Consider the following 72,089-nt stretch of genomic DNA (forward strand, 5'->3'; position numbering starts at 1 on the left):
CTTCCTGAATCTATAAAAATTAAAAACAAAAATTAAAGCATTGGCAAAATGTTCACGTGTGTGCATCTGTGCATACACACACAAACACACACACATACACTCTTACTTAAATAAACCATATGATGCATTTGAAGTCTGCAAACAGTCACTATTTGAGCTGTAGATGTAGATCTTGGCAAATATTCTATGACAAGTAAATAAGCAATAAGAAGTTATATAGCGGCTGAGGTAGACAAATAGGAGAGACAGGACAGATACATAACACCAGGTATTTTTGCAAAGACAACCTGAAGCAATTGATTCTGTCAGTTTAAGTTGCTCTCACATTATCCTTAAGCTGGTGAGAGTTGATTCTGACTGAGCCAGACCTGTAGTAATAGAGGTGCGCTGAAAATAAAAATTGGAAAACTCAGTCTGGCATTGTAGAATGCAGGAATTGTAGCAAGTAGAGTGCTTAATAAGGGTTTGTTTAAATAAACTTTTTATTTTAGAATAGTTTTAAATTTACTAAAGAGTTGTAAAGGTAATAGAGAGAACCCCCATATACTTCATACTGTTTGTCCTACTATAAGCATCTTATTAGTACGATACATTTATCACAATTAATAAATAAATGGTGATATATTATTATTAACTAAAGTCCATATTTTATTCAAATGTCCTTAGTTTTCATCAAATGATCTTTTTGGGACTGAGAGTGCATCGAAGATGCTGCATTAATTTGTCACATGTTCTCAGGCGCCTCTTGGCTGCAACAATTACTCAGACTCCTTGTTTTCAATGACCCTGACAGTCTGGAGCAGTACTGGTCAGGTATTTTGTCAATGTCCTCCTTTGGGGATTTGCTTTATGTTTTTCTTACAATTGTACTGGGATTATGTGTTTTGGAGAGGAAGAGCATAGAACTGCCTTTTTCATTACATCATATCAAGAGTAGGTATTATCAACATGAGTTGTCCCTGTTAATGTTAATCTTGATCACTTGGCTGTTTGTCAGTTTTCTTGGCTATAAAGTTACTCTTTTGCCCCCGTTTACATACTGTACCCCTTGGAAGGAAGTCGCTATGCACAGTTCACACTTAAGGACTGAGGAAGGATTATGTTCCTTCTCCTTGAAGGTAGAGTATCTACATAAATTATTAGCACAGAATATTTGTTTATTCTTTATTTGTTTGTTTACTCTTTATTTGTTTGTTTACTCATTTATTTATATCAGTATGGACTCCTGGATATTTATCTTATACTTTCGGCTATAATCCAATACTATTTTATTTATTTTGTTGCTGAAATCATTCCAGCTTTGCCCATTGGGAACTCTTATGTTTCCTCTTGACTTACCCCCGTCATTGACTGATTGTGTGTGTGTGTGTGTGTGTGTGTGTGTGTGTCTTGAGCACTTTCTTCCTCTCTGACACTACAAGTTTCTCTGGGTTCATCTTGTATGTTTTCTGCTTCAGTCCTAGAATCAGGCGTTACTTTAAGAAGCCCTACTTCCTCTAATTGGATAATTCTAGAAACCAGTATTTGAATGTGAGGTATGTTTGTTGCTCCTGAGTATCCTTGTTTCTAGACCCTCTCAGCTAATAGAATAAGGAAATATACGTGAGTATATTGACCTTTGTATATGCATATATCTGTAAATATTTCTAGGTGTATCCATCTGAATCTATATTAAGCTAAAAATGAGTTCATGCTGATGTTTATATCACCCAATGGATCATTCTAGCCTTCTCTCATTTGTATCCTCTAGCTTCAACAGTGAAAAAAGGACTTCCATCATTCAAACATCCATTGACTTAAATGTTTAATTCTAATATACATGTGTAGTGGTTTTAGAATCATTAATCCATTCTACCACGGAAAACAAATATCAACTAAAATTCAATACTTATGTGAAGTTTCTTTGCTGTTAGTCTTACAGACTCCACTCATTTTCAAACTTTCTTAAGCCAGAACCTTTTCTCCTTATTTTTTTAGTGAGATTGTTTTGTACATGTTATACAGTTAGATTCTTTTGTCACAGTATGCATTTCATTCGAGAACTCCCAACCTTTCAAATAATTTTTTAAATTTGCATATGTTAAATTCAATCTTTGTGCTATGAAGTTGTATGGGTCTTGACAAATGCATACTGTTGTGCATCCATCACTTGAGTATCATACATGATAGTTTCATCATTCTTTAGAAAAAAAGTCCTAATATTGATAGTATAATGCATTCACTTACTAACTGGCTCTGTAGAGTCCTACTAACTCAGGGAATTCCGTACACATATAACGAATATTTCGACATGTCTTTGCCTATACATTGAAAATGTGAACAATTTTTTTCTTAATAGTTTAGGTTTCCTCATTTAAAATGCTGTAGGCGATTTTGAATAAGAAAATTATACATTTTTTGCCAGGCGCAGTGGCTTATGCCTGTAATCCCAGCACTTTGGGAGGCCAAGGTGGGCGGATCACCTGAGGTTGGGATTTCAAGACCAGCCTGAACAACATGGAGAAACTCTGTCTCTACTAAAAATACAAAATTAACCGGGTGTGGTGGCGCATGCCTGTAATCCTAGCTACTCGGGAGCCTAAGGCAGGAGAATCGCTTGAACCTGGGAGGTGGAGGTTGCGGTGAGCCAAGATTGCATCATAGCACTCCAGCCTGGGCAACAAGAGCGAAACTGCATCTCAAAAAAAAAAAAAAGGAAAGAAAATTATACATTTTTTGCTCAAAACAAAAATGTGTTCACAAATTTTATTTTCCACAATTTGGAAATGTGTCTATAGGCAAACGAGGTCAAGCTTATAATTTTCATAAATGTAATTTTGCAAATCTCATAAAAACTAAAACTCCTTTTACATAATGTAATGAATAGGTGATGGTGGCATGCATAATGCAATTTTCACAAATGAAGTTAAATGTGAGTTCATATTTCCGTATTCAAGAAAAATATGAACTAACTCAATAAAGATGAGCAATATTAACCTTAAGGAGTTAATCATCAGAGTGAATGAGGGAAAATAGTATAATTAGCAATATATGAAGGTAGTCATTAAGGTGAACCAAGGCACATAATATAGTTTCCCATATAATATAAACAAAAACCAAAGTTCCCATAGCAACACAAACTTTTCTCCAACGTACATATACTGTACATTGGATTACTGGTTAGAGTTTTAATTTACAGTTTCTTATCCATTTGTGTAATAAGGGCAAATTAACATGTTTCTGAGAACAATAAGATTTATATAGTCACATTCAGCTGTGTTTAGATTTGCTACCTTCAAACTTAATTTTCTATTTAGTTGACATTCCCTAAAAATATGCTGGCATTTTAGATCAATTTCATTAAAAGTCACACTGATCTTATTTGTGGCAATGTTTGTAAGCATTTTTATTCTTTAGCTCGCATGTTTTAGGATACACATGTCATGTGGATGTGAAATTTAATTTTAAAAACTTTGATGATTAAATATAGTGATGTTAAAATATAAACTTAATTGAAAATTAGGAAATTTAGTAGCCAGCCCCAAATTTTTTCACATAAACAGTAAAATAATAGATGCCACAAAATAATATTCTTTGTTAAAGATGGGCAATTATTTTTTGCAAGAAAATTTTTCTCTTCTCTAATTCTAGCTCAAATAATGTATCCCATTATAGCTATATTTTTATTTTGAATTTCTTCTCTATAAACAAAATAGGGCTACTTAAACATTTACATTTACAAAGAATTTTACAATCATTTATATACTAATATTCATAAGATTTTTGTGACTGTGCTAGATGGGTGATAACTACAATTGTATTTTATATATGGAGAAGGATGCAAACACATAAGGTCACACAACAATGATAAATTGGCAATATAGTAGTCACCCACGATATTAACATTAAAGTCCTACATTATTTGTAGTAGATGAAGAAGACTAGGGTAGAAATCTTATGTTTTATTTCATATTCACACATTTTATTCATCTACAGGTAAACACCTATGCATTTTTATTGAGAACTGACAATTGAATGCTTAGGATATGCTGAAGAATTTTATTGGCTCTCTATTTCAAAGAGAAATGGAACTTTTTGAGATTTAAATTATTGATATATTTTGCTCATTGTAAAATGGAAAGAGTTTAAGAGAGGCTTTTTTTTTAACTAATCTATCTGTCCTTAAATGCAATGCTCTCTAAGATTTGTCTCTTTTGGAATTATATTATGACAGGGACAGAAGAATCAATCTTTAAGTGAAGTTTAGTGTGAAGCCTCAAAACTAAAATATTTTGGAATTTAAATTCTCAATGGCATATAATTGAGCATCTGATATGGATTATAATTTAAATAGGCAGTATAAAAATATGAAATTCATAGCAAACTTTCCAGAAAACATAGATTTACATTCTTCCATTAGTTAAAATATCTTACTTAATAAGCATGTGTATATATATATATATATATGTATATATATATGAAGCCAAAAATAAACTTCAGAAGCTGAAGTTTAGTGTAAAGCCTCAAAACTAAATTATTTTGGAATTCAAATTCTCAATGGCATATAATTGAGCATCTGATATGGCTTATAATTTAAATAGGCAGAATAAAAATATGAAATCCTTAGCAAACTTTCCAGAAAACATAGATTTACATTCTTCCATTAGTTAACATATCTTACTTAATAAGTATTAATATATTTATACATAAAATAAGAGAAGCTGAAAATAAGTGTATGCCATCTATCTTTGTTTTTACCAATATTTATTTTGTTTTGTTTTATAGATGGCATTAATATTTTAGTTTTTTTTTTTTGCACTTAAAGATGTTCTCATTTGGTACCAATATAAATGGTATCATTCATGTTGCTGTGAAAATGAAAACACAGTGTCAGAATGTGAATTTTCTTTTTTTTTTTTTTTTTTTTTTGAGATGGATTCTCTCTCTGTTGCCCAGGCTGGAGTGCAATGGTGTGATCTTGGCTCACTGCACCCTCTATCCCCTGGGTTCCAGCAGCTTTCATGCCTCAGCCTCCCAGGTAGCTTGGATTACAGGCATGCACCAGGACGCCCGGCTAATTTTTGTATTTTTAGTAGAGACAGTGTTTCACCATGTTGGCCAGGCTGTTCTCAAACTCCTGACCTCAGGTGATCTGCCCGCCTTGGCCTCCCCAAGTGCTGGGATTACAGGCATGAGCCACCGGGCCCGGCCCCAGAATGTAAATTTTTAAACCAAGATGTCCAATTTCAGGAAGGCAAGATCATCTCTTTTGAAGACAATGATAAATATTCAAGTTTTCCTTCATGAAGGTAATGTTTTTTGTCTAAGTCAACATACTTTACGATTTTTAAACTTTTCTCATCATATTTTTGACAGCACGTTTTCCAATTTTGACAGCTCTTTAAAAGTAATTTTAACAGCCGAGTGATTTCTCTTCTAAGCAAAGTCAGATTATGTGAAATGTCAATGTAAAAACTATACACTTTGACACATAATCATTTTTAGTTGAATTTACTTATTAATTTTGCTTGCTATTACTAATAAAATATAAGTGCTTAGCTAATTGTATTGCTTTTTGAAATGTTTTAAAGGTATTTAAAACTGTATCCTTTTTACTACAAAATGTCTCATTTCATCACAATCACTTGCCCTTCCAAAAATGAAGAAGTGGGGGGAGTAGCAGTGCTAGGTTGATATAAGGCAATTGAAAAGCTGAGAAAAACGGCTACTGTAAAGTAAAAGTCAAGCCCGCATTGGCCCTAACCAGGTTTATGAAAAGGACAGAAGAATCTGAATCCCCTGGGGATCTTTTACAAAATATATGCATGCCCCATCTCCCCATACCCACACAAAGCCATCGTCTCAACACTGATATACTCTCAGGGTAGGAGGACAAATAATGTCTTTTCACCCACCCACCCTCTCACCCGGTAGAAAACCTTTGGAAACAATTTAAATAAAAATTGGCAACTACCTTGACTGAATTAATCCAATTAATTTCTTCAACCCTTTATTTCACAAAGTGTTGCAGAAGGTGAGGTAATTATATGATAAATATAAACAAATGGGTTGTCAGTTAAAAAATTTTCTTCTTTTTATAATATTTGCTCTACTCGGCCCGGCGCAGTGGCTTACGCCTGTAATCCCAGCACTTTGGGAGGCCAAGGTGGGCGGGTCACTAGGTCAGGAGATTGAGACCATCCTGGCTAACACGGTGAAACTCCATCGCTACTAAAAATACAAAAATTAGCTGGGTGTCCTGGTGGATGCCTGTAATCCCAGCTATCTGGGGGGCTGAGGCAGGAGAATCGCTTGAACCCAGGAGGATGAGGTTGCAGTTAGCTGAGATCTACTCTTCCGTTTCATGATCATTTACTTTGGTGATTGAAAGCTTGTTTTTTCACAAAATGACACTGTCGTAATTGTAAAGAAAATAGTTTTACAGAAGAGGATTTCATTTTAGTTGATGATCCAGCACTATGTGTTAAGTCTCATCTGACCATTCTTCCCGCCCCCACCCTTTTAACTTTCATTTTAAATTCTGGGGGTACATATGCAGGTTTATTCCAAAGGTATATTGCATGAGATAATGATTTGGAGTACAATTGAACCTGTCACCCAGGAAGTGAGTATAGTACCAAATAGGTAGTTTTGCAACCCTTGCCCCCTCCCTTCATCTCCCTTCTAGTATTCCCTAGGGTTTATTGTTTCCATCTCTATGTCCATGTGTACTCAACATTTAGCTCCTACTTACAAGTCAGAACATATGCTATTTGGTTTTCTGCTTCTACGTTAGTTCGTTTAGGGTAATGGTCTCAAGCTGCATCATGTTTGTAAAGGACATGATTTTGTTCTTTTCATGCCTGTGTAGTATTCCATGGTGTATGTATATCTGCTTTTCTTTATCTAATCCACCATTGACAGGCACTTGAATTGATTTTATTTCTTTGCTATTGTGACTAGTGCTACAATAAACATATAAGTGCAGGTGTCTTTTTAGTAGAATAATTTATTTTCCTTTGGGTACAAACCTAGTAATAGGATTGATGGGTTGAATGGTAGTACAACTCTTAGTTCTTTGAAAAATCTCCAAACTGCTCTCCACAATGGCTGAACTAATTTACATTCCCATCAACAGTGTATAAGCGCCCTCTGCAGCTCTGCCAACACTTATTTTTTAACTTTTTAGCAACAGCCATTATGACTAGTATGAGATGGTATCTTATCGTGGTTTTGATTTGCATTCCTCTGAGGATGAGTAATGTTGAGCATTTCTTCATATGTTTGTTGGCCATTTGTGTGTCTTCTTGTGAAAAGTGCCTGTTCACGTCCATTGTCCACTTTTTAATGAGATTATTTGGTGTTTGCTTGTTGATTTGTTTAAGTTCTATATAGATTCTAGATATTAGGACTTTGTCAGATGGATAGTTTGTGAATATATTTTCTCATTCTGTAGGTTGTCTGTTTACTGCTCTGAAAGCATCTCTGGCTGTGCAGAAGTTCCTTAGTTTAATTAGGTCCCACTTGTCCATTTTTGTTTTCATTGCTTTTGAGGATTTAGCCATAAATCCTTTGCTAAGGCTGATGTCAAGAAGGGTATTTCCTAGGTTTTCTTCTAAGATTTTTGTAGTTTGAGGATATGCCCACAATTCTAAGAATAAGAACTGTATCTAATGTATAGCATAAGAAATTCTATTAATAATGAAGTAAGCAAAATTTAGTGAAGTCAGATTATTTTTATTGGATAAATTTATTCAGAAATATACACTGTCTCAAGTATTAAACTGGATTCTAAATCATCCTATGTCCCCAATTATTTCAGAAATACTCCTTCTCACTTTAAATGAGTAGGTTTGCCCTAGAAGAATTAGGAGCATTAATTACATTTGCAATATTAACAAGTAAACAAAGAAAAAAAATGGGCCAGGCGCAGTGGCTCACACCTGTAATCCCAGCACTCTGGGAAGCTGATGAGGGCGGATCACGAGGTCAGGAGATCCAGACCATCCTGGCTAACACAGTGAAATCCCGTCTCTACTAAAAATACAAAAAAAAAATATTAGCCAGGCCTGGTATCGGGCGCCTGTAGTCCCAGCTACTCGGGAGGCTGAGGCAGGAGAATGGCGTGAACCCGTGAACCCCGGAGACGGAGCTTGCAGTGAGTCAAGATCGTGCCACTGCATTCCAGCCTGGGTGACAGAATGAGACTCCATCTAAAAAAAAAAAAAAAAAAAAGAAAATAACAAAATCTGGGAATTGTAAGTTCATTTAAGCACTTCCTAGTACATAACATCACTGAGAGGTTGTACCCCATCGTCTGTCTGATTCCTTCTAATGATGGGGAAGATATTACCACCATAAAATTTTTCCATTTTTCTGTGCAGCTCTTGGTTCTAGAAAATTCTTCCTATAAGGAATGACAATTTACCACCAACCAGTTTTCATTTGTTGGGCTTAGTGGTTCTAGCCAATTAAACTATTTACTTTTCATGTTGCTTTGTTCAAGTCTCTATGCTTCTCTGGGTTCATGCTTCATCCTTGATGTAGTCAGCTAGCATTCTTCATCCTTAAAGCTGATATCTGTGACTCCAGTTCTTTTATCGCTCTAATTTATCCTGAAGCCTGGTCATCTTGCCTCCCTCCTCAGAAGCCTTCAATGGCTCCCAACTTTCCAAATGAATTAGGTACAAACTCTTTAATTTGAGTGAAAATTCACAGATGAAACTGGTAACTTGTATTGTCTCTGGAGGAGAACAGGTCACTTTGTGGGGCATATGGGTAGACATTTTTACTAGATTCTCTGTTTCAAACATTTTGGAATAATTCTAGAAAGCTTATAGGACCTACGACCTGTGCCCTATAGGGCTAATATAGTTAAAAATACTTTGCTCAACTCAATTTATTTTCAACAACCAGATGTGTCCCTCACTTCTCACTACCAGACCAGTGAAATTTCTCTTATTTTGGTCAGCTAAATCATTCTAGACCTCACTTTTCTTGATCTCATCATGGTTAGGCTAACTAAGCTCTTATTTTTGAAATTCTCCATCGGCCTTGCAATGCATGTTTCTCCTGCCTTTTCTCCTCCTACTCTAACAGCTTTTTCCTAGCCTTCTTCATAGGCCCTTCTTTCTTTGCTCATCCTGCAATTGGTACTTCCTATGGTTCCATCTTAGGTTTTCTTGCTTATTACTTTATTCATTCTTCTTTTATGTCTTAATTTGGTTTACACTATTGCAGACTCTAAGTCAGCTACTTCAAGGCAAACAAATTATTTTGTTAGTAATACCAGAAAGCACAAATTAAAAAAAAGTGGAAAAAGCAAAACATAAAAGAATATGTTCATGAATGGGTTTCCACTGTGGGAAACTGAAGCCGAATCCATTAAAAACTCTTTAATGTATCTTGTAGAGTATGTCTCGGAATTGTTCAACTGAGAGAGAACCTGAGCATTTATCCCCTGCCTCACGTCCCCATTTCCTAAGGTTGCCCCTAAGGACATTAAATTCCGGCTACCCTGTATGATGTCTGAGCAAGCTCTTATGGCATTGGAAAAAGCTCTTGGTCAGAGAAACGGAGATTAAAGAGTTTGAAGTAGAAACCTGCCAGTGATAATAAAAACTATCCATTGGGACTAGAAATGATTTCAGAGAATATGAAGTAGAGTTTTACAAAGCTATATTGAATGATCTTATCCGTACTCATAGCTTCATATACTACCTATTTACTAATCACTATCAAACATTTATCTTCAGTCTAGATCTCTCTTTTGAGTTCAAAGGCTCATTGGGCTTTGACACCCGAATATCATAAGAGCATCTCAAAATCAACTTCACAAAACTAAGTTCATCATCTTTTATTTAATTGCTTCCTATCTCTAGAAGTCATCCTATACCTCTTCTTTTCCCTACCCACAATGCATAAAGTCAAAAATGTTATCAAATCAACCTCTAAATTTATTTTAAAGTGACTTTAAATACCCCCATTGCCAGCACCTTTGTTTAGGCCCTCATCAAAAATGTTTAGCTTGTTTTTCTGCTTTGAATCACCTCCTAGCAAACATCCTCACAGTTGCCAGAATTATTTCTATCAAGCATGTAAATTTGATCTTCTGACTTTGGCTGAAAATCTTCAATAGCTCATCATCCCCTCCAAGAAAAGTCCCAACCTTTTAAAATGGCCTCTGAGGGTTTTCGTGATACTGCATTTGACTACTTCTCCAGCTTCATCTTCTGCCAAAAGCTCTTACACTTCTGCCACTTTGCATGTTCAGTCCCTATATCTGGAGCTTTCTTACTCATCTTGTCTACCTCACTAATGTCTCCTCAGACGTTAAGACCTAGTTCACTTCATCCTCTTTGGGAAGCACTCCCTGATTCTACCAAGTAGAACTCAGTTTGACAAACACGAGAACAAAAATGGCATGTTAAGAAAGGCTGAACAGAAAAATTTCAAATCCAAAGGAGCCTGGATACAAGATCCAACATTTCAGTCAAGGAGAAGGGAAGAGAGACAGAAGAAAGCACTTGCCAGCCAAACCCTCCTGCTTTAATAAACTTTACTAGAAGCCTCGCCTAGTGACTTCTACTTAAATTTATTTGGCCCCACCTGTGTCACAAGGTCACAGCTAGCTGTAAGAGACAATGAGTTTATACAGATTTTTTTAGCTGTGTACCAATCCATAACAAAATTAGGAATCTGTTAACAAGGCATATGAGAATAACGGATTTTTTTACTGTTAACTATCGGTGTCCTTAGCAATAGGTGGCATTAATACATTCTCATTATAAATGAGGAAATTAAGATGTAAAGAGCTTAAGTAATCTGTCCAAGATCACAATTAATAATTAAAGATTAAACATAAACAGTCTAACTCTAGTATCATTGCTTATAACACTCATACATTTACTTATTATAAATATTTAGGTTCTAATACTTTGGTCATCCTAACCCTTAAAATAGGGATGATATGTTTGTTCCTTAGCATCACTACATTGCCCAGAACAGGATTTTACACACAGAAAATTTTCAATATGTATTTCTGGATGATGATGAAGATGCTTAAAAATGGTTTCATTTCTTAAAATAACCGATAACTTTCATGTTAACAAATGCACGTTTATTTGATTGAATTCATGTGTGTATTTCTGCTCCCTTCGAAAATCTTATTAATGACAAGAACAATGGGATGGGAGAAGAAAACGATAAAATATACCAATGAAATTTAGAAATTGCGGATAGAATAGGATGGTAGAAACTGACTTGCTAGACTACATGCGAGGACATCCAATGGAGCCAAAGCCAAGATGAGTTGCTGAACTAAAAAGAGAGTGGTTAATTAAAACTTTGCACACCTGCTTCCTCTTCCTTGCTGACAACCCAGGTTGGCCCCTTCTTGTAGGAGATTACAAGCTTCCTCCAATTAAAGAATACTAAAATTTGGGCATCTCCCACAAAAGTGTCCTAATCTCTACATTATCAACTGATGTGAAACTCACTACACAGTACTCCCCAAATATACAGTTTTCAAACAGCATTTTGGTGCTCTTTAGTTCTCAAATATTAATGAAAAGCCTCTGATGTTAAATATAACAATTGCGACAAAAAGAAAAAAGTATTACTGAGAGGACACAAAATCAAGGAGAAGAAAATTTTACTATAATTAATATCCTGAGAAAGATGAGTGAATATCTGCACCAATAAACCAAAAATGAAACATTCAGAGACCAAGAAAGAGTTCTTTGAAATATTAAGAGAGTTGAAATAGACTATCATAAATTCAAGTTGGGTTGTATGTGAAAGAAGAAAAAGTCTTTCAGAAAGCATAACAAAAAGGCAAAGAGATAGAAAATAGTTTTTTAAAAATCCTAAAATCAAAGAGTCAGCTCAGGAAAGTAAAAAACCAAATACCAGGATTTCCAAAACAGGAAGAAAAAAAAAAAACCATGAGAGAGGAAACTATCAGGGCAATAATACAAAAATATTTCCCAGACCCAAAACGCATGAGGTTCCAGATTGAAAGTCACAACCAAGAATTCAGCAAAATTAGTGAAAAAGTCCCACACCAAAGACACATAGCATTACAGAATTTTAAAATGGGAACAATAGACACCATGGACTACTAGAGTGGGGTGGGGGATTTGGGTTAAAAACTCCCTATAGGGTACTAAGCTGATTCTCTGGGTGATGGGATCAGTACTCCAAACCCCAGTATCTTGCAATATTCCCACGTAACAAATGTGCACATGTACCCCCTGTATCCAAAATAAAAGTTAAAAAGAAAAAAAACCATCAAAAATCCTAAAAAAAAGAAAAGAATCATCCCTGAGAAAGAAAAAGAGAGAAAACAGAGCATATACAAAGAATCAAGAAACATAATCATATCTAACATCTCAATAGCATCACTCTTAACAGAAGGTGGAAAACAATGGAGCAATAATTTTCAAATCCTGTGAGGAAATTATTTCCAACCAGACTATCAATCAAGGGCAAGAGTAGAATACAATCATTTTTAAGTAATTCCTAAAATGATTTTTCTTCTAGGTAGCCATTCATTCTCAGGAAGGTATTAGAGGATATACTCCACCAAATCAAAGAAATAAGTCAATGAATATCAAATCCAGGAAAAAGGGAATCACACTTAGGAAAGAGAAAAAAGTAATTTCCAGGATGATGAGAAAATGGTTGAGAAAAACAGCTACACGGTAGGTCTTGACTAAACTAAACAAAACTGCCATAGAGCAGTCTGGGTCAGAAGAATAGATATATTCAGAAAGCAATAATAAAAAAAGGAAATACATATGTTATGTAATGTATTTGGGTATAAAAAACAAGATTTATAATTTTGGTAGAAATTTGGCTCTGAAATAACAATGGTCACATAAAAAAAAAACAACTAAACAAATGTAAAGTAATGTAATTATGAACCAAGCTCTAGGAAAAACAAAAAGTTGTATTAGAAAGTAAATGCAATCAAGGGGGCATACACTTAAAAGCTATACACAGTATTTACAGTCAAAAACATATAACCACAGAATGTTGTTTTTTTAATAGCTTTATTGAGATAAAATTCATGTACCATAAAATTCATCCTTTTGAACTGTACAGTTTGGTGTTTCTAGTATACAAATAGAGTTGTGTACAACCATCATCACTATCTAAATTTAGAATATTTCATCACTCCACAAAGAAACCCACACCCACTAGCAGTCACTCCTCATTCCCTCCTCTTCTGACTCCTAGCAGCCAATAATATATTCAGTATCTCTACAGATTTACCTATTCTTGACATTTCTCATAAATGGAATTATATATATAGTATGTGGTCATTTGTGGCTGGCTTATTTAAGCACAATGCCTTCATGTTCATACATGTTGAACATTGAGACACTGATACATAGCATATATCAGTACTTCATTTATTTTTATTGCCAAATGTTTCTTTGTGTGGATGTACCATATTTTGTTTATCCATTCATCTGTTGATTAACATTTGTGCTGTTTCCACCTTTTGGCTACTATAAATAATGTTTTTGCATGAACATATATTTTTATTTATTTTGGGTACAACCTAGGAGTGGAAATACTGAGTCCCACAATAATTCTATTTTTCGTATTTTGAGACATTTTCAAGTTGTTTTACAAAGTAGTTGTATGACTTTACAATCTCACCATCGATGTGTGAGTTTCACTTTGTCTACATCCTTCTCAATATTGTTATTGTTTGTTGTTATTGTTGTCTTATTTTAGCCATCCTTGTATGTGTGAAGTAATAATTCATTATGGTTTGATTTGCATTTCCCTAATGACTATTGATGTTGAAGATTGAGTATATTTTCATATGCTTATTGGCCATTTGAATATCTTCTTTGGAGAAAGGTCTATTCAAATCTTTTGCCCATTTTAAAATTGAGTTACTTGTTATTGTTGAGTTGTAAAAATTCTTTACATATTATGGATGCATGTTCCTTAACATATATGTAAATGATGAATATTTTCTCCTAACCTATGAGTTAGAATATACTTTTAACCTAAAAATTTAATATAATTATATTTTTAGACTAGAGTTGTAGGAAGTGATTTTGTGTGTGTGCAATGTTTGTATGAATTTAGGGAGGATGTTTACTCATCCAGCAACTACTTGCACTTGAGAACAGAACAACAGCAAATCCAATTCCTGCAATTGAGTGCTATGATGGTTTCCATATTATAGCACAAATAATCGGAAGTTGGTGAAAAGAAATTTTCAATGCCCCTTAGTATCTCCACATTCTCTACTCTGTCTCCTCTACTCCTTACCCCTTACTCTACACATGTATCGTAGGGAGCTGAGAGAGGGAAAAAAATGGATATTTCTTAAAATGCTACAGTAATAACAAAATAAAAAATTGTCTACTAAAACTGAAGAATTAAACAAGTAAATTTGACAAATCAGGCTTTTTCAGATTAGCTTTTGGGAAAAGGATTTTCCTCAAAATGTCCTAGAGGAATACAACTTCTTCATGAAAAACATTCTCAGGCTTTTAGGAGGAAACAAGAGTCCAAAAAAATAAATAAATAAATATTTTTATGATGGAAACTACCAAAAATCTAGGACAGTGTCCATAGTCTAGTATCAGTAATCTAGGACAGTATCCATAATCTAGGATAGTATCCATAATCTAGGATATACTTACTTTATGTTAACAGAATATGTTTATTAGATGATGGTTCTTGAAATCCTCTTGAATCTTACCATTAAAGATCATAAGAAGAAATATGTTTTTATGTGCCTATATTCATTTTTAATTTTCCAATGTAAAATTGCATTTATTAAACATCCATATGTTAAATATTTATTATGCACAAGCACAAAATGTAAGCATGAACAAAGTAGACACAGCCCTTGTTCAAGTCCTGCCCCGGGGTCATGCCTAGCAGAGTAGACCCTTATTAATGTTCATACCTTGGGGACTAAATTATATGATGTGTATAAAAAACAGAATAAGACAAACACCATGCCTGCAGTAATTTTAAAGTGTTTTTGTGATAAGAGGCTGAAAAACAAAAAAATACTTTTACAAAGTATGATAAGTGTCGGAGTACGGGTAAGTATATCACTTAACCAAGCCCGCAGTTGATGGAAGTGGTCAGAAGACTATTAAGAAAGTATCTGTGCTGAGACTTCGAGAACAGAGGTTGAAAAGTTGAAAAAGGAGTAAAAGTACACAGCACCAAGGGAAAAGTAGGTGCAAAGTTCTAGAGGGGAAAGACATATTCACACATTCCTTCCAACTGTACATATTTTTTTTTTCTCTTCTTTTCTTTTCTTTCTTTTTCAGACGGAGTCTCGCTCTGTCGCCACGCTGGAGTGCAGTGATGCTATCTTGGCTCCCTGCAACCTCCACCTCCCGGGTTCAAGCGATTCTCCTGCCTCAGCCTCCTGAGTAGCTGGGATTACAGACGCCCGCCACCACGCCCAGCTAATTTTTGTATTTTTAGTAAAGATGGGGTTTCATTATGTTAGCCAGGATGGTCTCGATCTCTAGACCTCGTGATCCGTCCACCTCAGCCCCCCAAAGTGCTGGGATTGTAAGCGTGAGCCACGGCGCCGGGCCCCAATTATAATTTCAAGTATTTCAAACAAGGAAGTTTATCACCGACAAAATAAGATTAAAAAAACAAAATTATTGATATCGTGGAGCATGCATTCTAGTGAGAGAGACAAAAATAAAATATATGTTAAACGGTAAGAAGAAAAATAAAACAGTAAAGGTCATAAGAAGCACGAAGGAGTGGTTGAATATCTGATAGTGGGTTAGGGAATGTGCATTGGTATCTGCGTAAAGGAAAGGAGGAGTGTGTGTATGTTAGTATGCCTGTGGAAGGGGAAGTGTTCCCAGCAGAGAGAACGGGAAATGCAAATTTCCTGAGGCAAGAACAGTTTGCATATCCTCGAGAAAAGGAGGCAAAAGTGGCCAGACAGAGCAATGAAGAAACAGAGTAAATGAATGAATACAAAGTCAGAAAGGTAAGTAGGGTTTTGCTTATCTTTGCAATGATTTTGGCTTTTAGCCTGAGTGAGATGGGAAAAAAAAAAAAATAGTGAGAAGTCGAGCAGAAAAGTGACATTATCCACGTCAGATTTGAACATTTACTTGCTACCAGTTGAATAAAACCTAAAGAATGACAAGGGCAGAAAGTAGGCTATTGTAAAAATCCAGGCAAGATATGATGATGTGGACTTGGGTTGTGGCAATAACAGTGGATGTAAAAAGTAGATGACTTTGGGATACATTTTGAAAACAGCCACCAACAAAAGCTAATGATAAAGTGGGTGTTTAAGTGAAAGTTAGCAGCCAAAGACAAGTCTAAAGAATTTTGGTCACTTTGGGAGGCTGAGGTGGGTGGGTCACAAGGTCAGGAGATCGAGACCAGCCTGGCCAACATGGTGAAACCCCGTCTCCACTAAAAATATGAAAAATTAGCTAGGCATGGTGGCGCATGCCTGTAATCCCAGCTACTCGGGAGGCTGAGGCAGGAGAATCGCTTGAACCCGGGAGGCGGAGGTTGCAGTGAGCCAAGATGGTGCCATTGCACTCCAGCCTAGGCAAGAAGAGCAAAACCCCGTCTCAAAAAAAAAAAAAGAAAAAGAGAGACAGAATTTTGGTTAGAGCAATTGGACAAAAGGAGTTGCCCATCCCTGCAAAGGAAAAGACTAGGTGAAGACCAGGTTATGGGAGAATAACAGAAAGTTAATTCTACACATGTTGAACCTAAGATGTGTATCTGCTACCCAAGCAGAGGTATTTTATTGGCAGCTATAAATAGTGGAATTTAGAAAAGAAATATGACATATTTATATATTTATTTAGAAATGTGTATAGATTTATATATTTTATACTTCTATATTTTACATAGAGTATGAATATTTTATATATTATCATATTAAATATACTTACATATTGTATCAGTGTATCAATGACAAAGTCTTGAGAAGAGTGAAATTCAGCAAAATAATTATTAAGCATAGAAAAAAGAATTGATGTGAGTTCTGAGACTAGAGACACTATGATATTTAGAAGCCAAGGAGATTGGGAGGAAATTAAAAAAAAAAATTCTAAGAGGGAGCATCCAGAGAGATAGGAAAAACATAACGACGGTGTAAGTTTATTGTTTTGGAAGCCAAGCAAAGAAAGTGTTTCAAGGAGAGAGTAATCCATTTTGTCAAATGTTAACAAGAGTTCAAGTAAGATGAGAACTGAGAATTTAGCAACATGGAGTTCATGGGTAACCTGAATAAAAGCAGTTTTAGTCGAATTTTGGTACTGAAAATTTCTTTGGAATGGATTCAAGAAAGAATAGAAGGAGAGAGACTGGAAACTTCATGTAGAAGCATCTTGATATGGTTTGGCTGTGTCCCCATTCAAATCTCACCTTAAATTGTAATAATCCCCATATGTCAAGGGTGGGTCCGGGTGGAAATAATTGAATTGTGTGGGCAGTTTCCCCCATACTGTTCTCGTGGTAGTGAATAAGTCTCACGAGATTGGATGGTTTTATAAATGGGAGTTCTCCTGCACAAGCTTTCTTGCCTGCCACCATGTAAGATGTGACTTTGCTCCTCATTCACCTTCCACCATGATTGTGAGGCCACCCCAGCTGTGTGGAACTGAGTCAATTAAACCTCTTTCCTTTCTAAATTACCCAGTCTTGGGTATATCTTTATCAGCAGTGTGCGAACAGACTAATACACATCTTTTTTCAATAAATTTTGTCGTAAATGAAATTAGAGAAGAGGGAAGATTGTAAAGGGAATAAGCTGGAAAGGGAAGTGGAGTCAAAAGAGAGGGCTTTAGAAATGGAAGTGACAGAAACATGTTTATGTGCTATGTGAATCATCCAGTAGTAAAGGCAGTATACGTAGTACAAGAAAGAAAAATATGTGTGGTACAAGAAAGAGAGTTGCTGGATTTACATCTTAAGGTAGGTAGGAAGGGAACTGAATCTAGCACAAAAATTGAGGGCTACACTTTGTTAGGAGTATGGAAATGAAAGTTCAAGTAAATTAGCACAAATACACATCTATTGACTTAGGTCAATAGATGTTCATACAGAAGCTCATGCCAAGTCTCTTCTGTTTACTTCAAGTTTCTTAGTAAAGTGGAAATCATGGTCAACCACTTAGGATAAGGATGGGGAAAGAGGTGTGGGAGATTTGATGAGAGAAGGTATAAAATAATCATCTAAGTTTTAGGAAGGAGCTAGAAAAATATAGTGTGATTGCTAGACAGCATAAAGGAGCCACTTGAGATGAGTGATTCTAAACTTAAGGTGAGGTCAGCATTGTTTTGTATTTTTTCTCCAATTGCATTCAGTTGCAAGTGGGCAAATGCAGAGTAGGTTGAGGGTTTGATTTAACAAAAGTTGTATTTTATCCAATTGATCATAATGAAGCAAGAGTAGAGCAAAGAGGTATGCGGTGTTTTCAGGGAAATGATTATCATTGACATAAGGTCTTTAGAAGGTCACACTAGTTTAAAACCAAGACACATTTTAAGCATCTTTGGATTTCATCAGTTGCTGTGTTTTATGGTATTCCTTGATAGCATAGGGGAAACAGCATAGGAGAAAAAAAAAACAGTTTCATGTGAACCTTTTCATTTTGTGGTTCTGAAATAGTTGCTTTTATTCTATGCAGTTCTTTAAATTGATTCATTTGAAAATCAGAGTCCTCCATTATCAATAAAAGTATTATGATGTGGCTGCTCTAGAATAGCAGAAAGTTAAAAAACAAACTAAAATCAGACAACCAGTAATATTAAATTATCTCTGAGTGCACATTATTTAGTTCCTCATTAACTTAATTGTTTTCCAGTAAAAGTGAAATGCACAATATGAAAATTAAATAATATTACATGTCAGAGTTTAAAAGAAATATTCATTTAACACTGGAATAGGTTTTTTCCCCAGGAAATCTTGTTCATTTATTTTGTGAGAATTTTTGTTTGTCACTATTTGTTCAAAACATAATACAATTGTGAGACCCAGTGCCTGCTGGCAAAGTTGGAATAGCTGTCAGCAGGAAATGGCAAACTAATAATAAGTGCTGGTAAAATATTTATATTATAGTTTACTGGGAAGCTGAGTGTAGTTTTGTATTTCATTAGTGCTTGAGGCAGTACAGAGTAACATATTTTTGCTCCAAAATAGGTGGATAGAATTCTAAATGCTATAGTAACTTACCTTTCAACTATCAGCTGGGGAAAGAAAGAATTAATAATAATAAAGTCCTTTACTAGTTGAAATTTGAGAAATTTTAAACGAGGTCTATAGGGCAGCAATTAGCAGCATCTCACATTCAGTGTTATTGGACACTAGACTGCTGGATCAGCCACTTCTGTATGCGGACTAGTAATTTAGCTCTGGTTCATAATTTTCAATAACAGAGCTATTCAAGAGGGAGGGGTGGTCTTAAACTACCAGAGGACTCAGAAGTATGGTGATGTTCAAGTACAACACTATGTTTATGTACTCCCCAAAGTGTATCAAAGCTCAGATCCAGAGAAATAAAAGAAAAGTCAAACAAAACAAGCATTAGACTGCGTAAAATAAGGTATGGACAAGGCAAACAGGTGAGGCATTGTTTAGGTGGCTAAGGTAGATCAATATCTATTCTTACAAGCCAGGAATCCTGCCTGCTTTCCTCTGGCGCTCTGCAGATCATCTTACGGCTTGCAGACAGACTGTCGCCTAACCCCAACTGACAGACAACCTATTTCACCCCCGTACAAATCATACCCATCTTCTTTCTTTGTGGTTCACTGAGGGGAGAAAAAATATAACTGCCAACATAAAATAATACCAGATTGGTTTTACTACACTTTAACATCCCTGTTCATTAACTTAATTTCAAAAGGACTGGTCCGCAATTTCTCTTTTATACATAATTCTAACCTACTTAATAAAATGCAAGTGTATTGTGAATATAACTGTGTGTGTGTGTGTGTGTGTGTGTGTGTGTGTTTGGGTAAAAGAAGTGACCAAATTTATCCAAATAGTAAACATATGTAAGTGTCTGGCACATAATAATCGCTAAATACTAGTTTAAAAACAAAATAAATAAACATTAGTTATATCAATATTTCTATCATAATAATTTTGAAAACCTAACAGAGGGATGCACAGGGAATCAATTAGAGACTGAGGGAATAAGCGTTTATATACACCTTGTATTTCATAGAACAGGGAGGCAATATTTCAGCAATTTTGAACACATGTTTAACAAGCTCATGATAGCTAAACTTTGAACAAACATGAGAAAGTCAGATTGTTGGCCAGGAGCAGTGGCTCATGTCTGTAATCCCAGCACGTTGAGGGGCTGAGGCGGGCAGATCATGAGTTCAGGAGTTCGAGACCAACCTGGCCAACCTGGTGAAACCCCGTCTCTACTAAAAATACAAAAATTAGCCAGGTGTGGTGGTGGGGGGGCCTGTAATCCCAGCTACTTGGGAGGTTGTGGCAGAATAATTGCTTGAACCTGGGAGGTAGAGGTTGCAGTGAGCCGAATTCGTGCCACTGCACTCCAGCCTGGGGTGACATAGCAAGACTCTGTCTCGGGGGAAAAAGAAAAGAAAGTCCAGTTGTTTATGTTTTGTGACTTAGTAACAACAGTTTGTCTTGTTCTGATAAAGTACAAATTTATGTATAACCTTTTGTAACCTTTTAGTTTTTCTATACAGTATTCTAATTCCAATGGGAAAACCAAATACAGGAAGTTGTTCTCTAAAAATGTGTAACAGTATTGTTATATCAAAAATAGTCAAAATATAAAATCTGTTTTCTAATTCCATCAAATTTAGATTACCCAGACTTCCATGCAAATTAATCATTATATAAATATTTGACTTTACATATATAATTCTTATTGAGTTTCTTTTCACTTCATAGTCTTAACTAAAGAGAATACGTTCTACTGATGTAACAGCAATGGTAATTGGTATACAAGCGAAAGCTTGTGGAAAGGAGAAATCACAATAAAGGTCACTTATTGAAATGAAACCTATTAAAAATGTACATTATCCTCTTGATTCTGCTGTGGCAAATGGGGGCCATTTTGTACGTTTCATTCTTGAACATAGAATTTACTGAGACCTACTATTTTTCATATTTGTGTAATAACTTAGATTTTAATATATTCAGATTTTCATATAGAAACCCATCCTGTTCTTTTTTTGTCCTCTGAGTTGACTAATGAAAGGAATGGCAGTTTTAACATCATATTAAAAGAACCGAAAGCCAAAACTAAGATCCTTATTATAGTGGTTGTAAAAACTTTGGCTGAATCTTGAAAGTGGGAAATGTCATATTTTGCAGACTGGTGCATATCATATCACTAGATAGTAAGAATATGTCTTTTCATTGCTGCTACAGTTTTCTGCTTACCTTTTTATGGTGGAAGAAATGTAATTTACTTGTCAGATTGAAACATTTGATATAAATCCTTATTCTATCTTTTGAACTAGTATTTCTGAAACACTACATTATAAACAAATATCATGTTTAATTAAACAACTACTTTACTCCTAACTGAACAAGAGTGTATGATTATATTAATTTAATAAAAAGCCTTTGACTAGAATTTAAAAAAACATTTCAATTCAGCAAGAAATATGATTATACTAATTTAAAATTGTGCCATATGATCAGAATGTAAACAGAATATTTTAAGTTCCTGTCTTCAGGATATAAAAAACACTTTTAAGAGAGAAAACTAATATGATTTAGAAAATATTCATTTACATTAAAATTTCTTCTTCGCCCTACGAATCTACACGCAAAACTAAATTTAAAAGTCAATTAACAGGTCACTATAATGCTAAAAACCTATTTTAAATATAAACAATTGTGATTTTACCAAGAGATTCGTTTTTCTTCTGTGTGTGTGACTGATTTTTCACAGCTAAAGCTTAGCAATTCTGAAACATGTTAGTGCAATTCTAATAAGAATAAAAATAAGGTGAGGTAAATTGAAGTGAATAATTAGGCATACTATACTCTATATGATTATGTGTGTGTGTTTATGTGTGTATGTGTAAAAATATATATTTAAATATATAATGTACATGATTCTTTGAATTCCAGGAATTAATTTAATCTTCAGACTTCAACATAGAAAATAATAGATTTACTGTAATCACTCAAAGCCACTTAATGCTGAAAGTCAATTCATTTTTACAAATTTGTGGGAACAAAGAAAAACCAAAAACTGGGTTCTGACCTAATCAAAGGCATAAGTTGTTTGTTAAAATATGTATTGCTAGCATCCTAATTATCTCTATTTGTGTTTGTTTAGTTAGATAAACAAATGAAACATTTCTGATCCAGATGTGACTATCTCAGCGCTGTCATTTACCTTTCAAGGATCATAGAATTTTTGCTTTTAACACATTCCCTTGAGTACCTACATGTTTTCATTATAAACTAGAGTTGAGAAAACATGTCAGATGCTAAATTCAAAATCCACCATGCAGGAAACATGGAGAAATATAACAACTGTTTTGGAAGAAAATGTCTTGAAGTCAACTTACATAAAATCCTAAATGATTTGCCAATGAATTTTAATTAACATTTACATTACACACAACTTCAAATGCTAAAATAATTTCTACATAACTACTATAGAATTGAAATTATTTTTGTCAAATATGCATAAAACCTTAAGCTGAAATGTGTATGTTCTATAATATAAAAGTTTAATGATAAAAATGTAGAATTTATAATGCTGATTTAAGATATGAAACAAAAGAAATAAAATAGTTTAAAGTCTAGAGCACTTAAACCCTTTTAAATACTTAACACATGATATAAAATCTCATACAGAACATGCAGCACTCAAGGTAATAATTTTGTATATGAATATTCAATAACTTGTATGTCCAAGTAGACTGAAAACTGTAAAATTCTTTAACAGGCTCACATTCACTAGAGTAGATGAAAATGAAAATTTTAGGTTGGTTGTGTAAAGGGTAAAATAACTCAAATTGTTTTCTCAGTAAATGCTACCACATCTTCATCAATCAACTGCTATTCTTAAACATCAAGAAAATAACTTGTATAATACAAACAATATAGTCAACAAAAAGCTATATACAAAGATAGCTAATGCAAGATCACTGAGCTTATAGTACATAAGGCCAAAAATATTTCATCCCAGTTCTTCTTATTTATTTATTTATCTGAGATGGAGTCCCAATGTGTCACCCAGACTGGAGTGCAATAGCATGATCTCGGCTCACTGCAACCTCCACCTCCTGGGTTCAAGCAATTCTCCTGTCTCAGCCTCCCGAGTAGCTGGGGCTACAGGTGTGCACCACCTCGCCTGGCTAATTTTTTGTGTGTGTATTTTTAGTAGAGACGGGGTTTCACCATGTTAGCCAGGATGGTCTCGATTTCCTGACCTTGTGATCCAGACACTTCGGCCCAAAGTGCTGGGATTACAGGCATGCGCCACCGCACCTGGCCTTATCCCAGTTCTTATGTGGCTACATACTTAATATATTTCTACTTAACAAAATAGTAAAATGCCATTTTTTTTTTTACTATTTAATGTATATTTGCAGACATTTTCTCTCACAAAATTGTTCAATTAAAAATATGCATTTCTAATTATATAACTAATGTATTTATGAACATTCGTTTTCAACTTTTATTTATTTAATAAAGGCTAAAGTTGGTTAGGCTGGCATAAAAAACAAAACTGTGATGTTACAATGAACTCTCTAGCCTCCTTTAATTTGCAAACAGGTAATTATATGAAAAACTATAAAACGCATGCACTAAAAAGCAGTTGGAAAACAATAAATATTTTATATAAGAATTAAGTTAGTGCTATAATCACTAGAAGCAGAAGTATGTACATGAATATATAATCATCTAAAGAATGTCAGTCTTTTGTTCCTTTTATTTCAGGAGGCCATAATCCTAAACAAATTAATGCAGTGATAGAAAACCAAATACCTCACATACTCACTTCTGCGTGGAGCTAAACATTGAACACATATGGGAACAATAGACACTGCAGACTACTAGAGCGGGGAGGTCGAGACGGGAGTGTGGATGGAAAAACTACCTATTGGGTACAATGCTCACTGACTGGAGGCAATGTACTCATGCAACAAGCCTGCACATGTACCCTGTACCGAAAATAAAAGTTGAAAAAAAAGTCAGGCTGGGCGCGGTGGCTCACGCTTGTAATCCCAGCACTTTGGGAGGCCGAGGCGGGCGGATCACGAGGTCAGGAGATTGAGACCACGGTGAAACCCCGTCTCTACTGAAAATACAAAAAATTAGCCGGGCGTGGTGGCGGGTGCCTGTAGTCCCAGCTACTCGGAGAGGCTGAGGCAGGAGAATGGCGTGAACCCGGGAAGCAGAGCTTGCAGTGAGCCGAGATCGCGCCACTGCACTCCAGCCTGGGTGACAGAGCGAGACTCCGTCTCAAAAAAAAAAAAAAAAAAAGAAATAGCAGTTAAAATTGAAAAAAAAAAAAAAAAACCTCTTAAAAGCATTGACTTTTATACTTCATTCCAACTAAACAACTCACTATTTACTTATTTCACAGTTAATCTCTATGCTAAATCTGAAAGTATGCTCTCAATAACAACTATAATAAAAGAATGTTGGGATAATGACACAAGATGATAAAAGCAAGGAAATGCTCATTTAAGGATATAATCTCTGTCATATATACGAGCTTTAAGTAGAAATGAAGTAGGATAAATGCTTCACAAAAAGTTATCCAGAGAATTCCTACAGAACAAAGACTTATCAAAAAGTGATACTTTCCAATCCTTGTTGACAAAGACTTTCTAATATAAGATATATTGTTCTATAAAACTATGTGCAAATTAATTTCCTAGGCAAGAGTTCCTCACCATCTTTAGGTAACTGAAAATTTATAGAAGAATCGTAAAACTAATTTTGTTAGTGGCAGTGTTTGGTTGATTAGTAGGGCAGAAGTAATGCTGTGTGTTCAACAAACCCATTTTCTTTTTTCCTTCAGATAGGGTCTCACTCTGTCACCTAGGCTGAAGTGCAGTGGCACCATCATGGCTCACTGCAGCCTTAACCTCCCGTGCTCAAGCAATTTTCTCGCCTCAACCTCCTGAGTAGTTGGGACTACAGGTGCATGTCACCACATCTGGCTAGATTTTTAATTTTTATTTTTTGTAGACACATGGTCCCCCTATGTTGCTCAGGCTGGTTTCAAACTCTTGGATGCAAGGTATCCTCCCATCTTTGCCTCTCAAAGTGCTGGGATTACAGGCGTGAGCTACTGTGCCAGCCCATTTCTTTTTCCTCCAAAATACACAGCTAAATTATATTCCCACACCTCCCCTGCAATTAGGTTGGGCCATGTGGTTGACTTCAAGTCAATGGGATTAAGGAATTATCCTGCTGGCTCTCCAATAAGCTTTCTTCCCTCCTACCAATGTTGTGTATCCTTTGGAAGACTCCAAAGCCCTAAAGAATGGCAGAGTCACTTCCAGGGTTCTGAATGACTAAATGGGACTCAGTGAAACAGATTCACCCGACTCTTCATCCAACTTGCACTGGAATGTGACATGAGGGAATAATAAATCTTGATAGTATTAAGCCATTGAGAGAGATTTGGGAGAGTCTAGAAGATTATTCATTCATTAATTTATTCCTCAAATACTATAGATGATAAAGAATTATAAAGAATAAATATAAGATCTGATACTTCAGAGGACGGCAAAGGCGGGACCGTAATCGATCTAAATATTAGAGTGGAAATAATTTCTAGAAACTATATGATCTCAAGTATTCTGCAATTGGTCCCTGTGAAAATTTTGCTTCCCAAATCATATCCTGAATCAACATCATCTTATTATGATAATAATATTATTACTCTTAGTGATAAAATGTTAAGGCATTATTTTACATTCATGTCCATACTCTGGGCACAGTGCTAAGCATTTATGTGAATTATTTATTTTAATTTTGAAGTGACCCTACGAGGGAATTTTAATAATACATTCTTTACACTCAGGAAATTGATGGTATGAAAGTAAAGGTGGGCCGGGCGCCGTGGCTCACGCCTGTAATCCCAGCACTTTGGGAGGCCGAGGCGGGCGGATCACGAGGTCAGGAGATCGAGACCATCCTGCCTAATACGGTGAAACCCCGTCTCTACTAAAAATACAAAAAATTGGCCGGGCACAGTGGCGGGTGCCTGTAGTCCCAGCTACTCAGGAGGCTGAGGCAGGAGAATGGTGTGAACCTGGGAGGCGGAGCTTGTAGTGAGCCGAGATAGCACCACTGCAGTCCGGCCTGGGCGAAACAGTGAGACTCCGTCTCAAAAAAAAAAAAAAAAAAAAAAAAAGTAAAGGTGATCTCACATCAAATAAATAGTGAATCCAGGATTCAAAAGAAAGTTTTTGACTCTATGGCTATTCTTTTAAGGTAGACAATTGCATTGTGGGTGATATTTGGTTCCAACAAATTATTGTTTGAACAATGGTAACTTCAACGATTCTCCTGCCCATGTAGTTGTATGTGCACTTTGCATATCACAGAAAAGGCTAGCAAGAAAACCTGAAGTTGACAAATTTATTATAATCCTGGCTTTACCCCTCATACTGGATACTTTACACTCTGACTTTTATCAACATGCCAAAAAATTATCCTTCTATCGAATGTGGATACACAGCAAAAAAATCACAGGTTGGGCTCCATGGCTCATGCCTGTAGTTCTAGCACTTTGGGAGGCCAAAGCAGGCTGATTGTTTGAGCCCAGGAGTTCAAGACAAGCCTGGACAACATGGCACAACCCCTTCTCAACAAAAAATACAAAAATTAGCTGAGTGTGGTGGAGCATGCCTTAGTCCTAGCTACTCAAAAGGCTGAGGCTGGAGGATCACTGGAGCCTGGGAGGCAGAGGTTGCAGTGAGCCATGATGGTGCCACTGCACTCCAGCCTGGACAACAAAATGAGATTCTGTTTCAAAAAAAATAAAATAAAATAAAGAAAGAAAAAACGAAATTATAATGTTTTACCCAGAAATTATTCATTTATGACAAATTAACTGTTATGAGAAAAACCTCGCTAAAGGCCAGGATCATTGCTCACTAAAATGTTTCTACCATTATAAATAGTATATTTGAAATTTGTGTGATTAGTTTATTTTCTTTTAATCTTTTCTGAGACAGGATCTTCCTATCTTGCATGAGCCAGAGTGCAGTAGTGCGATCAGCTCACTGCTACCTTGAACTCTCAGGCTCAAGCGATCCTCCCACCTCAGCCTCCGAAGTAGCTAGGACTACAAGCACGTGCTACTATGCCTGACTAATTTTTTTGGGGGGTAGAGGGGGATAAAGACAGGGTCCTACCATGTTGACTTAGTTGGTCTCAAACTCCTGGCCTCATGTGATCCTCCTGTCTTGGCCTCCCAAAGCACTAGGATTACAGGCATGAGCCACTGTACCCAGCCCTGACTGATGTATTTTCTAAGAACACAGCTACTTTGACAGCTAAATAATAATCCAGAATGTTGTTTGAAAAACATGAATTCAGAATGAAAAATTTTTATGGATAGAACATTTAATAACATCAAGTTTAATTAGCCTGATATTAATTCACAATAGTAGTGGCCTTGTCACTGGGACTGAAGTCCAATGGAATAAAGTCCCCACCCTCGTCTCTGAACCATATTTGAGTAGGGTATTCTTACGCTGTTTCTGGCTTTTCTTTAGTAGCTTTTGAAAGAGTGGCTCTGTAGGCTCAGACTAAGACCACGCCACACCGGTTGCAGTCAAGAGATCTTTATTGGAGGAGTCTGAGGAAGAGCCGAAGCGGAAGGGAAGACAGAGAGAGAGCTCTGCGGCCTCCGTCTTTCATGCCCGGGGACGTTACGTGGGGGTTGCTGGTTGGCTGAGGGGCTGGGCCTAGGCCGAGGCGGGAAGGCGTGACCTCTGGTTGGCTCCTTTTTGGCGGGCCTGTGTTGGGGAGGACGAAGAACCCGGAACCAGCGCCATTAGGGTGCTCCTGTTACCTAACAGCTTTCATGCCTAAATTTTTTTTCTGTAAATATGTAATACCTTCTATTAGTTTTTGTCAAAGCCTGCTGGATAGGAATTAATCTGTTAAGATAACTTTGCACATATTTTGCTGATTTATTTTGTGTTGATCTGCAATTTTAACAATCAAAGGGCAATCTCATTTTGTGTTCATTATTTCAAATTTCTTGCTGGTGCCTTTCTCATCATAATCTATAAGAATCAACAAGAACTGAAAATAATTTCAGGACAAGAGAATGTACACTGAAAAATCCTGGCTATCTATGAGAAATGAGTGAAGATAAATAATTGCAGCTGTTCTCTTTTTCTTTCACTTAAGGTAGTAACAGTGTGTTCACAGAATTCAGTTAAGTATTACAATACACATCTTGATTACCATACCAAAACTGTCCAAATTCTTCCTACAAGAGGTACAATGTTTCTTTATAATGGTGCCAAACTGGTACCAATGGTAGGCAACAACTGCTGCACTGGAAGGAAGTAGTTCATAATAACTAAAAGCTAATATACAGTGTCAGAGAAAGGTGGTGCTATATCAGTTGCACTCCATCAATAAAAAAGCTAGGTCTGTTCAAGTTTATGCTGCCACAGTGCCGTGAACTTCAAGAGCATTATCCAGTGGCTAAAGTCTTAGGGTTCCTTTTTCCACTAGGCAAATGCCAAGAGGAGGGCCTTCCCACAAACAAGTGTGTAGGTGACAGTAAATGCAATAATAAGACTAATTAATCCACTGGGTGCTTCAAAAGTGGAATGAGTCAGCCTGACAGAAACATATAATTTTTGTTCCTTTATTATTATTTCTTCTTTACCTGTGGAGCCAGAGGCAAGGAAGATGACCAAGAATTCAGACATAGGAGAGATCTGGATAAACTTAGGAATCTGTCTAATAGTTTAGACCCTGGAAGATACTGAAGAGGAAAGTTGTTTATTGTTGTTGTTTGTTTGTTTGTTTGTTTAGTGCTGAAGTAACTTTCTCTGGAGACACATCATGAGCACTGTAAAGAACGTTGTTCCTCCCCAAATGCCTTTCTTCCTGGATCCAGCTACTTTTCTTTGAGTTGGAGAACTCATACTTGAAAATCTCTGATTGACAACAGCACACTGATGAGTAGATATTATTTGATGGGAAGCTGATGATCATGCCAGCCTTCACTGTATTGACTAATGAAAAACCTCTGAAAATAACAACATGAAAAGGACAAGGAAAAAGATTATCAGTATAGAAAAGACAGAATTTCTTAATAAGAGAAATAAACAAAGATAAAAACCTGATTACCAAAGCAAAAACAATTTTAAGTTATATTAATACCATGTTTGTAATTTTAAAATTGTTATGGTGATTTGCTATGTTGTTAAGTTCACCAAGTTTTATATTTATTATAGTTAATTTAATTGATAATAAAGTGAAGGAAATTTTATTTAAATAAGGATTGTCTATCATGTCACCATAAAAATTTGGTAAGGTCTGAATACTCAAGCTATTTCAGTAAAGCAAAGAAAGGTAAACTACTTGTGCATAATTGAGCATATGCAATGTTATCCCCCACACACAAAAAAATGATTAAATAAATAAAAGGGGCCAGGTGCAGTGGCTCACAGTACTTTGGGAGGCTGAGGCGGGCAGATCACCTGAGATCAGGAGTTGGAGACCAGCCTGGCCAACATAGTGAAACACCATCTCTACAAAAATACACACACACACACACACACACACACACACACACACACACACACTAGCCAGGCATGATGGCGGGTGCCTGTAATCGCAGCTACTTGGGAGGCTGAGGCAGGAGAATCGCTTGAGCCTAGGAGGTAGAGGGTGCAGTGAGTCAAGATCATGCCACTGCACAACAGCCTGGGTGACACAGCAAGACTCCATCTCAAAAAAATAAATAAACAAATAAATAAAAGGAAATAAAAGGAATTTAAAAGAGAAAATTCCAAGTGAGTTTTGGAAAAAAAAATCTTACAGATTCTACACATCTAATTGTATTACTGTATTTGATTATTAGCAGCTGTACAACTATAAAAGATATGACATTACAAACCAAACTCAGCAACTATATGGTTTCATTTGATTCTGCTTAAAAAGTTTCTGTAGTCAGCAACAAGATGAACCACATTAATGGAGAGAAATCAGAAGAAACACAAAATTCTGAAAGAAAAAATACATACACTCCAAAGAAAAACTGGAAGAAACAGCTGATAAAACACTCGAAATAAGAGATCACTGCTATCTGGCTAAACTGATGAGTGGGAAAATAAGTCAAAGAAGAATGAAAACTTTATTATGTCTTCACTACTAATGAACAATAGCTTGGGATACTTGTCCAAAAACTGTACTTTTTTTTTTTTTTTTTTGAGACAGGATCTCTCTCTGTTGCCTAGGCTGGAGTGGAGTGGCACAATCATAGATCATTGCAGCCTTGACTTCCAGGGCTCAAGTGATCCTCCTACCTCAGCCTCTGCAGTAGCTGGGATCACAGGTGCACACCACCTCAAAAAACTGTACTTTTGGACAATGACTTTGGTTAGTGGTTGTTTTGAACTCTGTAACTTAATAGTATGTGCATAATAAATAAATAAATAAATAATGGGCCAGTAAACTTTTCCTGATTACTTTCAAGAAAGAATCTGAAGCTTGATTATAATGGTGGAGGAAGCTTCCATTTTAGAGAATAACTTGTTAGTCCTATGTAATTATATTCTGAGAGACAAGATTTGACTTTCAAGTCCTAAAAAGTCATTATCATGATGCTCTACTTTAGTCATGTAACTGCAGATTTGTAAGGGTTTTCTTTTCTAAAAACAGGAAATCAAAAAGAACAAAGTACTAGCCAAATTGACAATGATTTCTTTAAATTTATGGGAAACGCGGTGCCGTAGTTCATTATTTCAGTGAAACATTTGGTTTGTCTTGTCAATAACTATTAAATGGGGGCAATATATAAAGATGAAGAAGCATTTCATCTTTTTCAATTAGAAAAAGAAAATGCATTTATCCTGTGAATTACCTGTACTATTTCATGCATAGCACCTGTATTGCTGCCACACATCTGTGGAAACACAATATCAGCCAACAGTTAATCAAGGATCACTTCCCTTCAAAGTGACTGATGATCCACTGTTAAAACAGCTTATAAAAATAACTTCTTTGAAAAGGTGCTTCAGGGTTTTCAGACACATCTTACCAGTCCTGCTAGCTTCATGCATGTTTGAAAGTTAATTTCTCATTAATATTTAAAGAAGAAATGGCTTCAGAACAAAATTTAAATAATCCATTTTATTTCAGACATACAACATTATTGGCATTATTTTCATTTCGATTACAAGGAGAGATAATGTCCAAGATTGGCTTTTAAAACTGTTAATGAGCCCTGGCAATGCGAAACAGATATGGATTAGGTAGATGTAATGAGATATGATTAAAGGGTGCAGGCACTGAAGGGTGTTGGAGAAATTCTATTCAGAAAGCGTATAATTAGTGTCTGATAAAAGTACTTAGTAGATAAGATTTTTGAAGAAGAAAGGTTAAGATAAACACATATTTTATGACAAACCTGCTTAATTTTTCCCCTTTGGTTCTCTTACATACTCAATATTATGTTGAAGTTTCATACATAAATAATGTTTGTCGAATACTTGATGCAATTCTACCAGACAATTAGAGTGTTTTAATTGCCAGACAGGAGAGAAGAAAATGTGTTGAAACATCTTATTCCATTTTCAGTGTACATTTCTTTGTTGATTTATGTAATGTAGCTAATAATATGCAACCTATCCAGGTTTTAAACAAACAAATGAACTTCTAAAAAGCAAGCTTTCCATTAAGTTGCTAAGCAACTCCAAAGGCATATTTTATTAATTTAATAAATAACATTTAGATGAAGACAAATCCTTAAGAAGATTTCTGACTTTATTTTATAAAAAGTAGAAAATCCAAGCAGGTACCCTTCTGATTTTCTTGTTTCTAAGGCCTCAGGGGTAGGCAAAGTTACTGGGATATTCAGAGTTATATTTGTCTCACTAAGCAAAACATTTCTTTGATTGAAATTGTTGCCATAATAGAAGTTAAGACCTGGGACCCATAGTGCAGCTCTCCAGAGTTGGAGCTCATGCTTCGTTCCCATAACTGAGGGTTTTCCAAGCTCAGAACAGCTGACATTTTGGACATAATAGTCTGTGGTTGTGGGGATCCATCCTGTGAATTTAACATGTTCAGCAATACGCTGGTCCTCTATCTACCAGACGTCAGTAGTGGCCCCAGAGGTGCTGTAACTAAAAAATGTCTCCAGACATTGTGAAAAGTCTCCCAGGGGAGGGAAGGGACAAAAATCACCCCAGTTGAGAACCACTGCAATTGCATAATGGGTGGATATGCTAAATGCAAAAAAAATTATCTAGAGCTTAACTGGTGATGAAGATATTTTGGGGTTAGTTGCCTTCTCTCAATGTCTAACATCCCCTGTCACTATCAATAATGAAGAATAAGGGGGTAGTACTGATTCCAGTGGTACTCTGGCTTTTGTTCTATGCACGATTCATTCCTGATTTCATCATTTCAATGCAATTTCAATTGTATAAAAATTGAGAAGGGACGTAATGACAGCTCTGACTACAGCCCTTCTCTAACAGTAAGTCCACATTCCAGAACTGCACCAGTCTTTTCTCCTGCAATTTTCCCTATATTCAGTTGCTGGCTAGAATCTTTATTTATTTATTTATTTATTTATTTATTTATTTATTTATTTATTTTATTGAGACAGAGTCTTGCTCTGTCGCCCAGGCTGGAGGTCAGTGGCGCAATCTTGGCTACACTGGTAGCCTCTGCCTCCCGGGTTCCAGCGATTCTCCTGCCTCAGCCTCCTGGGTAGCTGGGATTACAGGCTCATGCCACCACACCTGGCTAATTTTTGTATGTTTAGTAGAGACAGGGTTTTGCCATGTTGGCCAGGCTGGTCTCGAACTCCTAACCTCAGGTGATCTGCCCACCTCGGACTCCCAAATTGCTGGGATTACAGGCATGAGCCACAGTGCCCAGCCTAGAATCATTTTTAAAATAAAACTCAATTTTAGTAATGTCATCCTCTGCTCATAGGGCCACCGTGGGTCTTTATTACCTCTACTATCAAATAGAAATTCCTCTGAATGGTCTTTAAGTTTTCCTTCAATTTACCACCAAACTCCATCTCATCAAACATCTTTCTCATCTTTATTTATGCCCCCTTTATTCTTCTTACACACAATCAACTTGCATATTCCAATCTCCATGTGTGACACATACAGGACAAATTCATTTCCTAAAGTTTTACTAATTATTCCTTCCTTTACTTCTTATCAATATGATATTCTATTCTAAGAATGACAGGACTGCAATTATTGTGAGGTAATTATTTACTGAATGCCTTCAATATGCCAGACACCGTATATGGGTTAGTAGCTGTTTCTATCAATTTACATTTCATTATTTTGCCCAACCAGATTGTAAGTTCCCAGAGGGTAGGACCAGGTCTTATTTGTATCCCTCTGACACCTCTTAATAATGATGCTAATAAATATGCTTTATATTGACTTGCAACTATAACATTTCAAATTACTGTCACGATTACTAGCTCACTGGTTATATATTTTCAGTATTTTACAGTCAATGAACGTGGGTCATTAAATGCTCTAGGGAACAGACTGTGGATTACACAACCGGTGCTGAGTAGATATGCATTTAAAACATGATGAGCGACCGAATTCAGTCTCACAACTTCACAACTCTTAACTGGTCACAAAAAAATTCTTTTGGCATTTAAAAACAAAAGTTATTATAGAGAACAAGAACTGCCAAATGAGGCAGAAGACAACACGGAAGTGAATTAAACTATAATACAGCAGCATGAAAAACAAAAGAGGAGTCGTAGTTTCTGTCTGAAATTCACTATGAGAATTTAAATTCATTTCATAAGGTCTTGACCTCTTATCAAATAAAGCTGTTTTAAAAGAATGCAAAATGCTGGGCACAGTGGCTCATGCCTGTAATCTCAGCACTTTGGGAGGCTGAGGCAGGAGAATCACTTGAGGCCAGGAGTTCAAAACCAGCCTGGCCAAAATGGCAAAAGCCCGTTTTTACTAAAAATACAAAAATCAGCTGGGTGTGGTTGTGCACACATATAATCCCAGCTACTCAGGAGGCTGAGGCAGGAGAATCACTTGAACCCGGGAGGTGGAGGTTGCAGTATGCCAAGATGGCACCACTGCACTCCACCCTGGGTGACAGTTGATAAAACTCAAAAACCTAAAAATCACAGCATTTTACCTCATATGTATAAAGAAGTCCAAGAAAATATTTTCAGCACAGGTGCAGTGGCTCAGGCCTGTAATCCCAAAACTTTGGGAGGTCCAGGTGGGTGTATCACCTGAGGTCAGGAATTCCAGACCAGCCTCAGCAACAGAGTGAGAACCCCTCTGACAAAAAATTAGCTGGGCATGGTGGTGGGTGCCTGTAATCCCAGCCACTTGGGAGGCTGAGGCAGGAGAACTGCTTGAGCCGGGTAGGCAGAGGTTGCAGTGAGCTGAGATCGCACCACTGCATTCCAGCCTGGGCAACAGAGCAAGACCCTGTATCAGAAAAAACAAACAAACAAAAACAACAAAAAAACCCTATATTTTTTTTTCCAACAATTTTTGGTGATTTCCCCCACACCTGTTTTGGGGAGTCCCTAAATAAATAACACTTAAGTGCCTGTAAAAACCATGTATTTATCAACTTTTCAAATGAATTCAGCCAAAAACAGAAGTCAACTGATTTGATGATACCCATTAACCCTAGGCACAATATGCCTAAAGAACAGAATATCATTTATCCAGTAATTCTTTCAACATGTATTGCGTGCCTACTAAGTGCAGACATTGGCCTAGGCCCTGGAGGCCTAAATCTCAGTTACTGGTATGAATTTGTACAGGGAATTCAGAAAGGGGCAAGTGATCTGAAAAGCCAAAAAAAGATTTGTCTTCAATGAGCCTTTTCTCTCCACCTCTAGCTTTCTCGACCCTCAAATTTAAGGAAGTGAAAAAAACTAAAGGACATTCAAATTTTAAAGAGAAATTAAAGAAACAAGTTTAGGATCCCAGCAGCCACCTGGAAGATAGAGAAAACAGCTCCCAACGCTATCCATCATCCATGTGACTGGGCGGAAGTGCAGGAGAGCAAGGGGGCCGGAAATGCAGGGCCCGGCGCGGAGGAGGGGAAGAGTCACGGCCCGCGAGGGTTGGAGACCGGAAGTGCAAGTTCTCCGGTGCGCGGGAGTATGTCGCTGGGCAGGGCGTGACTCTAAACTCAGGCCGCACGAGGCCTCTCAGAGGTTCCTCTCACCACAAAGCCCCATCACAGTACAGAAGGCTTTTTGCAAAACAGGGATTTCTCAGCTTTTCCGAAGAGGTTCCTAAATGTGGCTGTAACCCTGACGTGAGGTTTGTAGTGAAGGGTCCGCGCTCTTCTCCCAGGGTTTTCTTAGGCGAATTGGCGTCCCCCAAACCGGACGGGAAAGGGAACGGACCCCTGGACCTGGAGCCACGCGGGTGGGGTCGGGGTTGCTGAACTGCCCGGCTAATGCGGAGCGGCGCCCCCTCCCTGAAGACTGAAGGGGAAAGAGGGACGGGGTCGTGGCGGACGCGATCGCAGAAAGCGGTCACTCGGGGGCACCGAAAGTGTGTCTGTTGGAGTGGTTGGCAGTGGCGTTTATTGAAAGAGGGGCGCATTATTCTCCCGTCCCTCCTTCCCCGAAGCCGGGGCGGCTGGCGGCGATCAGGGCTGAGAACTGGCTCCGGCCTCTGCGGACGCCCGAGGCGCGGGTGGCGCTTTGTGAGCGGCCGCTGGGGCGAAAGGGGTGCGGGGACGTACGCAGGGGGGCTCTTTTCAAATTGAGTTGTTAGAATAAGGTTGTCTTCAGTTTTTTATCTGGGGTGTAGAAAAGAAGCTAGAAACTCGGAGTCTCTCTGTCTCTGCCCCAAATTAATTGAGAAATTGTCAGCCTGCCTTGCAAATACACTTCTCTTTCCTTCTCTCAATCTTTTTCTCTCTTCTCTCCCCACAGAGTCCCTCCCGCCCCTACCTACATCCCACACATTTCAGGAGTCCCCTATGTATTCTACAAAACACAGAACGACCATATGAGCCACTTCAGTCCTTCTCAGCATTAGGTGACTGATTTACATCAGAATAAAACAAGAGTTTATTGCTGGTCTTAATGTAATTAAAATGCACCATCCCTGTATGTTCCCAAAGGAGTGGGAGGAAAAGTGTTTGGACAGGGGACTGATCGTCAGTAGGTTTTCACAGCGTGGTTTATAAAATCACTTTTAAGCTCTCTTCCATCTAGTTGTCACTGAGAATTCGGTTTGAGAGGAAATGGCTTTCTAGACGATTTTTCATCTGGATGATTTTTCATAATATTCAACCAAGAGTCTTTCTCATCCTCTAGCTCTCTGAATGTCCAGAAATGTAATAGAAACTCTGCATTGATTTCCAAAGGTCTAATTTCCAGAGGAGCCCTAACTCTCCTGTCCTGCCTACATTGCCTGCCCTCTAACATCCTGGGAATGGGAAGTAACACTGGGATGGGTGGCGGCAGAACTGCGGACCCTGACAACTTCAGATTGTTGAAGGGGGGAGGGGGAGAATGGAAAAGAGGAATGGAAAGGCAAAAGAAAAAACATTTGTGTTCATTTACACATTTCCTGTGCAGAACAAAAAAGTCCCACCATCAGCAAAAGAAGTCTCTTCCTCCAAAATAGCAGCCAAAGAGAGAAAATTAGAATATGCATAAAGTCTTTCATTTTCATTCGCACAGAGCACGATTTCCAATTTCCGGCAGATTTGTATTTAAACTGCTCGATTAATCCCAATTTCTGAACAGCGTTTTACTTAGCATTTTCCCAAAACTCACCTAAAGAGTTATTGCTCCCCTCCCATCCCCCTGTTTTGGAGCCTCCCTTTTCCCTATTCTCCAACTGAGAATAATAATTTCATTGATAAGACTGTAACTTTATTTTTCCTGTCCATTGTTTTCCTCTTAAAACTAGACCGATGCATTGGACCACACTTGAATGCAAGCTGGTTGTTGTCTGTGAAGCCGCGACTGCAAACGAGAGCCTTTTGGAAAGGATATGTTTATGTACCTAAAAGAGAATAAACATGATAGGGCCAATAGACTCTTGCAGATCCTCTCATGTCATCAAAACCTTTCCCATTCTACCCAGGTCATATCTTTTCACCACTAGCAATAGCTGAGATGCTTGGACATAATCCACCCTCCAAACCTTTCCTTCCCTCACCCCTTTTAAGGAGCTTGATAGACAATCACACAATCCTCTTCAAAGGAATATTACTCTTCTTAAATATTCAGAGTGTCAGTCCATTAAATTCCCCAACAGCCCATTACTAAAATATTTTGCTTTGCCACTTGTGCAACAGATCTGGCTGTATCTGCCTTGAAATTTTCTTTGTTGGAAAAAATGTTATTGAGCTTCATTTGAATATCTTTTCTGAAATATCATCTCTTGACTTGGGCTTACGGCTTCTGCTTTTGAAACTGTATATGTTTATTTTACTTAGTAGTAGAATGTTAAAAGAATAAAATTACTACATTTTGACTTACTGAAAAAAAATATGTATCTTAATTCTATCAACCCCTAAATTCCTCACTCCTGCACACCCCAAGACAAAAAGAACCCTTTATTTGATTCATAATGTAATCTAAGCAAAATATAGTGGTTCTGGCTTTCCTTCAGTGTTTATAGATAGCATGTAAATCCCAATTATGAGTAATCAAAAACTTAGAAATACTAATATTTGTTCAGCTTTCAGTTTCTGTAAAGAACATACATATTTGAACCATATGCAGCATGGTATATGTAATATAGGTGCATAAGCATTTAAATATATGGTTTAAGTATCTGGTTAGCTAAACAGTCATTAAGATACTGGGATATAGAAACATATTAATTTAGTTAAATGGGTGCATAAACTCTGCATGTGTAATAGTGTCTGCATGACTTACTACTTTGAAATAACTGCCTTTATTGTTTCTTTTTCTGTCATGACAAAAGTATTACACAATTTATTTTAGTTATGCATTTTTCTGTTGAGTTGGAGGTTCTCAGTTATATACTATTAAAACCAAAATGTTGGAAAATGAATTCTCAAAAGCCAGTCGGGAGTAAATGTAACAGGATTGAAGGCCACATTTACTGGCAGTGCTGATTTCTTTTCATTTTCTTATTGAAACAAATGATTGTTTCTTAATCAAAGAAACAATTCAAACAAAGAAGAAACTATCATAATAACAGAGTATTTTTCTTAAAATATTATTTTAATTAGAATTTCATTTTATATGGAAAGCTCCTGTTTGATTTCAAGTTGCAGAACTGTACTTCCAGAAGAGTTGGAGTGAATTTAGTAGTTATGATTAGTGCAGTGAGAAAGCCTGGGGGTATCATTGAAGAATAGATTGATATATAGTTACAGCCAGAGCTGCATTTCTCCCATTGCAGACTTAGGCGAGATAAGACTGAACATCACCTCAGAGAATTTATCATCAGAAATGAAAGCTCCTCATTCTTTGCTGATCTTTAGTGAAATAATATTCTCATGAACTGGAATTTTTTTCATACTTTTTACAATGAAAAGACCAGGAAGAAATGAAATGAAAGAGGATTGTTCAGCCTCCCTGCCGTGAAAAGTGAAAAGACAGATGCATGGTACTACAGCAGGGAATTTGCATCCTTTTTTTTTTTTCCCTCCCTTTCTTCCTTCAACTACTGTTTGGTTTTGGGATAGTGTGTATATATGAGTTTGAAGACAATATCTTCATTAAAATTTTCTAAAGGATAAAACTTGCTATTGATATTTATGCCTTTCTCTTTGTAATTTTTAAGATGTACAGATCTTGCTTTTATATACATTACTAGGCTATATTACTTTTCAAGAAAACAGAACAAAGAAAATATGTTCAATGGTTACTCTTCCTTGACCTAAAATTGTCCTTCTATAGCTAAGATCCTTCTCCATTTGGCCTTGGCTGCTGGACTGCCAAAGAATTTCTGTCTCAGTCTCTGTTCTCTTCCATAATCACCCTTCCTCTCCTAACCAGCTTTCTTTTCCCTCTCACAAAAGAAGGAAGTTAGTTATAAAACAACCTGCTTTCACCTCAATATCTTCCTGATAAATACTGAGTCTAATTCCCTCCCAATCCATTTTTTAGTTTTCATTCATTTCCTTTTGGGGGGGATGATGGTGCCTGGGGGTTCATGAGATGGGAAGAACATGGGGCTGAGAGGAGAGTTGAATTACTGCAGACACAGACTCGCTGGCAGATACTTTCAAGGCTAGTCCTAGGAACTGGTGGCTGTTCTTTCACCTAAACAATAAACCTTGGCAAGTTTACAGCTCACAAAGGCATTTTTCCCTTCTCCTGAAGAAATGGGCTGAGCTTTACTTGCCAGACCAACACCAGTTACTAACATCTTTAACCTGCTGTCTTCCCTCCAGGTATACTCCCTTCACTTCATTATCCTCTTTATGTCTCTCTATCCCAAAAGGAATCAAAAGAGTTCATCCTGGGGGATCTAATTCCCACTTCTTATGTCTTGCCCTATGGGCTGGCTTCCTTAGGGCCAGTGATCACTTTAGACTCATAGGAACCTCAGTGACTCAGCCCTTCTCAAACTCCTCAGCTTTGTGAACTTGCTTCCCAAATAGGACAACTTGCCCTCTCACCAGCAGGGCTCCAGTCAGAAGGCACCTGGTCCTTCTACCCAAGAATCGCTTCACATGTCTGCCTCCGCACCCAGTTTCCCGTCCCTACCCCCTGCCAAGGTTGCTTTATTTGGGAATGTCATCTGCAGGGCAGCATGTCCACAGCAATAAAGGGGAGTGGATACAAAAATACTCAGTGCCATTAAAAAGACCTACCATATTAGACCAAGGGAGTCTCTATTAGGAAACTTGGGTTGGAATAGATCATCCATTTAACCAGTGGAACAAGAAATCAGAGAAATGCCTGACTGCAGCTGTGAACCACAAATTTCAGACTGAAATGGATTACATCTTCATCCTGTCAGCCAGATAAATTATTTTAAAATTGTTTCTGCTATTATTTGCATTATTATTATTAACAGTTTATTTTTGTCATTATTGTAATTTTTGTTATTTATTTTTGTTGTTGTTGCAGCTATTATACTATTCAACAGAAGTTTAGAAAGATTAGTCAGATTAATTAGTTTATTGGTAATTTAAAGCTGAAAACTAGTAATTAAGCCAAAAACTAAAAATGATCAGGGATGATTCATACTAATGTAGGATTTGGGAGGAAGAGAACCTAAATTTTGGACATAAAATTTGGCAGCTGTGAAATAAATAGGACTTGGGGATAAAAAAATATGATAACTGAAATTTTCTTAGTCATTCAATCACTCCCCCTCCCCCAAATTCAGCTAAGATTATTCTGTATTTGCTTGGTAGAGGAAAAAAAAATTCTATTTGTTTTTGTTGACAGGGAACAAAGATCCCATGTAGTTCTTCATGTGATTTGCATTTTCATGTGGATTCCCTCTGCTCAGGACCCACCAAACATTTAAGATCACTCCCCTCCAAGTTTGACTCTTTCATCTCTTTGCTCTTGTTAGGCACCTCTCTGAAGAGGATGCATCATATAAGACAGGTATACAATTTCAGCCCTCTCAGACAGATTCTGTGGAATATAAATTCAATAATGCAATTTTCTTCACAACATGCTCTGTTCTCTTTCAAATATAATTAATGTTTTGATAGCATAGTTCTTTAACTACATATATACACACAAAAACAGACATACCCTCTAGCTTTGCTATTTGTGATCTAAAGCAGAAATGGATGCAGTTCTTTGAGTGACTCCTAAAATTCCTCAACTCCAGCCCACAGAGAAGAATCTGTTTAGGTAAAAACTGCACAGTCTGTTGCCTACTCAAAAATATTTAAAACAATTAAAAATTGTAAGCCCCTAGGATTTAATACTAATTTTTCTTTTAAATTTCCTAGAAAATAAAGGATATTCTGAATTGATAATCTGATACGGATATTTACTAGAGAACGGTTAAAATAAACAAAAACACTGTCCTAAAACCCTGGTTGTCTTTTCCAAGTTTTGATGATGGAAATTGAATTTCAATCTCTTCCATTTTATCCAATTGGTGCTAAATTGACAGACGTATAAAAACCAGCAACCACAATAACATAACTACAATGACTTACATAAAAAATTGCTTACTCTATCAAATACCTCAGCTGTATGTTTTAGTTGAACTAACTCTCTTAATTGCTATTGGGTGTATATAGACATATTTGTATGTGAAATAGATGGTCACCACAGACAGACACAGATATGTAGATAACATTATGGCCAATAGGAGTTAAGTGAGTAAATGCTGAGCTTCCACATTCAAGTGTACCAAATCCCTAAAATTTCATTTCTCCAAATGGATTACAATTAAAAGAGAACAAATAACCTTGCAGATTGCAGGGAATCATATATTTTTTGTCTTTCATATAGAAAATATGTACTATAGAATACTTAATCCAATAAAAATATAAGCTTTGGTCTCCCTATGTTGTTACTGAGTTGAAGAAGCTAGATCTGTGGCACTAGAATACTGATTTCCAAGCATCATGGCCATTTTGTTTGAATTGTGAATATATAAAAAATGCTGGTAGGGGAAATATTTTACATATTTCTTCTTTCCACAGATATTTTAGAGGGAATGTGTAAAAGATTTTATAAAAATCTTTTGAAGTTTTTTTCTTAATCTTCATGTGATATTTAATGTTTGGAATTATGAAAGAGGATAAAAGAATCAACAAGGAAGGGAGAACACGCGACTGATTTCAAATAGGTTTTCTTACTGAATGAGAAAGAAAATATTTTCCAGTGCAGTTTTGCAAAAAAAGGGGGAGGGTATAATCAGTGAAAATCTCAATTTGTATTTTTTTGTTATGATTTTAGATAATAGCCAGCTAGGGTTCTTTTTCCATTACTTTCCTCCAAACTCCTTTCCTTGAAAGCACAAATATGCAAACGACTTATACCTTTATTCTCTCACAGGCTAATACACAAACAACAAATATATTCGTTAAATGTCTGATAGAAAAAGCCCTTACAGGTCTACAAATTCAATCTTAGTACAAGACTAAATTACTAGTCCAGTTGTTTAGATACAAGTAACCTGAAATTCGCCTTTAGTGAGCTATAAAGCAATATATAAAAGGAAGATTTTTACAACATTGATCAGCAGTAATATGTGAGCTATCAATAAGAAATTATCCCTCAGACATTTTATATTTGTTCTGATTTCTTCCTCCTTATTCCTTTCTTCCGATTTGTTCTTTGAGAGAGACACGACTAATTCTCTGATTCTCCAAATGAGGTTTTGTTTGGCTCAGATTAATATTAAAGAAGATCACATACACGGTCGAAAAATATTGTTATTTTTCTTTAATGGGGAAAATTGGACTCCCGCGTGTCAGATCTGTGGATTTCCGAAAGGCAATGGAAATGGTACTGACATCACTTTGCACTTTAACAATCGGATTTGGTCAGGGTACAAGTTGTTTGTTTAACCCGACAGCTCGGTGCACCCCGTCGCACGCTTTGCACACTCATTAAAACGATTATTCACGACCTGTCGAGTGTTTTCGGGTTCATTCACAGGAAAGGCTTGGAACGAGGGACAGCAATTCAAGTCAACACTGTCCACTACCCCTATGCACGTGAGGACGAGTTATTGCGTGCGTAAAAAGACGAAGGGAGGGGTGGGTGAGTACGCCTTAGCTATAAGTCCCGTTCATCCGATGCTCTGGAATCTCAATCTCGACAGAATGCCAAGAATGCTTGGTCCTACAAGGACCACGTCGTCGCTAACTTCAAGGGCTTGGCACAAGACAAAAAAAAAAAAAAAAGAAAATAAATAAACTCAAAACTCTCCCTCTGCTCCTCTTTTCAACCTTCTCCAAAACTTTTTAAGTCCCAGGAGGACTCGCCCACCTTCTGTCTGCAGCCACCAGCGGGACTGAGCGGCTCCACCTCTCACAGCGCTGACGCTAAGGATAAGTAGTTTCAGGAAAACTCGCCAGGGTGAGAAGATTAATTCCTTTTCCATCTCCCAAGGCCCTATCGTTCTAAAAAAAAAAAATTGTTATATTCCTTGCACGGACTGGGGGTGGTTGCTTCGCGCAAAAGATGAAGAATAGGGCTGTTAACAGTATTTGCTAAATGTATCCAAACTGTTAACAAGGAAGAATTACTTCTCCAAACTTCAATAAAAGTCCTATAACATGAGCATTAAATAGCCCTCAATAAATTAGGTCACTTTTTTCTCTCAATTTTAAAGTCATCTTTCAATATGTTGTAATGGTGATAGGAGAGGCACAGACATTAACGCATCTCAATATCCCGCTGTTGCTCTGTGCTTATAAAAGACACATTACGGGATCTTTAGTTTTCCTATTTGTTCAAATGAATTCTGATATATAACATTCCTGTGAGGTATTAGTTCAAGATAAATGTCTATCTTTGTAAGTTATAATCACACATAATGCTAAATAATACAAAATATGAGTATATATATAAACTATATACTCAAGAACTCCAGATTGTCTCATTCAGCCTAAGCACCCCTGGCATAATGTAGAGTTAATAGATGTTTTAAAACACATGTATTATGTCTATATTCAAATGATTGCTACTTGATTTTTCATAAACAGCATTACTAAACCCAATGGCCAGCTTATTGTTATGAGGGTAACTTCATCATGCCAATGGAAAAAGACAACCAAGCTCATTTAGCAGTTTCATTCTATTATATCTGACATCACAAAATCATCTATTTTTCTATTTTATTGAAGCACATCAATACAATGTATGAAGAAAAGAATGGAAGTTTTCAAGCAGCATGAGGTTTTAATCAGAAACATTCTTAATTGCTAAAAAGCAAGTATGAATAAGTAATTTCATAATCTCCTTGGGTTGCCATAATTCACTATCAGGTTTACTTAAAATGGATCTGTCAAGTTTCGCTTCCTATATAAGCTCTTTCATTAAAAGCAACCCACGATAATAATCAAGAGGCAGATGCTGAAATATGTAAGTAAATAACTGAAAGTCTCTGCATAAATAAACACAAATCAATATAGTAATAGACAACACTATTGATGTAGGAATGATCGATTTTAGTTTTCTAACCTGCAATCAGAGCTTGCAATGTATAATTAAAAGTATATTTTTCAACTCCACTAATACTACTACTACTGGAAAAAATATCTTTCTGCCAGTTCTACCTGATCTACTTTATTCCTTCTAGTGTATTTCTGATGGGATGGGAGGAGTACTCTGTTTTTTCTGCGAAAGCTTTGCCAAACTTTAAAATGACATCATTAATTATATAAATTGTAAAAGTATCAAATAATAAAATTACCAGCTAATTCTTGCTCTGAATTTTTCAACCTTTATCCCAGCCTCTAATTATTCATTCAGCACATTTTAATAGGAAAAACACACAATAGTGCTTATTATTTTTAAAGATCTTTTTCAACTACTGTAGTACATTTTGGTTTAAAGATTCTTTGGGCCTTTTGTTAAAACAAATAAGATGTCATTTCCTCAGTACATTATGGAAGCTCCCACACCTATACTTGTATATGGAAGCACCATGAAGCAAGCAAGGAGAACAAAAACTGCATTGTTTCAATATTGTTTCATATAATGATTGCAAAACAAACTAGTATCTGACTCAAAGAAAAAATATACTTTGGATTTCTAGAAATTCACATCTAAAACAATGTTTTAGATTTTGCTAAAAGTTAAATTTTCTTTTTGAGAATATGTATCCCTGGAAGGCCGAATTGATTTAGATTAGCAAGCACCAGTATGTGATGAGTTTGAATATTTAGATTCTGGAGAGTAATGAAAATACAGTGTTCATATTTTTTCTTCATCAACAAAGATGCTTATTTACATTCATTCTTGAATCCAGGCTTCTCAAGCACAAGCCTTTAAAAGAATGTCTTCTTTATGAAATTCAGCTACTTTGAAAGGGATTTTTTTCCTATGTGATATCACTGGCACACAAATATTGATTTTGATTGTCTTTGTAATATTGTATCACAAACCACTCTCTTAGACTTCTCTCCCATCCAGGGCCAAGAATTCAAGGGCAACCGAATCCAAAAGGAAAATATCATCAGTTATTATTTAGGGCTAATTTAACAGATAATTTAACTTCAAACAACAATGATCAGGTCATTAAATTTCAGAGCAATGAGAAAATGAAAGAACTGAGAGACAACTCTCCATAACCCCATTACAGATTTTAGTCTTCGTGCTCAATCAACGGAATCAAAAACGTCTACGCAGGAAGATATGTTTTCACCTTAAACGCATTGATTCAAAGAATGAGACAATAGATAGAGATGAGGAGGAATAAAGTCGAAAGCGACGAGTCCAGTTTCTGGGAGTGCCAGCGGAGTAGGCAAATTCAACCTAAGCCGAAAATGAACACCCAAATATGTTTGTTAATTAAACACTCCCTCTCATTCCAACACGAATCTCAAATCTGTAAATGTCCAACATGCTTTCCTCCTATGCAGCTTTTCTGCAAGATAGGGAAGATAGGACCGAAGATAGGGAAAAAGATTACATGTGCTAAGCAACAGATCACGAAAAAACATGGGGCATTTTATTTTCCCTCCCACCCTCACAAACATAATTTGTGAGTTATTTGTTATTTTAAATGCCTTTTCTGATCACAACACTTTCAGAATGTCTGCCTACCTCAAGGTTTGATAGAGGAGCTGGTGAAGGCGGTCTTGAATCATAGAAATTGAGTCTTACTTGCAGGGGAGGGCGGGTGAAGGGGGAGTCGGAAGTGGACCACTTCTATTCTGCATCGCCCTTCCTTCCCATCGCCTTTCCCAGACTGAAGATTACCGCCTGAGAATCTCCGCACTCGCGGGGTACTCTGCCCACCGGAGTCCCGGCCTCCCTCTGGCCAACAACCGGCCGCCTTCGGTGCTCTGGGAATTCCCACCCCGAGGCTACCTCTTCCTGTGAGACCCCTCCACCTTGGACCACAGGCTTGGGCAGAGAGAAGCAAAATGGGGTAGAAAGCGAAGGGCGAGTGGGGTAACAAATGCAGAGGAGAAGAGATGTCCATTACAGAGCAAATCATTTTATCTACTAGTTGAGAAGTGCTGAGATCTGAAACCGCACCGGGTAAACAAAAGGAAACAACTTTGGGAGGGGAAAAAAGGCTGGGGAGAGGTGGTGGCACACAGAAGATTAAGAAGAAAGGGAAAAGGTAGGGAAGCGCGCCAGCCAAGGTTCTGAAGTCACTTTTCTTGGCATCAGCCAATATGAGCTACCCAAACGTACAGCTCTGCTTGTCCTGGGCAAGAGCGCCCTCATGTTGCTGCTCCCTGCTCAGCGCCCGGCTTCACCCTCTGCGGGGATCTCCGCCGCAATGTCCAGAGAGCGCTTCTCCTCTCCTCCTTGGCCACCGCGCAGCCAGGGCGGCCCCAACTCAGCAGCTTAAGTTACTTCTCCACACCGGTTCCAAACCGGAGAAAACAACGCTGCCGGGTCCCTGCTACAACGACTTCGAGTCCCACCATTATGCCACCTCTCCATCTTCGCCCCGGAGTCCCTGAGGCGCCGGGAAGGCTAATTAATAGGACACCGCGACGAGAGTCCCAAATTTGCTTCGGGCCGAGCCAACCTGTGTCTGGCGCGTGCTCTCAGCCACTCTGGGACAGAGAGGCTCTGGAGCGTACTACCGACGTCTCCTAAGTGTGCATTAAGAATCAATTATTTGCCTGAGATTTCCAAAGCCAGGAACTGGGATATTCCCAGCAGGGACAAAGTCAAGCCCAGAACGGTGTTCATTTCCCTAGTCTTTCGAAGAGACAGAAGAGAAGACTCCCACACGCACCCAGTGCCTCACCCGACCCGGAGCAGCCCGGCTAAATCCGACCTGGTGTGACCCAGGCCAAGGAGCTGGGGGCGGAGGGCCGGCTCTGGGGAAGGTTGGCGATGTTAGTGTGCAAACAGAGAAGGGCGATCCAAAGAAGAACTTTAGAGAGAAGCAGGTTCTTGGCTCTGGGGCAAAGAGCTTTAGCTGAAATAAGGATAGCTAATAACCCTGTGTTTGAGCGTTAAGAACGTCCCGGAAGTTCCTGTAGCAACCATAAGATTCAGAAATCATATTTCCACGAAATGAATTAATTTACACTTTAGGACCTATTTCAGTCTCCCACTATCCCTTCTCCGTATAATTTTTTCTCGTTTTCTCTCCATGTTCCTTTGCCGTGTCTACATCCTTTTGACCTGGGGATTCACCGTGATTTCTGTCAACGTGGAAAAAATTATGCATCCTTTCAGCTACGTCTGTTGGTAGCGAGCCTGCTAACATTTTCTAAGAAAAGATGAACACTTAAGGCCAGGACCCCAAAGTCAGGTGTTAAAACTCAGTCAAAAGCAGTCAGTTACACATATTCCCTACCCCACCCCTTCCCCTCTGAAAAACACTTTCACTTACGGATCTTGCTGTAAGAGCGCTTCCAGTCCTGATATCCCTCGGCATCCTTCGGAAAACCTCAGGCAGAGCCTTAGGTGGTGGGGAAAAACAAAAACAAAACACAGTAGAAATCGGGAGGGAGACAAGAGGCACAAAACATAGCAATACATCATCTATTTGCCAGCCTGGAGCCCCCTTGGCCTACATCCTCAGGATAAGGTCCCTAGAACTGACCGCTAGGGTGGGGAATGGGTGCCTTTGGGAGCCAAAATCTGAGGTGGGTTATTTTAACTGCTGGTGATTGAGTGGGAAAGGGCCCTGAAGGGAGAATAGAAAAGGGGAATGATTGGTATAGAGAAAAGAAATCCTTTTAAAAAAAATGCACGCAAAAGAAAATCTAGCATGAAGTACTAACTGGGAAAGATCTCTAGCACCTTTTAACTCTTACAGGTAGGTAGCTCTTAGGAAGAATGCAGACGTGTGTGCCCAAAAGAGAGAATCTAGATGACCTCTATTCTTTCCATATCTCCAGGATCTGGCCTTAAGTAGAAAAATAAAGAGGGGAGAATTTTAATTCAAGTTTCACCTACCCTGCTTGTTGGAATGGCTGCGCAGATTTTCATGCTGGAGAGTTCCATCTGTCTGGCAGAAGCTGAAGTGGTGTTGGGGGCAGGTTATCTGGTGAAGTAGGAATGTACAGGAACCCCGCCCTCTAGGCACAGTTACACAACCCCAGCAACCCATCTCAGCCAGTTCTAAAACCTCTAATGATCTTCACCTTCACCCTTTGTTAGTCTAATTCTCCAACAGGCTTTTAGTCTCAAACACAACCAGCCACTTTAGCTATTCATAAAATTAATTTCTCAAAAGCAAAATTTTCCCAATGCATGCAAATTCCTCAACAATGTTGTAGAAAATACACTTTTTAAAAAACTACACTTCTATAGACTTCTAAATATATTGAATTTATCCACGTATTTGGGTGAAATATGCACCAACTTAAATATATATTAAAATCAATACACTATGAGACTAAATTTTTGCCTCTCTGCCTTTGATTTTATGCAAGTCACATAAACTACATGAAGGCTTCGATGACCATAAGGATATTTGTATTAAACCTTGTTAGTTCTAGACTTTATGTTCACTTGGTTCCAAATTTTGTAACAGGCTGAAGAAACATATTTGAAATAATACTTTAACTCCTCTAGTTCAATTACATCATTTTCTCAGTGTTTTACATATTAATATTTTTTGTTAACTTTACAACAGACAAATTCAAGTAAAATACTTTAAACCTGGAAATAAACTTTAATTTGGGATTTCAAGTTTTAAGTTGTGATCAGTTTCAGTTCCAAAGTCTCACAAAGGACAACCTTCATCTTATTAAGAACAATTATAATACGAAAGAAAATAATCCTTAAAAGTTTTGAAGTGTATCTCTGACATAAACTAATTTTAACGGTCAAAGTTGGAGACAACAAATAACACAACATTACAACCCGTTCGATGCAAAAATGTATTATACGCCATGCCAGACTGTCATGTGTTTTTTGAGAAGATAAGTTGAGGGATGATGGGATAGATCAAGGGAAATGAGATGTTCATATTGGGCTTCAGGAAGCCTTTACAAAGTTCTCTCTCCATATATCCACCTTCATGTCTAGTATACCTAACAAACTTCTAGTCATATCCATTCTATGTAATTTGGACATCGGTCCAAGCAGAACTCCCACTCCAGTACTTCGTTTCTATGAATTCAAAGAAATCAGTTTTACCCTTGACTTCAAAGTATGATGTTTGCCATTAAAATTCTATTTATCTGTCACCCAAATAAACACTTATAAATACAAATAAGTATACTTATTTAATGCGGCCAAAAAAAAATACTCATGCAGGAAAACTTTCTTCTATATCTGTATCCCTTTACCTTAGCACAAGAGTTCAACTTTCTTTTTAACGTTTGGTAAGCAAAATTCTATATTTCCCCTGTGATAAGACATTCTTATTCCACAAATAAAATCCATGGCAAAAGCAAACAATAAATCATCACCTTTTTTTCAGCTTGGACACATGTCTCTCTTTGAGCTATTTTGTTTCAAAATGTATAATGGGGATTTCCTTTGCCTAAAACCATTCACTTGGACTTTATTACTATTTTTAATATCAGCCATAAATTTGACTTTTGACACAATAATTTTTTGTGAAATGTTTTTATGCTTCATTCTGAAGAACTTAAATTTCAAGAAAACTTGGACCTCTGGTGAAACTGTTTTTATACTAAGAAAATAAAATCATGTCTAATTGCTTAAAGGAGATAATTAAACTAGCTGTCTTGGCCTATTTTTGTCCATTCCCCATTTGTGTATATTTGGTTCCAGCTCTTTTAATTTTCCTCACCCTTATATATTTTTCTTAGGCCTCTCTCTCTCTTTATCACTCACCTTATCTCCCTCTCTCTCTCATGCATTCTTTTTGGTGGTAATTATTTTTTCACCATAAAGATCCTCTCTCTTTCCTTCTCTCCACTCCACAGTCCATCCCCTTCTATTTTCCAATATTAAGTATTCAGCATTTCAATTTCAAATCTATTCCAGTAAACTTGCTTCTCCCTTAGGCTTTTTTTTTTCCTCCCCCTGAGCAACTCTCTAAGTGTTTGCTGATAACATCTTAGGGCCAGATTATTTTTCACTGGACCCATTGTAAGAAGTAACCAGCTTATTCCAATACTGCAGAACACATTTCAGACTACACAATTGTAACAAATGAACAACTTGTCCTCCACAGATTCACCACAGGATCCAATTAGTTACTAAACCTTTTACTAGGGTTTTCTAATTATTTTCTGCAACTATAGTGATTGGGCTGCCTGAAACAATTCAAAAAATGTTTTCATTTTGTCTCACATATACACGCATATACAGTATATGCATACATATGCATATGGAAAGTTAAAACAAAATTATGACTGTAAGCAAAAGGAACAAATCTCTAGATTGAATTACACAGACATTTAAAAGGGAATCAAATAAATACCTCTACATTGTAAAAATTAAAAAAAAGGAAAGAGGCATTTTACTTCTGAATATCTAGAATTCTAAATTGTTATAATTTTAAAATAAAATATAAACATTGATCTGCAAGTCATTAAACAGGTGATCACTTCAGCAAAATCTATATTGCAACTTCAGCACATCTTTATTAGAACTCTTTCATTGTGGGTAAACAGCCACAAAAATAAATGCTGACTTAGAAAGTATAAATACAAATATTTAAACAAAAATGTTTGCAGCATTCATAGCGCAAATTGTACCTGAACTGAAGGGCTCTGTGTGTCTATATATATTACATATGTGTGCATTATATTCACTTCTATCTAACCATATACATATATTTATTTATAATTTGCCAAGCTCTATTAACAATATACCTGAAACAAAATATATAAAAGGCATTCTATTAACGTATTGGAAATAAACACAGGGTAAAGAGTTATGCACAGAAAATTAAATTATATCTCTTTTTGCTGTATATCCACAGAAACTTACAGGTATCAGCTGAAAAGCCTATACTTTGTTTAAAGCTAGTGTTTGTTAAATAGGCTGCTCCGTGTAAAATTTGTTCACAAAGGGAAAAATATTATTTTCATTTTTAGAGTCAGTTCAAATTAAAGGAGCAGTTTAAATTTTAGTTTGGCTGAAAAAGCCTTTGAATTCCCTATAACTTGATTGGTCTTTAAAAAATTAGCTCTACTTAATAAAAGAGACAAAAGTATCAAGATATATATGAATTTAGCCTATTTTTTATTTCTGTGTGTTCATAGTAAACATTTTTGTAAGTGACAAACACGGGCATATGACCACAGTATCACAATCAAGAAATTTTAAGACAACATTAACAATCACTCAAATTTATGCGGCATTTGCGCAACACAGGTTACATATTTGCAAGGTTTACCTATAAGTACAATAGGTATTAACATTTCACTACATTTAGAAAAAATAAAAGTGACCTGTTAGTGACCACATACATCAAAATATACACAACACAAACTGAAGGCAATCGTTAATTTTGTCCCCTTCTGATTCAATTGAATGGGCAGTGTTGCCAACTGAAACAACTTTCCTTTTTGTTTGTTTTAATACTTAGTATACCAAGTGCATTTTCTAGAACCCAATCTTTGGTCTAAAAGTAAACAAAAGAAAAAAAACAGTTCTTTAAAGAAAAGGACAAAACAATAAATGGCCAAAATAATTTCTTGGGCACCTTTACTACGAATGCTTTTTAAATACAAATTACAGTTTAACATTTTAAAACTCTCCCCATAATTTAGGTTGTTCTCAAGGTCTGCGTCCACCATATAGTTCCATGATAACTTATAATACTGCACACATGGAAATCTGGCGGCTCTTAGAGATAGACTTGTCAGGTTTGAATGAAATGGCAAAGCAGTCACTATTTAGATACACATTCTACTATAATTTTGACTTCCAAACCTTATATTCTACAATGTATTCTCCCCACATTGCACCTCGCTGACACTCCACACCTTGTTAGAATAATAAACAACCCTAGAGACTGAACAAACGTACAGAAATGGGAGGGGGGCTTAATAAAAAATACCTGGACTTATTTTTTTAATTATCATTTACAATGCAAATGTGTGTAAAACGTTCACTTACAGTCTGGTCCCAGGGATGTTAATGTATTAAAGGGTTGGAAGAAGACCCCTGATTTTGATGTGTGAAATAATCAGACAGTCCCCCGGACAGTCCCGTCGTAAAACTTGGCAAAGAGGGTCTTAAAGACTCACAGGGCAGGGTCGAGGGGGCCTGCGGCGACGTGGAGGAGGACGCGGCCCTGGCGCTCATGGACGTGCTGCTCTGCGAAGTCATTGACGGGTGCGGGACGTGGGGGAAAAAGTAACTGGTCTGGCCCGCGAGCAGGTTGACGGAGCAGGGGTTGAGGGAGTAGGTCCCGGAGCAGGGCACCGACAGGCCGCAGGGCACCGAGGCGGCTAGCGCGGCGGCCGTGAGGTGGTGCGTGGCGTACGGGATCTCCCCGTTGACCAGCCGGTCCACGCTCAGGCCGTTGGCCGTGGAGAAGGAGTGGTTGTTGCCCAGCGAGTTCTGAGTCAACACGGAGCTGTAGGGCATGGGGTGGCTGGGGTAGGCCGACGTGGTGCCGTTGTAACTCAAAGTGCTGCTGGCGCGGGGGTGGTGCAGGGACAGGAAGGGCGACATGGGCCAGTAGAGGGAGCCGGCGCGGTCCATGAAGGTGAGGCCGGTGGAGGTGAGGCGCGCACCGCGCTTGAAGGCCAGCTTGGCCCTCGAGGTGGTGGAGCGGCGCCGCAGCTTGCCCGTGGTGCCGCCGATGAACACGTCGTCGCTCGACGGGTCCAGCATCCAGTAGTTGCCCTTGCCCGGGTCGTCGTAGTGGCGCGGCACCTTCACGAAGCACTTGTTGAGGGACAGATTGTGGCGGATGGAGTTCTGCCAGCCCTGCTTGTTCTCGCGGTAGTAGGGGAAGTTCTTCATGATGAACTCGTAGATGCCGTTGAGCGTGAGCCGCTTCTCGGGGCTCTGCCGGATGGCCATCATGATGAGAGCGTTGTAGCTGAACGGCGGCTTCTCGTACTTGCCGTTCTTCTTCTCGCCCTCCTTGCCCCCCTCCCCGTCCTTGCCGCCCTCGCCCGCCCCCTTCTTCTCCTCCCCCCCGGCGCCGGCGCCCTTCTCCTTCTCGTCCGGCCCGACGGGCGCCAGCTCCCCGGGCCCGCCGCCCGGCTCGCCCTTGCCGCCCAGCCCGTCCGCTTTGGCCCCGTCCAGGGCGGCGGCCGGTGGTGGCGGTGGCGGCGGCGGGAGCAGCAGCTGCTGGGGGCCCTTGTCGTCGTCGGCGGCCGGGGCGCCCCGCGTCTGGGGGGGCTGCGGTGCCGGGGGCGGCGGCGGCGGCGGCGGCTGCTGCTGCTGCGGCGGCGGCGGCGGTTGCGGGGCGGGCGGCGGCGGGTGGTGGTGATGGTGGTGGTGGTGGTGGTGGTGCTGGGGGTGGTGGCTGTTGTGGTGGCCGTGGCTCGCGTGGTGGTTGTCGTTCTGGACCGCCTCGGGCACCAGGCTGTTGATGCTGAACGAGGACTTGGGGATCATTTTCACCTCTTTCCTATCTCCCATGTCCAGCATCACCCAGTCGTCGGGGGGAAACGGCGGCGGCGGCGCGGGAGCGGGACAGCGGCGCGGCGGGCGGCGGCGACCGGTGGGTGCCGAACGGGGCGCGGGGGGCGCGGGCGGCAGCGGCGGCACTGAGCGCTCCGGCAGCAGCGCAGTTGGACCGCAGGCTCGGGCGCTGGCAAGTCATGTAGCAAAAGCAGCAACCACCCCTCAGGAATTAGAAAAAAAAAAAAAAAAAAAAGGAAAAGAAAAAAAGAAAGAAAGAAAAAAGAAACAACCACCGCCCCGGGGGTGAAGCTCCCTCGCTCCCAACTGTACTTCTTGGTCTCCCCCCCCACCCCCCGCTCCCCCCCCCGCTGCTTCCTCCTCCTCCTCCTCCTCTCGCAGCAGCAGTCACAGCAGCAGCAGCAGCAGCCCAAAGGGGGGGAGAGCCGGGCGGCGGGCGGGCGCGTCCCGGAGCGGCCGCGGCGAGGCTGGGGAGACAGCGATCGAGGCGGCTATAGCCACAATTAATTTTCCGAGCTACAGGCGCACACTAGGGCTGTAAAAAAATTTTTGGTTTAACCTTTCCTACCGCTGGGCCAATCAGAGCCGGCGGCGTGCGGGAGCGTCTCTCTCGCCGTCGACCAATCGGAGGGGCCGGGCCCACCCACCCCCGCCCCGCCCCGCCCGCCGGCTGCCGCCCCCTCGGGCGCTCGCCTCCCCCTCTCCGCGGGCCTCGGACCCCGAGGCCGCGCGGAGCCGCGTAGGGATACGCCGGCGGGAGCACGCGATGCCGCAGCCCTTCCCTGCGCCCCCGCCACCCCCTCCACCCCGCCGGCTCCGCTCCACCGAAATTCCCCTCCTAGGGCCAATAGCTCATATTTCCGGCTTCTTCCTCATTGTACTGGGTCATTTTCGTTTAAGCGTCAATATTTGTCCTTAGTGATTAAAGTTTGTATCCAATTTTATTTTTGAAAGCGGGGGTGGTGGTGGTAGTGGGAAGAGTGGGAGTGCAGGGAGAGGATGCGAGAGGGCAGGAAATGGAGGAGGTAGAGGCAAGGCACTATTTTCCCGAGTCGGACCTGCAGGCCAGTGTCTGGCATTTCTGAGCCAGCAGGAAAATTGTGCCCTTTGTAGGTAATAGTCTAACGCAGCTTTGGATAAGGGGGGAGAGAAGGCCCACCGCTGGCGTATGTCCTGGGGTGTCCTTTACTTCGGGGGAGGAGGGTGTGGGAGAGCTTTGGGAGCGATGAGATGAGGAGGAGGAAGTGGGCAGAGGAGCGCGGGGCCAAACCGGGGTTACTTACTCGATTCCTGAGGCCTGGGCGGCGGCGAGCTCCGGGCTCCGGCGCCGCGGGGAAACCGGGCCTGGGGCTCCGGGTGCTGCTGCGGCGGGCCGGGGCCGCTCAGTAGTGGGCGCCTCTGATGGCCTTCCGAAATGAGAGGTGCCCAGAGAGAAAACAGTACCAAACAATCTCGAAATAAATCAGGTAACACATGCTATATACGTGAGTCTCTTCCTTTTCCTTCTCTCCTGCTCCAGACTGTCGCTCACGCGCGGGGTGACTCGATGTCGTTTTCTCCTCGCCGCTCCAGCCTCAGCTTCTAATCCGAATTGGAAGCGGGTAGCTGCGAGCGATCACCCTGGAAATATTTTCGTTTTGCTTGTTGACATTGGAGGGAAAATAAGGGTGGGCGTCTATTTCTTTCCGGGTTTTTTTTTTTAAGCCTTCCTATTTTCACTCCCTTTTTTTCTTTCCGTTTCTCAAATGCTTTTATTTTGTGCGGGCCTCATTCCTGAAATAACAGTATACTGAAGCCAGCTCTTGCCAACCCTGAGCGCTGCTGGAAAGCACCGGGGAGCCTTAGGAACGTGGATCCCACAGTCCCAGCCTCTTGGAACTGGGAAGGTTCGGTTGGAGGTTGAAGTGAATGGGGAAATTGCGAATCGGGGGCTTTAAAAGGATCCCGTGGCCAGGGGCAGGGCTAAGGCCCAGCATTTCCCAGGGATTGGAATTTAGTGGGGAGCACATTGATCAAAGGCTGTTTCATCCCACATGGGCACGAAACATACCACATTTTACGGAGGATGTAGCCCCAGAGAAGAGGGAGGTGGAGGAGAAGCATAAATGAAAAGCACCTTTTCCTTCCTCTAGAAGGTAAATAATTATAAAATGTAAGCATTTCTTCATTTGATAAACTTTCATTAAGATATCTGGCAGATTTGGTATTTAAGAAAACGAAGGAAGGAAAATTGGTGCTTATGCTTGATGCTAAAGTTAAATTGTAACATAAAGAATGCGGTTGATGAATTCGCAGGATAATAGGGGGTTATTCCATCCTCCCCACCCCCAGTCTTAAGAAAGAGAAAGAGAAAAGGTTGGGGGTGGGGGGAGGAAACTAGAGAGAATAATAGATAATTACAAATAGCTAGTGAATTTTAAATATGCATCTATTAGGAATGCCACAAAGGAGCTTTGAATATTGGACTAACCTCAAATGTCCTTCCACTGTATGTATGTGTCTTTTCGTATGTCTACATATCTTCTCACTTTAAAACAAACTGTATTTACGTGTGGAAAAATTCAAGGGTTCCAGCAATCATTGTTGATAGTGACATGGCCCCAAACATTGATTTCCAAGCTCTGGATTTCTCGCAGGGCCGGGTGAGCTAATGGGCTTTGCCTACCGGCTGGAGAGATCTGTGGGCCTTCCCCTTCCTACTCACTTTTCCTCCTCCCACCTTCTCCCCTCTTCAGGCCCGTTCTTCCTACTTTTCCTCAACTCTCCTTCCTCCCTCCTCCCTCCTTCTCCCTTAGCTCCCCCCACCCCTTCCCCCCACCCTCCATTCCTCTGTCTCTCCATTCCTCCACCTACTCCTCCCAACTTCTCCCCCTACAGCCCCCCTTCTCACCACCACTTATAATGGCACACAGGGCTCCCTCTGAGGTGGACGGCCCGGTACGTTTTCGTAGTCGGTCTAGCGTGAAATGATTCGGTGTAACCGGATTCTTGGGAAAGGACAGGTTACGTAAACATTTACTGATGTGGAGTAACTATACTATTTGTACTCTGATATGCAGGAAGGAAAGTGTTGATTAACACAGAAGAAAAAAAAACGAAATTAGCTGATTGCATGCTCATAAGTGCAAGCTGTCATTGAACTGCTTTTAAAATAGACACAGCTGGGTGTTTGTGTTGAAAAATTTCTTGTGTTTTTGCTAATACTGAAATAAGCATGATTTTGTATACCAAACATTTTCAGATCATTAAAATTTGTAATCTGTGCTGGTTTTAAACACAAAGAAAAGAAACAGAATCATTTCGATGTAAAATTTGCTGATATTATATTAACTCAATCAGGTCTGTACAAATTGTGCATTGTGCCTCCTAAAATCTGTTTGATCAATTTAATACACAAAGTGCCAAACGTGGGTATTGTTTGTTAACATTGGACATTTTATTCAAATCCGAGCTCAGCAGCAAACTGGAGGAGCTTTCCTTCAATACAACACCAGCTCTGACTGATGAATTTTCAATGTTTTAAGGTGTTTCTTAGGTCAAATCTGAGCGTGCATTGTTTTGTAATCTTGTATAAAATTTGAGCAGGTGAAAATAAGTTTTTCTTCTGTTTACTTTCAAATAGCAAAAACTGGGGTTTGCTAATGAGCACTGTAATAATCTGATTTTATATGCTAGGAGCTCATATTGACTGGGAAAATGTTTTTCATTCAAATTAAGACTATGTTACATAGTTTAAGGATTGCATGAACGCAAGTCTCTCAAAATAGGATATCCTTATGGGCATAAATAGTATATAGTTTAATGTAATATTTAAAAATCTATTCTTCCTAATGACAAAAGTTATTTGTAATCTGGCAAGAAGTGAGTTTTAGTTCTTTTTAATAATTTAAATTACACTTTATGTCGAGATGGTGATAGATAGATAGATAGATAGATAGATAGATAGATAGATAGCTTGTTCAACAAAACCTGCACTGTTTACTCAGCACCCCGTGTTTGTCTCAGCAATAGCTTTTTTAAAGAACTGCTACTAGCTGAAATGGAGGGGGAGGGGGGTCCTGGACAGAGTATTGTGCAAGTTGAAAGTCTCTGGATGGGGCTTTGTATATCCTACCAGCCAATTTGGGTGCAAATTGGATTTGAAGGCCTGCCTCTGTCCACCTCGGGCCTCTTCCCTAAGCACTTGAAGCCCCATCTTCAGCCCCACTCAGTCACTGTGATTACCTTCAGAAGACAGAGGGAATTCAGTTGTCTCAGACCTGAAACAAATTCTCTATCATTCTAATTTTTTTCTCATGATGGATCTAACCTTGATCTCTCACACAGAAGTCTACAAATGTGTACTATTAATGAATAAAAGCAGAAGTCAAAGTAAATGTAATTTTCTTGTATGTATCACAATGAACTTCTTTCTTGCTCTGTCTGCAGTCCCCCAGCTCCCCCAAAGAGGTCAGGCCCTGTAAAGAGTGAGCAGTTCCAATGGAAGAATTGCTTAGGAAATGAATTAGATTATTCCTTCTGGAGTTTTAATTAATAACCAAAGCTACACAGCATACTTCATCCGAGTAGGGAGCAGAACATTTCATTTTTCCATTTGGCGGTGTTATTTAAGTATTCTTCAGGGCCTCTTTCCTGTTTTCAGTCAGTGATCTGCCTCTTTTCTTCTTGCTAGCTGCTGGTTAAAGGAAGGTGGGCCCCATTTACCTAAAATCCACTCTGCTCTCCATTCCCTGGACAGGGTGTCCTTGGAGTGGCACCCAGCGCCAAGCTCTAGCTAAAGTTCTCTTCCTGCAGATGCACAGAGAATTTCTGACCTTGTGACGTTTGGGAGTGAGGAGATCCCATACAGAGGCATCCAGGTATTTCCAGAGATCCTGTGGCAGGTGAGGTCTGCCCTCGCTGGAGCCAACTCGTCTGTAATATCTTCCTAACAGCAGGTAATGGTGCTAACATTTAGTGATTAGAAGTTACTCTTTAGCGTGTTGTATCATTGTTCTGTGGGTTTTGGTTACAGGTTATACGATTAGGTTTTCGAGAACAGTAGTGAACTAAACTTCTCAGTAAGAGGTCTTCACACCAGGGAAGTGTTACTTTTCTGCAGCAGCCCTGCCTCGTCACTCATTAGGGAGCTGCAGGTTGTCAGCGGCTGCTCTCAGCGCGCGCACGCGCACCCTCAACGTCCCCGGGGGCGCGCACATTCGCGCGTGTGTGTACACACACACACACATACACACACACTCACAGCACTAAAACTAAATTAAGAAGCCGATGATTAAGACAAGCGTCTACTAGGCCTGTCATTTCAGCATCCTTCCATCATAACATTGTGGCACCGGCAATTTTGCTTGAGAACCTCGAGTAAAAAAATCTATGGGAGAGCCTCGTCTATGAGAGTGGAAATGTTTAGCTTGTATAAGCTAGGGAGCCACTTTAAAAGCGAGAAAGTCCAAGGCGAAGAAGAGGAGCAGGAGGAGGAAGAGGACAAGGATGAGGAGAAGGCCTTGACAGAGACCCCTGGGACTCTCCAGGCAAGTCTCTGTGACGCTGCCAGGTGTTCCAGGCTCTCTGAAGCCAAGTACGTACGCAGCCAAAAGAAAAGTCCGTGATCTTCAGCAAAATGTGCATGGGAGAAGCTTTGTTCCGACATTAGCCAAGGGAGAGCCGGGTGTGGAAAGATCCATGATAAAATACCACCAGAGGGCCAAGGGACTTTAGTCTCTGGAAAAACTTCTCAGTCGAATACTCTGTCCATCTCTTGTAAACATTGTAAACATAATGTCCACTACCCTTTTACTTGTTTCGCGTTCTTTGCCAGTGCCCTCCAGAGGTTGAGTGATTTGCTGAAGGACTTGAGTCCCTGATAGTGTGAGGGCAGACCTATTCCATTTTTAGACCTGATCCAGTTGTGAGAAATGGTCCCACACAGCCTGGGGAAGTGCCCCTGAGAAGCCAATTCCTATTTTTCCTAGTTACCCAAGGAAATGGTGTAGTCAGTCTTTCAAAGGAGATAGGGGAAGCTCCACAGACCACCACAACACAGCACAACAAAACAAAACAAAGAGCTGAAGGGGTGTTGGTGAACTAGAATGAAGGAGGCTAGAGCTCAGGTTCTTAGTTTTAACCCCCAGCTCTATCCCATAGACACTGAGACTTGGCAAAAGCCAGCCCACAAAACAATACTACCTGGGAGTTTCCATCAGTGGGGCACCGAAAGAGGAAAAAAGAAAATAACTTTATATATATATATATATATATATATATATATATATATAGCTGAAACAAAAACTTACAGGGCTAAAAATGCTGAGCTCTTAAGAGCTGGAGCTCCTAACTATCCCATCACTGTTCTTAATTAGTTGGAGCTTCAATGTGATTTGTGGTAGAAGCCTCAATCTTCTTCTGGAAGTGCTACAGGACCTTTTAGAGAAGGGATGTGTGTGTATGGGGGTGGGGGTGGCGGATGAACCAAGACTTCTCCTTTGAAACACACCTCCAAATGGTCCCCCAAATTCCAGTTGTGTGAGAGAAGATGGAAAGGTGTTACTCCTTCGCAATTTTTAGCCGGTCACCTTTGAACTAGTCACCGCTCAATATTTAAATGTACACGGAAAACACTGGACAGTTCAAAGTCCGTATATGAGATTAATAAGTATCTTATAGGAAATGCTTGCACCCACTGAAGGTCTGAAGGAATGAGAGGAGAGAAAACTTCATGAGTGGGGTAAGGAAGCCAGGAAGCACGCAGAGAACCCTTCACCCCAAAGTCTCCCTTTGTGTGGGGAAAGTAATATCTACTAATCAGATCTATCTGCTTTCTTTCAAAAAACCTGCTTGGACAAACCAATGGGCAAGTTTTTACTTTTCTGTGCTCATCTTACACCCACCTGGCCCTCACTATCCGGTGTCGGTTCCAGTAGGTCTTCCTACTCCAACCCTCGCTCCTCCCCCGCGCCCCTTCTCCAACACGAGGCCATGGAAAATCTGTTGGAGCAGCGTTTCTCAAAAGGTCCAGCTCTTCTCCCTCCCCTGCTTTGCCTCTTGAGGCTGTAACTGCGAGGGTTCCCTTCGAGGAGCTTCGCGGAGCTGGGGCTCCCAGGTCTGCGCGCCGCTGCTCCCTGCGCATACCCGCGAGCTTGCCCGGCGCTCCTTTGTTGCAGACGCTTGCCGAACGCAATCGAGCCAGAGGCCTTGATTCTAGGCGTCATCTCTCTAAATGTTTCCCCTAAAAGTTGCCTTTTCAGCCTAGGTATCTCGTTTTTTGGCACATCAGACCGGATACACACCAAATCAATTTTGGGCTAAGAGGTCATCTGCCACGGTAAACGCGGGGATATGGAAAGCAGTTAAAGGTTTCAAGTCTGTATTGCTATAAAGCACATTTCAGAGTTAAAAGACTGGGGTGCATGAAGGTGACTTTAATTCGAATATTCAGTTACATGTAAGGGGTATCGAACCCAGTGGGGGAGAACAGTAATACCCGTATTTCTCTCCCGCTCTTTGGAAGGAGTCGCCTGCGGGGAGGAGAGGAGAGGACAGACTAAGCTACGCGTAGAGCGGCATCAGGAGCAAGTTACGGTTATCATGTGTAAACAAAACAACTCGACTCCTCTGTGTCAGAATCAACAACATCAAAGGTGTCTGTGGGGGGTCACTTTTATTTTTAAAACAATCCTAGATTCTTGTTCAGCAATTTTAGTGTCTTCCTTCTGGGTTTGTCCTAAGGCACGCAGGAGAGAAAGTAATGTTCGAGAAAAAAGCTGGGTCGGCAAATTTGGCTCCGGAGCCTATGAACTATGAATCACCGCGGTGAAGAGGTTTTCTTTTCTTTCTTTTTTTTTTTTTTTCTCACCCTCTTCTTTTCTCCCGGAGCGTGAACTTGTTAGATAAGATAGATGAGGCTACAAGGAAATAGAAACGCTGAAAAAGCCCAGCTCCTTTGGAGAGCAGCCTGTGGGGCTGGCAGGCGGCTGCCGCGCGCCCTCCCCCAGCTAAGGGGCACTGGGGTAGCTCCGGAGCTGTCCCAACTTGGGCCTCCTGGGCCCCCCGCGGGGCCAGACATCACGCTCAGATCGCTGCCTTGGCCATCTTACCTTTTGGCCATAGAATAAACACCCCGAAAGACGAGAGAAAGGCCTCTATTTGAGCTGAGTGTCTGCTCTCCCGCTCGAAACACAAAACAGGGCCCGCAGGTTTTCCTAGAGGAAGTCCCAATCACAAAACGGTCGGACAGTGGGAGACGCTAGAGAAATCTGGAATTACACATGAAACCTTATTTTCCTAATTAATTAAAATAATTCTCTTTTCCTATTTATATGCATACACACGCTACTGATTACACGTCCCTATTTACTTGAAAAAAATGCTTGGAGTATCTTTAGTACACAATGCTCATTCTTTGTCCCCTTGAACATTTACAGCTGATAATGTGGCTGGTTGGGATCAATTAGCACTGGATTTTGCCCCAGGATTGCTCCCCAGGGTGGACAAGTGGAGCCAACTCATCTCCAGCGACTTTTACTTCGCTCACGTGCATATCCACGCCAGGGCTGCAGAAGCATTTCAAAATCACCAGCCTTGGTTTCACTTGATTTTGTTGTTGTTATTGATAAATATTGGGTCATACACAAGCCACTTGTCAGAGCCTTTGGCTCCATCTCGCAGCTGCAGCTCCTAGCGGGACGTTTGAGTCTTGTCCTAGGAACTGGAAGGATTTACTGGGAAAACATTTACACATTCTCTGCTCCTTCAGTTTTGGAGATGGTCCCTTAAGATCATATCATATTGTCTGTCTGCTTGCTGTCACATTTATTTCTTGATTGTTCCGATATGTGAACAATGGGAAGATGTGTGCATCTTTTCCTCCTATCTTTTTAAAACAATTATTGAAATGGTTTAAAAGGGGGGGGGAGGGAGAAAGTGTTGATCCCAGTTCTTTCCGTATATTTGGAACCAAAAGAACATAGGCAAATAGATGATTGTTTTAATTGTCGGTGTGGGGGGTGGGTTGGTAGGTAGGACCTTTGGGGTTTGTGTAATTGGAGTAATAAATACAGTTGATCTTTTAGCTCCGCCGTATATATTCTTTCCCTTGATACATATTGCACATGAAATGAACCCATGGTCTACTTGTCTTAGCATGTTTGAAGCCCCAGACGCCCAACAGTATCATTACAGGAAAAAGACAGAGCCCCCAAAGACTCCAGGCAGGAAGGTGACTGTCTTTGGGGCCAATGGGGAATTTATCTTGACGTTGAACTTTTCTGGGAAGTGCACCCACTCGCTCAGACTCCCTTGCTGCGCAGAGTTCAGGTCTTCCCCATGCTGAAGTGCGGGGAGGAGGTGTGGAAAAAAACAGCTGATTTTTGACATTTCAAAGGGACTCTTTCTATTTATCAGTGTTACCGAAGTGTACGTTACTGGAGAAACAACAAAACAAGCATAGAGCTGCAATTTTCAAGAAAATAGGATTCCCAAATATAAAAATAAAAAAGTAGCAGATAAGATGTATAATTCTATCAAATTACACAAAATTGCTTGAAAATCTAGAACAGTAGCGATCCATTATGCCTCTGTTTTATTAGTGACAAGTACAATTACTCTAAAATAAAGAACACTGGTGAATATATAATTGGCTGTAATCATGTTAGTGTTTGAATAAAAATGACGGGAACATTTAACACTTTGACAACAAAATGTTCAGAAATAACTTATTTATTCAAACAGTTTTTATTTTCCACCAAGTGAAGGAGAAACACAGTTTGCTTAGGAAAATCAATGACTTTTCCCTGCAATAAATAAATATCCAAAAGGGGGAAAAACAGCCCCACACCTCTATATTATCACTGATTATTTTTAACCAGCAAGAAGCTTAATCCTGTGTTTGAAGTCAGCGCTCATCTAGTGGTTGTTTGGTACCAAAGTCCGCCACCTAGAGGAAGAGCTCTGCAGCCCGGAACCCCTTTTCCCGCGGTGACCCCGGGAATCAAAGTTAATATTCCTTTGCAAATTGCTCTCCAAACTAACTCCCCCTCCCTTTCCTCCTCACGTCCCCTTTCGCCCTACAACATCGTCACAATATTTTCTTAGTAATTGCTCTGCACAATTGACAGAAGCGCCGCGTCTCCGGCAGCGCTGTGCTCTCCCAGGAAAGCGTGAGGGCGCCTTGGGGAAGCAGGTCAGGGAATATTTGGTTCTGGAGAGACAATCCACTTTCATCCACAATGGTCTAGAGCAGCCTGACTTGGGGGCTCATAAAGTGACGGCTGATGGAGGCATCGCCACATTCCAATGCATTTTTTAACCCCGGGCTTTCTTAGAAAAAACAACTGGGATCCCCAGGTACCGCGGGGATATTCCCGACTTTTCCCCAGCGCCCCCACTCCCCACCCCAAACGCAAAGATCTGAGATCTCTGCTTTATTTAATCATCTACTCAGTTATTGGAGCTCAGTGAGTCCTTTTATTCTCCTAGGTGGGTTGCTTGAAGAACTGAGTTACAAAGGTATTAAAGAGGAGGCCGTGTTTGCAGGGGTCCCCCTGTGGTCAGGGAGACCGACTCAGGAGAACCCCCATGTTTTTACACTGAGCTGAGCCTCAGTGTAAAGTCAGTTTCAAGTGTAAAGTGAGTTTCAAGAAACTTGGGCACTGTGCGGGAGAATTTGGGGTTGTACTCGGAAGCACCAGGAGCCTTTTTGGAATTTAGTCTTGGTGGATCCTATCGGCTCCTCACACAAAAAAGCCAACCTCACTCTTCAATCTCGAGCTCATCCTCTCAAGTAATTACTGGGGAAGGGAGATGCTAAATGAGGGAGCATGGGGCTCTGGGAAGAAATTTAACAACAGCATTCGAGCGCTCAAATTCTCCTTAACACCAGTGCTGCAGATTCTGCTGCGATCCCCGCTCTGGCCCTCCAGGAATGTCTCCCCGCCCCACTCCTCCAAAGTTTTGTTTTTATTGCTTTAGGGCACTTAGAATATTGTTCAAGTTGAGGATTTCCTAGAAAGGCGAGGAAGGTAGACAGAGTTGATTTAGTTTTGAAAAAAAATAGTTATTAATAATAAGACTTCAACTGGGTTTCATTTCTTCTAATTTTCCTTCCTGTCCCCTCCTTCCTTCCTTCCCTCCTTCCCTCTTTCCCTCCTTCCTTCCTTCCCGCCTGCCTGCCTGCCTTCCCGCCTTTCTTTATTCCTTCCTTCCTTCCTTCCTTCCTTCCTTCCTTTCCTGCTTTTTCTTCCCTTTTCTCTTTCCTCTCTCTCCTTCTCCCTTTCCCTATCTCTCTCACTATTTCTATGTCCGTCTAACTGTATCTCATCTACCTCCCTAAATGTGAGAGAAATGAAGCCTCGTGAAGGTGATGGAGGTGACCATTTTCATTCTGACTTCCAGAACCTCCTTAATTGTCAATTCTTAGTCCCAATGCTGGAGTTTGAAAGACATCCCGGAGATGATTCTTCTCCCTCCCAGAGAGGACCTCAGAACCATGGTCTAAGAAGCTATTTTTCTGACTGTGAAATTATTTTTTAAGGCAGCTGAAATAAATATATATTTTTAAAATAAGCCTCTGAAACTGATGCCCCGGTGCATGCTTCCTCCATGGACTGAGGCGCTCCCTAAATTCACTCCACCCAACCCCCTAGGAGCTTAAGCCCTCAGAAATGTTTTGTTTTGTTTTATGCAAACTAGCGCTTCCACTCTCAACTCCCAGGTCTATCATTCCTCTCCCGCATTATATTAACGGCGATGTTAGCCTTTCCCTACGTGTTTAGGCTGCTAATGCCGGCCACTTAACGCAACAAAAATGCTCATCTGTGGAGATTTTCCCAAGGCTAGCTGCAATGTTGGCTCCTTTTTCTTTTCTTTTCAGGGCACGTCCATTCCTCCCTGCCCCCTTCTTCTTTTCTTGAGATGGGGACTGGAAAAAGGGTCCAACAACTCTAAGCGAGTGTGTGAAGTTTCCCCCCTTTCTCTTGCCTGCCAATCCATCAAGTGGGGTGGTGAATTTTTGGTTTTCTCTAGAGAGCATGACTATGGAAGCCTCAGCGTAGATTGGTTGCCTCTCTCAGTTAACTTGCGTTCTTCTTCTTCTTTTTTTTTTTTTTTTTCCCAGTCATGACTTTCCTTTCTCCTCACCTTAGTCAGTGAAAGCAGTTGGGGATTGCCCTCACAGTCCTTCTGCACCCTTCCTAGCCCCAGGCTTCTGAAGAAAGCTCCACTGGCTTTCTTTTGTATTGACAGGGAAGCTGGGTTGGAGATCCCCTCTGTATTGGATTGTGTGTGGGTGTTGTGTATGTTTGCTTAGTTTTAATAACTTTATGAGGGAGACTCTCCTGAGCTTGTTGACATTTTTCTTCTATGGGGAGATTTTCTGGAGCACGGAATCACCTTAACTTAGATAATGACCGTCTATTAGGCTTCTTACTCTTTCAAGCAAATTTAGCCTGGGAAAGTCATCTGCCCTCATGATTAATACGTACCTAGTGTCCAAGGAGAAGACCATCAGGGGCAATGCAAGTGAAACTGACTTAAAGGGTAATAAATATTACCCAGTGGGTTTTGATTTAAAAAGATGAATATCGTCATTGTTCACAGCTGGAACACGTTTACTTCTTAAAAGCTGGTGAAGTGCAGACATGAGAACTGTTTTCCCGACTCTGGCTCTAGCACTCTTTTCCTATGGATCCTTAGGCAAGTTATTTCATCTTTCCAGTTTTTTCTTAATCTGGAAAATAAGTGACCTGCAATCATTAATATATAACATATCATTCATTCATCAAATTCCCAACAATACTACCACTAAAATATAACTTTAAAAACCATAAGAATCTTTAGAAAATATTTTTTTGGGTTGGTTGGGGGGAAGCAGGAAGAAAATCTCATTCAAACAGCAGCAGCGACATCTAGTGCCCATAATGCTCAATTGTAGCTGTGAAGGTATGGAATAGTTTACTGAGTTTTTGGAGGAGAGAGCCATGGAGGCTTTTCTAATAAATCCTGACTGTCTGTCGGGCAAACAATAGTCTTTTGATAATGAAAAAAAATTCTAAGCTTTGATTATGGTAATAAGACATAGAGAGACAACGGTTTTTACCTCGAATATGCACATAGGGCAATTAAAGTTTGTTATGAGTATTCTTCCAATGCTTTAAATTCCATGTCAAGGAACTAGTTCTAAAAAGTAATTTTATTTTGAGGGGGGTTGCAATTTATTTACCTAATTTTCCAAATTATCACTAAATGTGTTTCTACACAAATACTTAACAAAATTTAAAAAAAGAAATTTTTGATATTTTCTTTTATCTGAACTCACCACATTGATTGGAGATAATTATCTATTGAATATCAGGGAACATACTAAAAATAACACCATGTTTTAAGTAATCACATATATGCCCTGTCTATATTACCTTGGCTGAAAATATTTTAGAATTCAGAGAAATGGAATTCCTATGTCTATATGGATTCTGTTTCTTCTTCTTACAGCAAAGACTAAATGAACTATCTGGGCACAGGAAAAATCTTAGCAATGGCAGACTGCAGAGCCCCAAACTTTTCAGAATAACAATTTCAGCATTTGCTTGGCATTTAACATGTTAGAGAAAGAGAGAGAGTAGACCTCTTCTCATTCCCTGTGACTATAAGCTGGCCATGTGCATGGGTGTAGTTTGTGCATGCACTTGCTGAAGTGTGTGTTTAATTTCCTAATAGCAAAGCAGCTGATGACTACTGGAATATGGATTCGTGTTTTGTAACTTTAAGGGAAACCAATTTTGTTTATTCTATTTTATTTTTCACCAATATTTCCTAGATTTTACTATAAAATTTGGTCACTGGCATGCTATCTAGATAGTTCTGGAATAGTAAGATAAATATACAAGATGTTAACACTTGGGGGAATTTGAGGTAGTCACAACACTTCTCTTGAACCTTAGTTTTCTTATGCACAAAATCAGAAAGCTGAATCTGCTATCCCTTATAATTCAAAAGATTTTTAAGTCAATAAATCATCACCCTTCATTTGAGAATACTCTCTTCTGGTGTCTTCATTGTTATTTGCAACTCTTCCGTATCACTCCTGAATTCTCTAGTTAGGCATCTCATCAGAAATGAGAATTGATGAGGCAGCCCTCCATCTTCTCTATCTTCCTGTCTTGTTCTTTCCCTTTTTCTGCTTTTAAAAATAACAAAAATCTCAGACACTCTAGTCACCATTTACTAACTCATTGGCATGCACTCAGCTCTCCCTTGCTATCCATCCAGAAAAATCATAATGTGAGATAGGACCAAACCGAACACAAAGCTGAGGCAGCTGTATTCAAGTTTTTTAACATGTTCCCATATCCTCATGGTGATGATTAATTATTATTATTATTATTGTTATTTTTAGGAACCAGAGCCAAAGTATTCTGGCTGCGAATAGCCCACATTTTTCTCTCTGCTTCTGTGTCCCTGTGAATAAATATCTTCAGGAGGATGCAATAAAATGTCTCCAAATTCAATCTGACTAGGAACATCATTACACACTTTTAGCAATAAGACTCTTCACAGAAGGCAAATATCACTCCGTGATGCAAATATGCTCAGCATTTAATATAGACCTCAGGGAAGCTGAAGACACACACACATACCCACGCGCACACAAACACATGCATGCGTGTGTGTGTTTGTGTGTATATATATATACACACATAAATGTATATATGTATGTATATAGAGTATCATGTCTACATTGACCTGGGCTGATAGAAAAAAACAAGTTCATTACAGGGAAAATTCTAAATATATCAAAAGTTTCTTTTTTAGATGCCCTTTTGTTGTTCCCTAGAAAACTTCTTACTCTTCCTACTACTTGGACTTTTATTTAAAATTCCTTATGCTGTATAAAGTTCACAAGACATGTTTTCTTCTGGAGATTTTTCACAGACCTCATAAACACAGGTATTATTCTATTTTAGAAGTGAGGAGGGTGACCCAGACAGACTAAATTACTTGCTTAAGATCACATCACTAGGAAGACACAGAAAAGGAGTGTGAATCCTGGCTTTGGGCAGGCTGCAACTTACACTTGGTCATTTTTAGGGTTGGAGCCTTCACACTGGGAAACAAGGGGATTGGCTGAGGCTGTTCATTAAACTTCACCAGGATTCCACCGCATATATTTGAGAAATCTCAACTTTAAAAGAATTTTGGGACCTCTAGTCTGTGTTTGCTACTCCTCATTCATGTATGATTTTCCCCTCTTAACACCAACAATTTTATATTCTTTCTACAGGAAGGATAATCTTTGGAAAAAGGTTGTACTCTAAACATTTTTATTAATTATCTTGGAAACTAAGATTTTAGAGTTGGAGGGAATCTAAGACATTTTGTGATTCAGCAGCTCTGGAGTGAGATGATTGTCCGAATCAATGGCTCCTGAGAACTGTGTGAAATGGGAGTCCAAATTATTGTGAGTTCTCTGGTGTTGCTTCCTACCCATCTCCCTGGGTTTTTGGCTTTATGCATTAATACATTTGTTTACTCCATTCTTGCTGGCCACCCTGTGGACTAGTTTTCCAAGCGGCTGCATTTTCAGCGGCACACTGTGGACCCAGCCAAGCACTTTACTCTCAGCTGAGAGCTGTTAAGCCTTCCTGGATCTATTTTCTCTCAAGTAGCTCTCTGCTGCCCTCAGCTGGTGTTCAGCCACCAGAACTAGCTAGCCTTCAGCATTTACGCGAATCCACTGTACCCTGGCTTCAAGTCAGATATGGGAGCATCATTAACCACACTGTTTATGGCTTTTACAGCATGGAAAAATAGAACCCAGGCCCATTCACGTCCACTTGTGCCCCAGGTTCTCACTTTCTACAAGTCTGCAGATGGGCCATGAAGGAGAATATCTGATTTTCACATATGTGTGCTAGAGTATTTGGAAGGGCTTACATGAAAATGTAAACTTTTTCTTTAATTATCAAATTGAGATACACTTCAGCTGATAGACCAAATTTTTGAACATGTTGTAGTTACTCTTAAGAAATATGAAACATTTTGTCTTTGATGTAAACAAGATATAGAGAATCATATGAAATCCATGAATTACTTGTAAACTTTCTCATTTATTCAATAAATACATATTGGACACATACTGTACACTAGACATTATTATTGGTGCTAAGAATATAGCACTGGATAATGGAGGCAAAATCCTCTTCTGCCTTTATTAAGCTAACTTCCCAGTTAAGGAAAATAGACATTAAACAAGTAAATAAGTAAAATACATTTTAAGGAATGTAACATTCCCATATCTATTTCCTACCCCAAGTACTGTAGCGATTCCACATTTTATTTATTTATTTATTTATTTATTTATTTATTTATTTATTTTTATTTATTTATTTTTCGAGACGGAGTCTTGCTGTGTTGCCCAGGCTGGAGTGCAGTGGTGCAATTTCGGCTCACTGCAAGCTCTGCCTCCCAGGTTCACGCCATTCTCCTGCCTCAGCCTCCCAAGTAGCTGGGACTACAGGCGCCCACCACCACGCCCGGCTAATTTTTTCTATTTTTAGTAGAGACGGGGTTTCACCGTGTTAGCCAGGATGGTCTCGATCTCCTGACCTCGTGATCCACCAGCCTTGGCCTCCCAAAGTGCTGGGATTACAGGCGTGAGCCACCGTGCCTGGCCACGATTCCATGTTTTTAAGAACATTTGTAGTAAAGTTAAAGAGACATAACTAGAGTTTATACAGGGACCATGCATGCTATAAATATTGGGTGCGTTATTTACTGATGAATTCATAAATTTCTTGTGAATATAGTGTAGATATATAAAAGTGTTTGATGCAGATGAGTGTTTGAACCTTTCAGCTGAAGAGACATTTTGTCTTTTGATTCTATACCAATCTCTCCTGTTGAATTGCCTTGTGGTTGGAATATCACTTTGTCACCCCCTGTAATAGCTGCCACTAAAGTCCTTGCTATTGCTGCCATTGATGATGGTCTCTGGTTATTCTCTTTACTTTTCTCTTTGTTTTTATTCTGTTCTCTTACTATGTCTTTTGCTTTTTCCGCAGATAAACTCTGATAGATACCACTGACCAAATAGAATAAGTTTTCCCTTTCTTATGTGGTGGAACTACTAATCATAACTAGGGAGGTTTAATCACCTGATTTTCTTTTCACTACCAGGTCTATTTGAAATGGGTATTTGTCCTAGGTAAAATGCAGCTGATTAATATTAATCAAATAATAACCAAGTGGTAGTGGCAATTACAGATACACAGCTTCTAAGTAATATGTTTGTATTTAAATAAATAAAATAGTCCAAATTCTGAAAAAAAACCTCTATAATATAAAACGGATTTTGAGTTGCTGGGTGAGAAGCTTCATCCTTCCCGTGAATAATTTTTCTGTGTGGAACTTTCCAGTTTTGTTTTTATGATGCAGATGTCTTCTGTTAGGCAGACATGACACCATCTCACTGAACCATGTAGATCAGCACAGGGTTAAGAATATGACGTACCTATTCTTATATGAGTTAGAAATGTTTACATTTATTAACACATTTCTTGAAATATCTTTAATTTTTGTTTACTTCTGATTTTATATATCACAGACTTCCTGTAAAAAATTTCTAGTATATTATAAAGAGGATAATAAATATACATCATCTATTAAAGTAAAGCCTATATTCTAAATAATTTGGGTCATCTTGTGGGTATATTTTCTGTTCAGCCTTTTGTTCATTATTGTTATACTGTGAGCATTTCCACATAACTATTTTTAAAACCTATAGTTACAAATATCTATATTAACTTATGGATAATGATAAACAATTTAACCACTGTCCATTAATCATTGATTCACATTTAGGTGGTATCTAATTTTTCATTATTAAAATGACTTGAGATATATATCTTTGCACATAAACTTTTTCTCCAACTTTGATTATTTGTAATAGATTTTTTAAGGGCAAGGATTTTTTTCTTTTTTTTTTTTGGTGGGGAGGGATCACATAGTATGAATTTGTAATAAACAGTTACTATATATTGGTGAATTGTATTTCTTTAAAATTGCATTACTGTGGCTGGGTGCGGTGGCTCACGCCTGTAATCCCAGCACTTTGGGAGGCCGAGGCAGGTGGGTCATCTGCGGTCAGGAGTTCAAGACCAGCCTGGCCAATGCAGCAAAACCCCAACCCTACTAAAAATACAAAAATTAGCCAGGTGTAGGGTTGCACGCCTGTAATCCCAGCTACTCAGGAGGCTGAGGCAGGAGGATCCCTTGAACCCAGGAGACAGAGGAT

General features: G+C 39.2%; 1 protein-coding gene and 1 long non-coding RNA gene across 3 annotated transcripts; both read right to left on the reverse strand.

The window, feature by feature from the left end:
* Nucleotides 1-27,561: 27,561 nt before the first annotated feature.
* LOC115832393 lies at nt 27,562-31,111 on the reverse strand. Its single transcript, XR_004027888.1, has 2 exons — nt 31,070-31,111; nt 27,562-29,230 (listed from the first exon to the last, which is right to left on the reverse strand). It is a non-coding gene; the product is annotated as an uncharacterized LOC115832393 (long non-coding RNA).
* Nucleotides 31,112-42,553: 11,442 nt separating this feature from the next.
* On the reverse strand, nt 42,554-56,757 carry FOXG1 (forkhead box G1). Of its 2 annotated transcripts, none has more exons than XM_030803173.1 (4): nt 56,700-56,757; nt 48,233-55,429; nt 47,664-47,732; nt 42,554-43,251 (listed from the first exon to the last, which is right to left on the reverse strand). In XM_030803173.1, exon 2 carries the CDS (start codon nt 53,813-53,815, stop codon nt 52,343-52,345), a length of 1,473 nt encoding a protein of 490 aa, XP_030659033.1. In that variant the 5' UTR covers nt 53,816-55,429; nt 56,700-56,757; the 3' UTR covers nt 42,554-43,251; nt 47,664-47,732; nt 48,233-52,342. The 2 variants fall into 2 exon arrangements, with proteins under 2 accessions (XP_030659033.1, XP_030659034.1); XM_030803174.1 differs by lacking the exon at nt 56,700-56,757 and adding an exon at nt 56,280-56,447.
* Nucleotides 56,758-72,089: the final 15,332 nt, after the last annotated feature.

Source organism: Nomascus leucogenys, chromosome 22a, assembly GCF_006542625.1.
Source record: "Nomascus leucogenys isolate Asia chromosome 22a, Asia_NLE_v1, whole genome shotgun sequence".
In the NCBI taxonomy this organism is placed as follows: Eukaryota; Metazoa; Chordata; class Mammalia; order Primates; family Hylobatidae; genus Nomascus; species Nomascus leucogenys.

Coding starts and splice junctions, on each gene's coding strand:
- FOXG1 (XM_030803173.1), bottom strand. CDS start 53,815: ATGCTGGACATGGGAGATAGGAAAGAGGTGAAAATGATCCCCAAGTCC.